Below are 72089 nucleotides of genomic sequence, written 5' to 3'. Positions count from 1 at the left end.
TAGAAAGCCTTTCAACATCAAAATGCATTATTTCTAATGTCTTGTAAATTTTAAATTATGGTGAAATACAAAAAGAAAAATTTGGTGCTAGGCTGTAGCTCAGTGGCAGAGCTCTGGCCTAGTATGTGTGAGACACTGTGTTTGATCCTTGGCACCGCATAAAAATCAATAAATAAAATAAAGGCATGCTATCCATATGCAACTACAAAAAAAATTTAAAAAGAAAAATCTCTGAAGTTCTTTAACATTTGAGTCATAATGTTTGAAAGATTATTGCAGAGAATAGTTTCTGGCTTTATGCATTTCCAACCTGCTTCTTCTCCACCACACACACTTCCTAGTCCTGGTGGCCCTAGTAAATAGGCAAAACCTCTGACCCTATATTTATCTATTAAATGGGATAACTTTGTGTAGTGAGCAGTAGGAGTGTTTTGGAAGCAATTCCTATACCAGGATACAATAACCTAACTATAAACAGAAGTAACTATAAATCACATAAATAAGCCCCAATAAACCTATCCTCAGTGCATCCCTAACTCAACTTCTCTTAGCTCAGTTCCAGAAATAACCAAGAGCCATTTAAACACTACACATCAGGACAGAAAGATGCTAGGATGCAAAGAAGACAGCAATTATAACCTTGCAGTTAAATCATTTTGCTTTTGCAAATTTGGCATGTGACTGAGAGTTTACTTCAAGGCCCCTACAAGAACCTTGAAAAAAGATCTCTGCAAGTAAGGGGCTCTAAAAACCAAGCATTTTTAGCTTTGCTGTGAATTCACTTCTGCCAGCACCTAAAGGTATTTGTAGGTACAATGAAGACTCCAAGGGGGGGAATATATATATAAATTGTTAAATGAATAAGAAAGTAATTCTTTGTTTTTCTTTCATAGAATTGCTGAATTGAGGTGTCTTACATTTAATTGAACCCGTTAACTCTAGATTTGATCTATCATATTAAACTATGTTAACTCTGAGTGATTTGGGCACTATTCTCAATATAAAATATGTCAAGAAAATATAAAAATGAGAAGCACAGATACATTGACTCTTTTCTTTTCCTTTCTGTGGAGAAATGAACAATTTCTGTGCAGTTTTATCATTCCATCAAGTGCACCCACTCACAAGTACAGGGCAGAGCCAGTACTTAGAATGTCTTATTACAGACATTATGGGAAAACTTTTCTCAGTGAATATGTATGTCTTTTTAGGAAGAATAAATGCTAGCCTGTGACATTTATTCTATTATTTTTGCAACATCTAGGAAAGGAGTTGTTTTTTTACTTACATAGCAGCTAGAGGGAGCTGAAAATTTTGAATGTCCATATTTTCCAGATGATATAAAAATATAACTTTACTTGAATTTTAATTTAACTGTCTAATATGAAACTAGGAATAATAATAGAAAGGAAATTGGCTGGTCAGGTAGCAAACTTCGTATTGAATGGGATTTGCTTAGAGTTCCTGGCCTTCAGAATGTTTCTTTCACACTCTTGCCCAAGGTTGCCAGATCAGACACTCTGGTAATTTAAAGAACGTATAAAATCAAATGATGCCTTATAAAACCAGACTCTTGAGTATACATTTAAGTGACATTGAAAAGCCATGTGCCATTTTTTGGGTCTAGAGGATTTTAAAGAACACCAGAATCAAAATATGTCTTGCAAATGCTGATTTTTTCTTCTTCTAGGCATTCAGATGGATACAGTTGAAAAAAGATAAAAGGTTATGAGGCAAATAAGGATCTATTGACAGCAAAGCTATGGATTACTGCTAGGCTTTTATTTGTGTGCTTAATTTAAGATGATAGAATTTTTTTTTATGCTTTGTGCGAAAATACTAAGCAATCCTGAATCAAATACAGAAAATATTTCCAACATTTACATTTTTGTCACTTTCACATTTTTTAAAAACTTCAAGACAATCTTGGGGCCTAATTGGATATACACGGTATTTAATATGAAAGATCAAATGTAGGTGTAGCTATTCATTTTGGATATTTTGGAAGGAAAATATATGTATCCATTTGATGGTAGATTTTTCTGGGAGGTGATGTGCTTTGGTTCTAAAGCAGTGAAAACTTTGAAGTACTCTGTCAAGGACCATGTTACTGGCCATATTGATTTTCTGATCATAGTAAAATCTTTTTAATCTCTTGCATATAATTTGCTGCTGTACTGCTGTTTACTGCAGCTTGAGGAAGGGAGGAATAGATCATTTTGAAAGGATTAAGAGAAAGGATAAAAATTATAGGCTGTCTGTTAAAATACCCTGATAATGTGTGTTTGTTAAAAGTAGAGTAGGGTAAGTCACGTTTTACCAGGAAAGCACAGATGTGTTTCAGTATGATTAGAAAAAGGTAAAGATTTTTGTCCTTAATATCATTCAGCTAGTGTAATGAGCATTATTGATTAAAATGTTAGGATCAATAAAGATTTAAAGTTGCAGTAGAGGAGACCTTACAGAAGAGAAAAAGGTTACGGTCTGTTGAGTAGGCAGACAATTAAATGCTTTGTAGAAAATTGATTTCTTAAACTTGAACTGTCAGTTACTCTGCTTGGTCTTCATCAGCATGGGTTCTTCTGCAGAATATGCACAGAAAACAATATGCATTCCTATAAGACTCATACACTAAATATTGAACATCGTGTACAATGAGAAGTTCATTATTTAAGGTTTTCCAAAGAATTCTCCATAATGGTAATGAGGAATGATGAATGATACCTTTCAAGTCATTGAGCAATCAATAAACTTAACATTGTTTCTTCTTAGAATTTTTTTTGTATATATATATATATATATATATATATATATATATATAGAGAGAGAGAGAGAGAGAGAGAGAGAGAGAGAGTCAGATTCTAGTATTTAAACAGTAATGTTTTAAATCTCTGTTTTTCTCAACTTATCAGTATCAAAATATACCAAATGTATCGGACTTTTTGTATTACAGCCTCATAACCAAGGATAAGGTGTTAGATATTCCTCACACAGAAGCAATTCCCCTGCTATTTGTTGTTTATTACTGTTATTTATAGAAGATAATCTGGACTGATCTGGAAAAAATCTATGAGTAGGATACCAAACCATACAGGGGTCAGTGCCAGAGTGTAGAAAATACTATAATCAAACTATCAACAAGTCAAGAAAGGAAGTAAAATCCACTAATACAAATTTTAGGAAAAACATCTCAAATTAATGAGCATATTTTTGAAAATGTGTACAAAAATAACCCTAAACAATCCAGAGGCCAGTACCTGAAAATACTAACAACTAAACATGGGCTTTAATGGGTGCTATGGAGAAAAGGTGGAAAGGTATAAAAAAAGGCTTAAGTGGGAGGAAAAGAACAAATGCTGACCAGTCCCCTCACTTCTGGTTAGGAGACATTTCTTGAGGCTATTTTTGCATTATATTTCCATATAACTAATTTAAATTTCTTTTAAAATTTTTACAAATAATGTTTTAGATTGGGCCCAAAAAATAATTTTTTAAAAATCAAACTTGACCTTAGTGAAACAGTGAATTTCACTGCTTATTTTTCTAAGATATTTGTGCATGCATTGAATTGCAATAACTATCTGTATGTATAAATGAATGATAAACATTACAAATTCATTTCTTCTAAGTTGCATAAAATATCAATAAAAATAATAGTTAATTATAAAGTTATTTAATCGCCTTTGGAGGAGCTCTTTTGCAAACAACTCATTATAGGTTTGCTTCAATTCTGAATTCTTAGTTGTGACTCTATAACATGTTTTCAGGTATTCTGGATAGAGAAATCTGTGGTTCATTGTCTAGCCCTTTGATTTTGGTGGATTTCCGATCTTGTAATCAAGAGTTCACACTGTCTGGAAGAATGTTTTAGAAACCAGTGGGTTCTCACTTCCTCTTGCCTTGGCACACAGGTGCACCCTGAGTGTGGCACTGTAGCAAGCCATCATTCTACCCAGGAGCCATGGGCTGCCTCCTGGCTACATTATGCAGGGTATAGATGTGATGCAGAAGCAGGTGAGTCTAATGCTTGTTTAGGGGAGTTTTAGAATTCCCTGTGTATGAAGGTTCCTTTGTTCATCCATCAGGTCAGGTGTCTGACTGGTGCCTTGATGTATAGGGAACTTTTCCAGACACATGACTTAGTAAGGTAAGTCGTGGGTGAGAAGCAATCCCATGGGATGAGAACTTGGTACAGACTCTTAGGTAAGGGTTCTCCAAGAATTTTGGACAACCCTAGAAAAAAGGAGGTCTATGCAATAATCTCAAGGAGTAAAGGGAATTGTCAATTCAAATGGACAGGAATGGACTAGGGGCTTGTGTAAGGGACAAGATAAAGGACATTTGGAATTTTCTGGAAGTTGTAGGTGATTTAGTAAATCTTGAGGAATGGATTGAGAGAGGGACAGTCAAGAAAAAAGATGGAAAAATTGAGCAATCTGCTTACTTATTACATACTTCCGGTGATCTCTCAGACTTCCATGCTATGCTAAGAAGTATATGTTTTATTTCAAGGATAGAGTGCTGACTTCAAATTTTGCTTTAGAGAATTAAAAAAACAGCCTTTGGACTGTGTTTAGGTCACTGGAATACTCATAGTTGAGAATGTACTCTCTGAATTAATAGAATGAACATTGTATGCCATCACCCAGTAGCTTTTTAAAAGAGTAATAGCTTAGTTTTTAACTTTTAAAATTCTTTTAAAAAACAAAATAAAAAATGGACTAATTTCAGTTTTCTAATTAGCAAATTGGCTTAATTTAGAAGAAAAGACAACCTACAGAATGACAAAAAATCAAAAGATACTAGATTTTACTTTATTCTATCACCTTTAAGCTACCACAATAGCAAAACTCTTTATTTGCTGCTTTGGTTCAAGTTGTCCAGTGATAGCGAGTGATTATTTTTTAAGGTATGCATTTGCAATTATGACTGCTTGTATTTACCAAAGATTTAGTGTATAACTCCTAAGGAGACACATAAATCCCCTCTGGGCTTGCTCCCAAGATTACAGTACAGAATGTCAACCAAGGCAATGAAAAAAATCAACAAAAGATTACCACTGAGCTGGCACCTGCACTGTAGAGATCAGGTACAGTGAGGGCATATACATGACACTTCTGGGTAAGAACCCAAGAACAGAAGATTGACAACCAAGATCATAGAAGGTCAAAGGATTTGAGTAAAGGTTAGGTCTACCAGAAGTATGGGATAAACTGTTGTCCAGCTGGCAAAGGACAAACACTGATGCAAATTGCCAGAGGGCTCAGGAAGAATTTTTGGAGAGTAGGTATACAAGTTATCCTTTAAAAAGTAAATCAAAATATACTTATGATTAGTCACATTAGAATTGTATTTGCATCGATAATTTTATTTTATTATGTCTCTCTTAGAGTACGTTTCTAGGAGAACTTGGAAGAGCCATCTCAAAATTGTGACATATGGCAAGAATCCACCTTTTTTTTTAGAATATTCCACTAAGGAGTTTAAGTCACTACATATATATTCTACATTGTGGAAATGAATAGCTATGATTCTAATATCTTTAACTTCCTAAAACTGAAAATGGAAATAGAGATAAAGTAAAGATGATGTTTTCTAGGCCTAATAACTTATTTCATGGTGCAGAGCTCTTTAGTGCATAGTATATTTATACAGCATTAATACATGATATCTGTAATATCATTTAAAATACTGAAAAGTCATGCAGTTTCTTGTAATGTCTTTATTGATTTCTGAGCTGCATTATTTTTCCAGTATTTATCACTCTTTCCTGCTCCCTATTTTTTAAAATAAATACATTTAGAATACTTTCTTCCTTTCTTTGCTGATTCCTCAGCACCAAGTTATGCATCCCAAATAACTGATTTAAAACTTCTTTGTGGAAGATCTTAGGGCCTGGGGCTCTCTTTTAGTGAAAGCAAGCAGATGTTTCTACAGGCCAATCTTCTTTTCAGTATTCAGCCAAAGTACATGGTGGGTTTATTGGCCAGGATCCAGTCTCCAAGCCAATTCTTACACACTTAGAATCTGAGCAGTTAGAATACAAATATAAATCAAGATTAGAACTTGGATTTTCTATCCCTTTTGCCTTCCAACCTCAGAGAAAAAATTTAACAATTTAGACTCAACTTTTCAGAGACAAAGAGGTTAGAAAAGTTTTCATCTTTACTATAACTTGAAGTATTTGAATTATTTCATTATCAATTTGAATTTTTATAATAGTATATATAGTTTATTATCTATGTATTGAAGTTTTGCAATGCATAATAAACAATACAATTAATAAGCTAAGATCTTCAGTTTCTTCCTAGAAATGAACTTTTTGACATGATTTATTTTTATTTATAATTTTAGTATTATTTTCATGTGTATATTTTTTACACATGGCATTTTAATTTGTTGCTTGAGTGTGAAGAAATGATACAAAATAGAAGGGAAAGTGACCATATAACTTGAATTTTTTGATAATGTTTACAATAACCATAAGCAGCTCTTTTATATAACCAGTTGATCTGAAAATATTGAGGTCTAAAATTTCATTTTCATTATAAACTTATTAAAGTTTTCCATGCTAGAAAGTATACATACCAAATGTGATTTTAGGAAGCCTATGCAAAAATTGTTTTTGATCTTTTTAGTAAAAGCTGGGATTCCAACATATTCTGTCTAGAACTTTGGTTCTAGAATTAGGATTCAACTACTAAAAAGAAGGTGGAGACTAGAACTTGTGTAACCTTAGCTAATTCCTTAGAATTTTTTGTTAGTGCTCAAACAACTAGACCTGTGCTACAAAGGGGAGCATCTCCAGGCATCTCCACAGTTAATGTGGATTCTTTGACCCACTTTAGAATCTACTGACCAGGTAAGCAATAGATGGCAGAACCAGGTGCCCAGTCTTTAGGAAACCCCAGCTAATGTGCCTTTGAGATTCAAGCCTCAGGAATCTGCCATGTCAGGCCATTCACATCCACACTACAGGCATAGTCCAAAATGCAGTTAACTTCAAAACTGGTCAAAAAACCAGCAGAATCCTGTGCGGTAAGAGCTGACTTCCTGTAAACAAGATATTCATAATGACAGACATGATGGCAATTATAATAATATTACCTCCTGGAATTCAGAGAATAGATTTTTTACTACCAGCAAGCTAAGCATACTTGGATTGGCAGCACTGGAGCAGAACCGCAGGTTTTTAAAACGCAATGTTGCATAATCAGTAGCCATTGAGAGATGCAAAGAAACATGGTTTTCTAAATCACAGAACCAATATTTTAGAGTTTGCTTATTCATATGCTATGTTTAGTGACGTAAACAATGTGTCCTTGACTCGTAGAACCAAAAGTAATTACTTTCAATGTATTTGTTATACCATTAAAATTATCTCAGGTAAGGTACAAAAAGTGGGAAGCTTTCAAACTTACCTGTGCCTCTTCTAGGCTGCACAAGCTGTGTGAGCCCCCTCCCTCAGCTGGAGAAGAATGAAGAGAATCCCAAGGAACCAAGCAGGTAGAAGCTTCTGAACACTGGCCTTAACCAGTACATGCTGGTTCAGCATTCTCCACTGAAAATAAAAGAACTGCATTTTTTCTTTCCTCTAAATCTTTTCCCATGGTGTTTTATAACTAATGCTCAGTTTATACTTGGATATTTATGCTGGAAATGGGTAGGAGTTCATTCAGACTTCAGCTTCACAAAGTGATCTCTGTAGATTGATATATGTCTTCATTTTTGGACAAAAATTCATCTCCTGAATTTATAGAAAAAATGTCCAAGATAAAAATATTAACTATTGGTCTCCTCTTGGATTCATTCATTTGATTGTATCTGTTTTCAGTTTCCCCAAATGGACACATGTAATAATGGATAGTTTTGCTTGAAGAAGTCTGTCACTGAAAAACACATGGTCACACTTGGCACATCCTCAATTTAAAGTTAAGAATGGTATAGACTGAGAGGCATAAGTTTTCCGTCCCCCATCCATGTCAGAGGAGGGTATGTGTGTGGAAGCTGGAAACACATGCTTCTCTGTTTGTCCTAAGGGCTGCTCAGTAGAAGAGAAGAGAGCTTTCAGGACTCCAGCAAGACTTTCTTCCATTACTTCCAAGTGTACTTTATGCTCATGAATAAGTCCAGTGAGCTGGTGCTGTCCTTGGTCTCTGCTGTGGGCCTGGCTTCCCAAGGATACCTGCCTCTCATGCTGTAGCATCAGTGGCCCTGGGTAGGGCATGGTGTGGAGATCAGGAAGGTGAGGAGAAGGGGAATGGGTTGAGAAGAAAAAATAAACCTATTTAAAAACTCACATGTCTACCTTAGAAAGAAACCTAAAACTCAATTTTTTGAAGCCTTTCCACAAGATGTCAGACTCAAAAGAATTCACCATCAGGAGTGCTTTTTTCATCCAAGTATTGTACAAGATGTGAAAAATAAAGATTTACTTGTTATACTTTAAAAGGACCACTGGAAACCTTGATTGTGGACACAAAGTAAATTCCATGTTCATCCTAAAGTATGTGTAATTTTTGTCATTTCTGCATTGATATAATAGTATGGTTTTTATCATTGTGAATAATTAACATTTTATTTTAAATTAATAATTCTCAGAATAATGGAAAGATTCTTCTTGTGTTTATAATAATTAGAGCCACACTTTGCTTCACAACAGGAGGAAGCTCTGAGAAAAGTGTCACTAGGCAATTTCATCATCATGCAGATATCATGTGCTTACACAAGCTGAGATGGCTACAACATCATTAGATGGTGTAATTTCTGGGACCCCTGTCATACATACTGTCCTTCATTAACCAGAATGTCAGTATGCAGCACATGACTGCATGTGGATTTAGACTAAATATGTGAAATAATTATGGCTTACGCAAATCATTATTAAATTTTAATTTGCAAAATCTAATAATGGCTTTCATACTATCATTAAAAACCTTCATCACTAGCAGTTGTGTTTTGAATAACAAAAATACCATGTTCTATATTATGTCTGTAAACTTGCTGGTCAAGGTAATAGTTGTCATTTGGCACGGAAGCACTTGAGACTCTTCTGTTGAGCCCATAGGTACAGCGATAAACAAAGAAACCAAGATCAAAGTTTCCAGAGAAAAAGTTGGACATTTTGAGTTTAATTAAGATAATGACCTTCACATAAGTCTGTATGTTAAATAACTCTTGACTCTCAGAGATCTCACATTCTTGACATTTTCAGCAAGTGATCCTGAAAGCTCATCTAATTTGTGATTTTTTTCCTGTTCTGAAAATTCAATAACTTTCAATGCAGGGCTAATGAGTGAACAAGACTGGATAATTAGCTAGTACTTATCATGTTGTCATTGCTGTCTTCTAGTCACCATCCTGGCAGTGATCCTCATCAGAGGCCTGTCACCTAAACATTTTACTTTGCCACATCTCCTGGGCCCTACTATCTGCTCTATAGGTACTTACAAATTAGCATATTTTAAAGGGTCTAATCTCTATAATAGAATATGATCAATAATATTTCAGGTTTAAATGTAAGTGTACAATCTATCAGTGTATATGCCACTTACTAAATTCATGAAAGCCTGAATGGTTTATATTAACATGAGTCACTGTTTTTTTTTTTTACTGTATAATATCTGTAACTAATATTTACTAAATGATCACTGTGTGCTAAGTGGCAACTCTGAATGCTTTTCCTACATTTTGTTACTAATTCACAAAATCCTCATAACATTGATATTAGTTGGTATTCTTTTTATCACTCCCATTTTATTTACATTTGAGGAACTGAAGCAAAGAAGGTTCCAGTGACTTGTACCATTTCATATGACTCACAAGTGATAGAAGCAAAATTCAAACCCAGGAAATCATTTTTCTTAATATGTTATGTTGCTTTTCCAGCATAACATATAACAACTATTGTAATATTACCAATTACTTGTTAGTAAAGTTGGAGTTATATGGCATGTGTTGCCATGAAAATACAGCTGAAAAAAATAGTGAATGGGGGCTGGGGTTGTGGCTCAGTGGCAAAGCACTTGCCTCACATGTGTAGATAACTGGGTTTGATCCTCATTACCACATTAAAAAATAAATAAAAATAAAGATATGTGTCCATCTGTAATTAAAAAAAAGTGAATGGAACTATGTGAAATGCCTTTAACACATGAAAATCACAGGATTTCCTGGACATTTTACCATTTGAATACACATTTTGAGGAAACCCAGTGCTGTTGCAAACTGAAAAAAATATTTTATATCACTGCCTTATAATCTAAGATGGCAGTTTTAGATATATATTGTATGTCTGGAATGTAATGATATAAAATTTGACTGTTAATTCCAAAACAGTGGTAATAGTAGAAAAACAAAACAAAAAAACATCTAATGCATCAATTTTTTCAATATCATAATATGTCTCCTTAAGATACTGGACATTTAATTTCTTTTGAATTTTAGAACCATCTTCCTCTGTAACCATGGTTTCTTCTAATATTGCTAAAGCCTGCTAACTGTTCATCCAAACTCTGGATTTGGACATCTGCCCCTTCCTACCTAAAAGGGAAGGATATTCATGCTTTGAAATTTGGGATCTCTGCAAAGAACCTGCCTTAAAAGTAATTAATTAGTGGGGCTTTGGTTGTGGCTTAGTGGTAGAGCACTTGCCTGGCACATGTGAGACACTGGGTTTGATCCTCAGCACTATGTAAAAATAAATAAATAAAATAAAGGTATTGTGTCCATCTCCAACTAAAAAGTATTTTTAAAATAATGATTAGTAATTCAGAATCAATGCGTCATAAATATTCAATCATAACTGATACATGTTTTCTAATACTATAAAATTTAGTGTGCTGTTAAGAGTATGAGGAGTTTGAAAACATCTATTTCCATTAGAATTTAAAGATGGGGAAGAATTTCTTTACTAGTTTTACTTTTGTTAGCTATGCGATGTTGAATTTAGATTGTAAGCTTTATTTTAAAAACCAGTATCCCAACCTGAAGTCCCAAACTATCTTCTGTCCCTTCAAGTACATTCTTCCAGTGGTTTAGAGTCCTGTGCATTTGGCTACTCTTCTTGCAGCAACAATATTCAATTTAAAATGAGGTCAACTTCTTAGGATACTAAAAAAACATATGGCATTGATTACGACTATTCATTTAAATTTTGTGATCATTAAACGAAAAAGAAAATGAAGTTGATCTTAATGATAACTGTACTAGCCAAGAAAATGAACAGGCAAGCAATTTGTAAGGGGCAAACTGATTTAAGGAAAGCAAACCCTTTTCAAGTCCTCTGGCAGCACATTTTATAGGCAACGTTAGTATTTATTGATTTGGAAGTATTAGGTTGAGAATAAATGCTCCATGTATTTAAAAACTAAGAATATATTTTTACCTAAAATACTAAAGTATTCTTTCACTAGATGAAGTAGATCTTTTTCTGTATAACATGGTTTAATGCTGATTATTGGGCACCTTTTTTATTCACTTATGTTTTTATAAATTCATAATAAGGAAATGTAAAATCAATAGTCATCCTTCAGGTCGCTTGAACTTTATATTTTACTTTAAATGTCATTTTCCTTTACAAGTACTATTGAAACTAGATTGGACTGAGTTGCTTCTGAATTTTTGGAAACTATATTTAATATTTAAGGACTAATTTTATGTGTAACATCTTACTAAATTATAGTTCAACAACTCATAGTAATAGTGACTTAATATATATATATTTATATATATCACTTCATATATATAATATGCATATATGCATTTACCTGTTTGTTGAATAGGTTGTGAGTTGTCTTCTTTAACTATTAGGGGAAAAGATTTTGAGACAGGTTAGGATGATCTGAATTTCAATTATGAAAAAAATATTTTGTATTCTCTCAAGTGTTTGCAGTTTTAGTTATAATTCTCAGCAAAGCTTTAACTTTCAGAACAGGTTGGGAAAAATATAAGAGGGGTTGTGCCCAGAATAGTCCCAGGTGATTCCCTTTACAAATACTGGCCACCACTATCTTCCTTGGTGCTGCAATTCCATAATAGTCATTATGGCTAATCTTTGGTTTCAGAAGAATTTGACTACTTCAACAATTTTCCATTAAAAGTAATGTCAATATTCATATTGGCAAACATCTATGAGCAAGCATGGAAGACTGTTACATGGCCTGTGTGTCTTTTAGCCTTTGTTCCCTAGACACAGGCCTACTTCACTCAGGATAGTTTGCGTCTCTCTCTATAAAGAGATTTCTGAAGTCTACTAGGTGTACTAAATGAGATATATCTGTGTGTATGTCTATATATATTGTATGTACTTACTACTTTTTTTATGATAACTCATTATAGAAGTCACTGAGATTCTTTTGTCTTGTTTTACATTAATATATGAAAAATGGAATTGTTCAGTGTATGTAATGTAGACATCAGAGCTGTCCAAAGTAGTAAGTGTACTTGGTTGAACATCTTTCAATCACTGATGCTGGTTTGGTATATTTAAGTCTGCTTTTTGTAACCATTATTAAATGCCTAAAATAATAAGCTTATAAAGAAAAAAAGCTTTGTTTCAGCTTACAATTTGAGAGGTTCTAAATGATCACTTGGCCCCAAGGTATTAGACCTGCAGCAAAGCAACAGATCCTGGCAGGAGTACATGGCAGAACATATCCACTCAACTTGTGATCAGGAAGCAAGAAAAGAAAAGGAAACAAGGTATTGCAGTCCCTTTCAAGGGTACACCCCCCAATGGCATAACTTTCTCTCATAATCCCCACCTGCATGGTTCCACCAGTAGTGCCCTCTACTAGTTGGACCTTTGAGGGAAATTCAGAATACAAACCGTACTACTCACAATTCAGTTTGAAATTATTTGATCTGGCTTTGCCATCAAGAAGTAGCTGATTAAAAAGAAAACTGTTAAGTTTTAAAATTACAGTTTTACTAGAAACAGGAAGGTTTTGATAGTTAATTTTAGGTGCAAATAACAGAATAAATGTCATGTAGATATTCAATAAATGCTTTAAAGATTTTGTGTTGTACATGGTGCAGCTGGTAGGTGAAGTGTTCGTGTTGGTTTTTGGTTCAGAAATCTTCAGTGTGTCTGTGTTTATTTATCACTTGTATCTTTTAAAATGGCAATATTTGTAACAAACCTAATATCATATGCATATAAATATTGTATGAAGTCAAGAATACTAAGTTGGCAAAATACTTTTGAAAACACTTTCAAATTTGAATATCTAATGCTTCAAGCAAATTTATTAGAGTTTCAGATGAATATATATTTTTGTAACTGCCAAGTAAATGAGTATAACGTAGCTTTTTGATTAAAAAATATTTTTATAAGTACTCATTTACACAGTATTCAATATTTTAAATAGCAAAATATCAAATTGGTTCTATAAATAGTAATTGTTTTAAGTATATCTATATTTAACATCATATAACATCCCAAATTTAATGATATATTTCATCTGAATGTGTGATTAGCCCCTTTTCTTGTAAAATATCTATGTAATATAGTTCTGATCACTTCATATTTTGTGTATGATTAAAATTATCAGAGTGCATTATGTATTTTATGTCATTTATTTGTGTATGCATTAAATATTGAAATAGTAACATTGTATCATAAATATCAACAATAACTGGAATTGTAGTGTAAGCAGTTCAGCTCCTTTTCATTTACATGTAATTAATTCCTCTTACATTCTTCCCTGACTAAAAGACCAACTATGAAACAGATTTTTTTTTCACCCTTCAAGACTTCACAAACTTGACTGGCTCCATGGTGTGTGTCTGGAATCCCAGGGATTTGGGAGGCTGAGGCAGGAAAATCACAAGTTCTAAGCCAGCTTCAGCAACTTAGCAAGGACCTACGCAATTAGTAAGACACTATCTCGAAAATAAAAAGGGCTGGGGATGTGGCTCATTAGTTAAGCACCTCTGGGTTCAATCCCTCATATTAAAAACAATCATAAGCTCAGTAGAATAAAGTTGATATGTGTACATGAAGCAAATGTATAAATATGAGCTGGAGAGATAGGAACTACTAGGAAGGAACCAGAATAAGAAGCTTGATAATGAGACATGGCATTGGAAACTTCATGGGAGATAAGACCTATGCTGTTCTCTGAATTAACTAGCTGAGCTTTCAAGGTGTCTCCAGTACTTAAATTATGTATGAGCCATTTTCCTGGTTGCTGAGGGTGTTACAAATACACATAATTCCCTAAACATAAGGTTAAAGAAATTGGTATATTTAAGGTGATTCATGGAGTGCACAGACCAAAATGTTAACTACCAATGGAAAGCAATGATAAGCACAGGCAATAGAAATTGAATTTAGATTCAATTAAACTTGAACTTCTGGAACATCTACAGATTACTTAGCAGCTACTGGGCTAAGCTGAAGAATTTGTAACTAGAAACACATATATGGCCATTGTTGTAATGGAGTTTACAGGCTAAAGGAGGAAACATTGATATTAATATAAAAATGATGGGAGAAGGCTAGGTTAGCAAGGGTAGTGGCTTTCAGAACAAATAAAATTAAGCAGCAGGATAAGGGAAACTTTTTAACCTTGTTAGCTAGAACTGAACGACTCTAAGACAGAAATGCACTGGTATTTTGGTAGGGTGGTGAACAGATTAGTCTGGACAGAGGATAAAAATGTGCCAATGTGATTAGAAAAAGACAGATGGAAAATAAGATGGGTTTTGGCTGCTGTGCATCTCTGAAGGCTGGGCTAAGATGTCTGGACATAGGGAGTATAAGAAAATTGAGATAAATAGCTGATGGCAGTGATAAGAAATTACAAATCCCAAGTGGGAAGCTTGAAGAATCTGTAGTTGTTGAAGGTGTGGGCTAGCTTTGGAAATGTCAAAAACAATATTAATGGAAGAATCAAAAAATCAATAACTGGATGTTACTATTTGCAGATTGCTAGTAGGCTCTGAGATGGCAAATTTAATATTGCTATAAGAGTGAGAAAATAGAATCAGCAAGTGTAGCCTGGTTGTTTTAAAATAGCCTTCCAGCCCCTTGTGTTCCAGAGATGTTCCTGGGACATACAGGCACCCAGGCACACACCATGAAAGATTTGTGTGAGTGTGTGGAGGGGTAAAATTAGGTTTGAGAAACACAAATTTAAGCAAGTTTATTACAGGACTCCCCAACCTCCTAATATCATAATAACAAACGTGATTTAGGAGGAGAGATGTGGTATGCAGTATTCTTTGAGCTCATGAGAAAATTGGATGTGTTTTGTGGAAGACTTGTTAATATTTCCCTGGAATGCAAGTATTCATCAAAGGACAATATGGGGAAACTGTTCTGGGAAATAACATGAAAGGAAAAAAATAGTTAACACACTAATGGGGATGGCAGCGTGTTTACCTGATGGGGTGTCACGGAGGCTTGAAGGAAGAGATAACAAGTATTTACATAAGTGAACAGTCACAGCAAGTTAGGGTTAAAAGCATCATTCTTTCACCCTGAACCTATGTTCAGTACACCATGGCCAGGAAGAGCTTATTCCACAGGGATTCAAAGGTATCCTCTCCCCTCCCATGCCTAGTCATGTGATACGATGTCTGGTTGGAGGACACTTTGATATGTTAAAATTTGTCTCCAGTTTGCTCTGATTTCTGGACTAAATTTAGAATGCTTGATAGCTATGGCCTAGGTATCAAAAGTTAGATGACTTAAAGACTAATTTTTTCTTCACAAGAAGTATTGAAAAGACATAGACTGTATGGGGTTCTCCAGCTTGACCTTGGTTGACCACTTGAAGATTATCTAAATGTAGTGATATAAATTCTGATTGATTGCTCAAAGCCAGGTCATGCTGTGACAATATAAACCCCTAGATTTAGAAAGATATTTGTCTCACCTATGCCACCTCCAAGATTTCTTTTAATCTGAAATTTTCCAGATAACTAAATGTGGACCCTCTTCCTTGTGAATCCATGGGAGCAAGTTTTAGTACCAGACTGCCTGGAAATTCAGAAAGTCCTAGACGTCTTAGACTCTCTGCCCTTGACTCACTATGTTGCTCTCATTTAGCAGAAGCCTGTGAACTCCTTGCCAGAAAAGTGATAAAATATATTATTCCAGAGCTGTGTACTCAGAGGGAAAGGGAGTGATTACCCCATGATATAATAGAGTGTTCTGTTGAGGGCACTTTACTTCAGAGGGATGAAGAGAAGTGAGAACATAAATAATGGTCAAAGAATGACTAAGGACATGTGGGGATTGATTGCCAGGAAATATTAGGTCTACTAAGAACTGCTGCTGTTCTGACTGCCCACATGTTGCCTCACTGTTAAAAATGTTTACCGGAGGTTAGACATTAGGACGTTACCTAACTTTAGCAAGGAGGGAGCTAGAAACTGGAAGCTGGAAATACTGAATGATGAATAGACTGGAAAGTGCCGAGAGGCTTCTACACACAATCTTTGAAAACCTTATTTGAGTTGTATAAGTCATTAAACAAATGCTTTGCTAGGAGAAGCTTCTTTTCTTCATTCTCTTCTTGAGTTTCTCAACATAAAATTAACTATCTTAAAATCCACAGTTCCACAGCCTTTAGTGTATCCACAATGTCACCTTTATCTACTTACAAATAGTTCTCATCACCCTGAAATGGGGATTCTAAAATTAAAGCTTATATTATATCGAGACAATTGAAGATTCACATTTTTGACCAACATGGAGAAGCAGTTCAATAAAGGATGGATAGCCTTTTCAACAAATGGGGCTGGGATGGTCAGATGTTTGTAGGCCTGAAAATGATCCTCCAACTAAATGTTACACACTACACACAAAAAAATTAACTCAAAATGCATGGTGGACTTAGATTTAAAATATAAAATTACAAAATGTTGAAGGAAAAAATAGAGAAGAAATTCTTAAAGATCTAGAGCTAGACAGATTTTTTGAGCCTTGACATAAAGAAAATCATGATCCATAAAAGGGAAAGTTGATAAATTGAACCTTATCAAAATTTAAAATATTTTCTCTTTTAAAGCCTATCTGAAGACAACGAAAAGTAAGTTGCAGACTGGGAAAGAAGTGGAAAACCTTCCCATAAATCACTAGTTTCTGAAGAAAAGAATTCTGAAAAAAAGTTGCAAAAGATTTCATGCTGTATCATTCATTCACACAAAAATTTTCAACCAGCAAAATGATTGAAATAGATAACAGATTCGTGTGTAGACAGGAGGAAAATTGGTGTGATTAGGAAAGAGCAACAGAAATTGTTTTTACTTTCACACTATTTATGTCAATATTCTAGTTTGAAACTACTACACTTTTCCAAATTGTAAACCTTTGGGGGAAATTAAGTAAACAATACATATGATCTTTACTTAGTCTTAAGAGCAAAATACCTGAAAATTAAATTACATTTGTCAAAGTTAATAAACAGTATGATTTCTTTCTTGTCCTGTCTGCCTTCTAGCATTGGTCATTTAGAAAGTCAGTTGCACAAATTGAGCATTTCCTATATAAAAGACTTGGTATTAGCGTTTGGTACCCTGTCAAGGTCCTGAGGAATTTGTATTTCAGAAGTAGCAGCAACTTTGTTGCCTGATTAAGAATTCACTTAAGGACTTAATAGCTCTATGATCATAAGCAAGTTATTTCCTTTAGCCTCAGATTCCTCAAATGGTAAATTTATAATAATAATGCCATTTGCTCCATATGGCTATAAGATTAACTAAATAAGATCAACTGAATAAGATCCATAGATCAGAATTTAGCATTGAGCCTGACAGTTAGAAGCACCATCAATGGGAACTAAATGAAAGAGTATTAAGTATTATGGGATTGATCTAAGTCAGTGGTAGATGGAAAGATCTATTCTCCAGAGACATTTCCTTAAGATAGATGGCTTCTTTGAGGAATTGAGAAATAGAATTTGAGGAGTTGTCTGCAGTTTGAAAGCATGGTTTCCCATGTGAAGAAGTTGTAGTGTATCTTGTAGGCAGGGATGAATCTTTGAATATTTTCAAGCAGGGGAGCCAATTAACTGATCAGAAGAGTTGCTGTTGTGATGATTCATATAGTGTTTCTCAGGCCAAGCCCATCAGAACATCTTGAGGAATTGTACTTTGGGGTATCATTCTTAGTAAGCTTTCCAGGTTTTGGGGATTTTATTTTTTGATGCCAGGGATTAAACCCATGGCGCCAAACTACTGAGCCATTCCACACATCACTTTTTTGTTTTGAGATAGGGTCTGGCTAAGTTGTTTAGGGCCTGATAAAACTGGCTTTGAACTTATGATCCTCCTGCCTTGACCTTCTGAGCAGCTGGCATTATAGTTGTGCTACACTGCACTGGGCCCAAGTGGTTCTTTTTTGTACATTTGTATTTGTAAATTGTTAATCTAAATGTGGTAGAATTCTTTTTTGTTGTTTGGTACTGGGAATTGAACCTACGGCTGCTTTAATTGAACCTAGGGCTGCTACCCCTCCACTGCAGCACCCCCCCCCTTTTTGAGGAAGGGTCTCACTAAATTGCAGAGGGCCTTGCTAAATTGCTGAGATTAGCCTCAAATTTGTGATCTTTCTGCTTCAGCCTCTCAAGTCTATGAGATTATAGGTATGCACCACTGCACTTGGCTTACAGTAGTGGAACTCTTTATTTTTGTTGTACACATAAATTTACTAAAAGGTCTAGAAGTTCCTGTTGGGTTGGGTAATGACACCAAATGGGCCTATCCTAGATAAAGTTGCTAGATAATCTCTTGACTGTGGAGAACAGCCTGATACACAGGTGAGCATGTTTCCAAATGTTGAGGCTGTTTAGGTTTTCAGAATCCAGATCAATGGCAGTTCCTGATCCCTGGAACTGACCATCCTCTGTGAGATATAGCCTGCCCTGGGCTGAGGTGATGCCACCAGGTCTATAGCCTGTATTTCAGCACTCCATTCTCAAAACCTCATGAAAACCCAATGTTCCAGGCTTTAGTACTCAGCTGCTGGTGATCCTTTTGCTAATATGCAACCTTATGATAAGCCACTCCCTTCAATAACCTATATTAAGTCCGCCATTCAGTTTTCTCATATTTGTGCACTTCTCATGGTGGGCCAGAGTTCTGGGTCCATAATTTTGCAGACCCCAGGCACCCTCTACAGTGATCCTCCATAAAGTCTAACTATAGACTGGAATTCTTAATGAAAGAGCAACTGAGAAATAAAGATGAGAAGCTGTTTTGAGAAAGATTTAGAAGGTAAATTAACAAGAGTTGCCAATTGATAGGGTGAGGAACAGTGAATTGTAGAAACGAGATTGGATGTTGACAAAGTGTTTAGTTTGGACAGTTGGTCTCCATAGTGAGAGAAGGCAGGATGAGTAGCAGTCTAGGAAGTAATGAAATCACATGCCCTTTGGCACAAGTTGAATTTGAGGACTTCAAGATGGAGGAAAAACTCATCTGGATTTCAAGTGAAAGATGAGAACTGAAAAACCATCAAGTGTATATGAATAATTAAGGCATCAACAGAAGAATGTGGGGTGAGTAGATTGGAGATCTGAGGGTACCATCCTGAGGCACTAAAATTTAAGAAAAGAAAAGATTCTGTGAATGAAATCCAAAACACATATTTGAAGTGGTTGGGAGGAGAAGATCCAGTTAATTGGGTGGCCATAGAAGTCAGAAAATGGAGTTCAAAAGGGGAATCATCAAATAATTTACTGAGAAGTAGAAAGGACCTTTAGTCCTTGAACTATTTTTATTTTTATATGTGTGTGCTTTCTTAAATTTGAGTTGCAAAATTTTAATGGGCTTTTCTAAAGATCAGGAATATTTTATTTTTCAAAAAATCTTACAGCAATAAACAGTCCTACGAGAATTCCTATTGCCCAGCACCTTTATCAACACTGAATAATATTTATATTAGTCCAATACTTTTAGTGTTAAGTACCAGAACCAAAGTATGAGTGGCTTTGACAGCTAAAACCAACATTGAGACTGTAACAAAACTCTGAAATGCTGCAGATGACTCTTCTGGGCAAGACCACACTTCATGGTTAAAATGGTGTCATCAGGAATTTCTCTTTATCTCCTTTTGCCCTATTATACTGGCTGGCTCTTAAGAACAACGAGTTGGCAATAAAGAAATAAAATGGAGAAAAATCTAAAAACAATTCAAATTATCACTATTTGCAGATGATATGGTCCTATACCTAGAAAATGCAAAAAGCTGTACCAAAAGACTGCTAGAGCTAATATACAAATATGGCAAAGTAGCAGTTTACAAAACAACATACAAAAATTAAGATTTTTCCTATATGCTAACAATGAATCTGCTGAGAAAGAAATCAGGAAAACAATCCCATTAACAATAGCCTCAAATAAAATAAAATACCCAGGAATAAAACTAACTGGGGAGGTAAAAGACCTCTACAAAGAAAACTAGAAGAAACTGAAGACCTCAGAAGACAGAAGACCTCTCATGTTCATGGATAGGCAGAATTAATATAGTTATAATGAACATACTACCAAAAGCAATACACAGATTCAATGCAATCCCCGTCAAAATACCAATGACATTCTTCACAGAATTAGAAAAAAAAAAAAAAACACAGTCCTAAAGTTCATTCGGAAGAATAAAGAACCCAGAATAGCCAAAGCAATACTTAGTCAAAAAAACAATGCTAGAGGTATCATAATACCTGACTTCATATTATACTACAGAGCTATAGTAACAAAAAAACTGCATGGTACTGGCTTAAAAACAGACACATAGACCAATGGTAGAGAATAGAAGACATGGAGACAAACCTACATATCTACAGTCATCTGATTCTTGACAAAGATCCCAAAAATATTCATTGGAGAAAAGACAGCCTTTTAATAAATGTTGATGGGAAAAACCAGTTAACTATTTGAAGAAAAATAAAACTAGACCCTTCCCTCTCACCCTGCACAAAAATAAATTCAAAATAGATTGAAGGCCTAGGAATTCCATGAGAAACTATGCAACTACTAGAAGAAAACATGGGGTCAACACTCCAGCATAGAGGCACTGGCAATGATTTTCTCTATAGGACACCATAGGCTCCTCAAAAAATGTGAAAATTTAATAAATGGGACGGCATCAAGTTAAAAAGCTTCTGTACAGCAAGGAAACCATTAAGAATGTGAATAGAGAATCTATAGAGAAGGAGAAAATTTTTGCTAGCTACACTTCTGACATATAAAGAACTCAATAAACTTTGTAACCTCACCTCAACCCCCCAATAAACCAATTAATAAAAGGGCAAATGAAACAGTATTTATCAAAAGAAGAAATACAAATGCCCAACAAATATATTTTTAAAAATGTTCAACGTCATTAGAAATTAGAGAAATGCAAATCAAAACTACATTGAAATTTTATCTCATACCAGTCATAATGGCAGTCCTCAAGAATACAAACAATATTAAATGCCAGAGAGGATGTGTAGAAAAATACTTTTACACTGTTGGTGAGATTATATATTAGTAGAACCACTGGGTATATCAATATGGAGGTTCCTCAAAAGACTAGGTATGTAACCACCATATGATTCACTATATATCCTAAAGAATTAAAGTCATTTTATTGTAGTGATACATGCATAACTATGTTTATAACCAAATTATGGAACCAGCCTAGATGTCCATCAGTGGAAGAATGGATAAAGAAAATGTACACATACACAATGGAGTTTCACTCAGCCATAAAGAAAAATAAAATTATGTCATTTGCATAAAACAGGTAGTACTTGAGACTACTATGTTAAGAAAATAATCCAAATACGGAACATCAAGGGTTGTATATTTTCTTTCATTCACAGAAAGAACAATCACAGAAAGAACAGCAACTGTGATAATAAGGACACTCAACATGTGAGACTGCTGGATCCATTTTTAATTCTTTATGAAGTATACTAACATTCTTCTAAGGAAAGACATGCTCCTTTTTTCCTCTTCTTTTTTTTCAAGGTGCTAGGCGTGCAAGCCTGGTAGTTTAGCTTCTCTGGAGGCTGAGGCAGGAGGGTTACTGGAGCCCAGGAGTGTTCGGCCACTCAGGGCAACCCCGTCGCCACTTTAAAAAAACGGGGGGGGGGGGGTTGGATAAGCAGCAGAGGCGAGGGACATTCCTCCCTTTCTCCTCCCACTCTCCCGCCCTTCACACCTAGGGTGGGAAAAGAGGGTGGGGGCGGGGCGCCCGGGCAGGGACTGTTGCCAAACATCCAACAGGGGCCTGCGCGTGGCCGCGGGTGCAGGGGCGAGGGGGTGTCTGCGGGGTGGGAGGCCGGGGGCGGCATCTAGGGGACCAGCCCGTGCTGGACAGCCTGGACGCTTGCAGCCAGCGGCTGATTGTTCGTCCGCGAGGGCAGAGGGCTTTCCCGGTGCGGAGGAGCGGGGCGAGTTCCACCCTGCCGGCGCGCCCTGCCCATGGCTCTGCTGCAGCGAGGCGCGCGGGGCCTGCGAGCCCCAAGAAGCCGTCCAGCACCGGGTCTACAACTTTTGTGTCCCATCCCAGAGGAAGTTGCCTGCCGGCGCCTGTGGCCACCCGGGACCTAGCGGTACCTGTGCCCGGAGTTCTAGGCGCACTCCAGACAAGATGGCGCGGCCCGTCCGGGGAGCGCTCGGGGGCCCCACGACGCTCACCTTGCCTGCTCCTCCTGTGGCTGCTGCTCCTGCTTCAGCTGAAGCCGGCATCGGCTGAAGCCGGCCCGCGGGCGCCCTGTGCGACTGCCTGCACTTGCGTTGGAGGACTCGCTGGACTGCAGCGGGCGCGGACTGGCGACGCCCTCTGGGGACCTACCCGCCAGGACACAGAGCCTGTGAGTGCTGCCCTTTCCGCTCTCCCTGAGTCCCGTGGCGCTGTCACTAGGGCATGGCACTGGGCCACCAGGGTTCTTACCTGGGAAGAGGTGCAGATTGGTTGTGTTTGGAGTTGTGTGGGCTGCAGGACTTTGCTTGGGGTGGCAGAGACGAGGTGGTGCATGGGGGGCAGAGAGAGAGAGAGTGCGTGTCAGGGTCTGGAGGTGAGCGAGCATGCATTGCGAAGGTTTGGACTTAAGCAAGTGTGGGTCGTGGGGATCTGGAGGTGAGTGGGCCTGCCATGGGGTTTGGAGGAGGACGATTATGGGTCGTGAATTTCTGAAGGGGGGTGTGGGTATCTTTTGAGAGTCTGGAAGTGAGTGACTCACTTTGGGGTTTGCAGGGTGGGGGGGGGGAGATCAGGGTCGTGAAGGTTTGAAAGTGAGCATGTACCTCTTGTGGGTTTGGAGGCGAGCCAGCATGGGTCTTGGAGGTTTGGAGGTTAGCGAGTCGGACTGGTGGGGTTTGGTGGAAAGCGGTCGTGGACAGTGAATATTTGGAGGTGAGTGAGAAAGCATGGGTCTTGGAGGTCTGAAAGTGAGCAATAGGTGGTGTGAGTCTCTTAGGTTTGTGAAGGTGAGCATGTGCGCCTCATGGGCCCATGGACATGAGCAGATTGTGGATCCTGAGGGTGAGCATGTGTACCTCACAGGGATCTGCAGGCCCATGAGTGTGGGTCCTCTGGGTGTGGAAGTGAGAAGTTGTAGGGGGCTTGGAGGTGAGGCAGTTGTGGGGTTAGTGAGTGAAAAGTGGAGGTGAGCATTTTTGTGTTATGGCTGAGGATGGAGGGCAGGAGAAGTCTGGAGCAGAGTGCAGAATTCTGTGGGGAGGTCTGTGGATATGTTTTTTCCTCTCCCACCTCTTTGGTGTTGGTACTCCTTAGTATTGTAGTGGGGATGAATGAAGGGGACTCCAGTTTTCTACGTGCATTATTTATTAATGAGTGTATGTGTGTAGCAGCCTCCTGATCTGAAGGACCATAGTGACTTGACATGGTTGTGGTGGTGGTGGTGGGGTGTCAAGGGATCCCTTCCAGAAGGTACTCAGGGGAAAGGGAGCTTTTTAAGAGTTCTTAGAAATCTGGGAGTACCCAGAATTTGACCTTTTCTGCTTGATTGGCATGTTAGGGAACTGTGTTCCAGATCCTTCCTGAGTGCTCCTTGGGGCCCCAGTTGTGCTTCATGATCCAGTGGGGTGGGAGTGGGGCCCACCCACTTTTATACTCACACATTTGATGATCAATAAATACCAAACTGGGTATTTCGAGCTTCAGGAGACTTGATTACATTCATTATGGTGTTAACTGATTAGATCTCAAGATTTGAGCAGTGTGTTATTTTTAGTTAACATGGGGTGACACAGCATACAGTATCCTTTGAAAAATATCTGTGCAGTTTTATTTCTGATTAAAAAGGAGTCACCTAGATGTGTTTTCCCTCTAATTTTTAGATGTCTCAAACGATTAGTCTTACTCTGAAGATTCTGTGAGAATATTTATACAGTTTATATTCATGGCAGTGATTCTGCAAGGCAGGAGTTTATCTGATACAATAACATTTCTTGTATTTTCATGGCATTTACACCCTCTAAGTCCATCATGTCTGGAAAATGCTTTGAGCTAGTTTATAAGCCCATGAACCAGATTTTACTGCAGCGAGTTCAAACAATTTCAGGCTGTGGGTTTGAGATAGCAGGAGCCCTGGGGCTTTATGGGACTTTCCTCCCCCCCAAACAGTGCATCTAATTTGGGAGTTGCTTCTAAACCTAGCATAAAGGAAGTCAGACTTTTTAATAGTGAATGTGAATGTACTGTGAATAGAAAGAATAGAGCTGGTTGAGGGAAACATAGTTTCCTTCATAGGGCCTGAAGAAAATTAATTCAGTGCAGTCACTTATAGTAGCGGAGCCACAACTGAGTCTCCCAGTCCCTTTACGAAGGCGAGATTGGCATGGTTCAACTGGCACATTCATAAATAGCACCAGGCACTGCCAAGCCTTATTCCAGCTTCCCAGAACCTTAGAAGAAGCTGAACTTCTTAGAACTCAGATGTTTGATTTCTTTGAAATTATTTTGGGGAGCATGGCTTCAGGAGATCTTTAAATACATTCTACCTTAGACTCTTACCTGTGGCGGAAATTTAAGCACCATATTTAGTCACAGAATGTTGTTGGCTTAAAGGTTCTGAAAACTGAATTATGGCTTATTGGAATTGTGAGTGGGGAGGCAGGGAGGTCCTGGAGGCAGAACAAACCTCCATTCTTGTTCTTTATTGAGGGAAGAGGACCTGAGTTCAGAAGTATGCTGATTTCAATTCTTTTGGAGAAGCTAAAGAGAAAAAAAGGAATTTTTTCCACTTCCCATCCTGTTTATGCAAATTAGAACTTAAACTGAGATATATTTTCTTCTTGCATTCCTTCCTTCCTTCCTTCCTTCCTTCCTTCCTTTCCTTCCTTCCTTCCTTCCTTCCTTCCCCTCCCCCTTTCTTTCTCTAAGTACACAGCTTGTCTAGATGGTCCTTAGGTATTCACTTCTGTCTTTTTCTCTCCTTGCCTTCATATCACATAATCAAGCTCAACAGACCTTGAACATCTGATTTTGAGGGTTTTTTTTTAATAGGGAGTGATTTATGTGTTTGTTTTGTGGGGCTGGGGCTGGAACCCACAGCCTCTCACATGTGAATAAGCACAGGCTCATCCACGGAGCTGCACCCCCAGCTCTCAGGACTATTTTAATCCCCAGACATGGCAGAGAAAATCCTGGAAGGTGCAAAAGCCCTCAAAGTTTAGGACAACTTGAGCTCAGAATCTATTTTTTTTTCTTTTCTCCAGCAAGTGTAGAAGGTGGGCCTTCCTCTCCTCTCAGCAGTGGTGATCTGTGGCTAGTTTCCGTAGCACTATTTTTTTGAGTCAGCAGAGGTCTCTGGTAAATAACACCTGGACTGGTGTGAGTGTCTGGCACACCAGCTCCCAGTGCTTGCAAAACCGTATACACAGCCAGAAGAGCATGCTGCTTCCAGGAAGTGGATTGTTGATGGAACTGAGTGATGGATGCAGAGGCTTGCTGCCCCATGGGGCGGGTGCTCCTCCTTGTTTGGAGGAGAGGAGACACAGAAAGCTAACCCAAATAAGTGTTCTGTAGCCATCAAGGGCTTCCTCATGCAAAATGCCTCTGACTGGCTTCTCAGATTGAGTGCCTGTGTATAGGACATGAGTAGTTTGGCTCCATTGAAGGGCTGTGCTTTGCCTAGGAGAAAAATTAGGCACTCTGATGTGGAGACGTTTGATTTCTTCACATCTCCATTGGAAACAGCACTTAGAAATGACTAAGTCATACTCTGTTCTGCACTGTCCTAAAGACTAGCCAACTTGATATCTTATTGAGTCATGGGTCTCCGGTAGTACTTGGTTGAATATGAAATCTTTTTTATTGTTTTTGTTGTTTTTTTGATACTAAGGATTAAACTCAAGGGCACATAACCACTGAGTTGCTTAGGGCCTCACTTGGTTGCTGAGGCTGGCTTTGAACTCTTGATCCTTTTGCCTCAGCCTCCTGAGCTACTAGGATTATAGGTGTGTGTCACTGCACCTAGTGAGCGTGAAATCTTGTAAGTTTCTTAACTGGGGGGAGGGCTGAAAGCTGTTGACCTAAAAGGAAAAAAACTTAATTTTCTAAAGCTATGAGGGCAGGAACGTGGTAAAATGGAAAAATAGCATGTGGCTGAGTTTCAGAAGACCTTGGGGTTTCTCTGCTGCTGATTGCCAGTGGGATCTTGGGCTGGTCCCTTAATTTCCTATATGTTAAGGGCTGTTTGACTTTCATCTCTACCTGCAGTGCCCGGAAACTTGGGTTGTGTGATGGCAGTGTTTGCAGTGCAGTGCAGTTAGGGTTTATGACTCTGTCCTGATTGAAACAAAGAGGGAATAACATCACAGGATGGTCAGTATTTAGTATACTTAATTAAAAAGTACTCTTTTGGGGGCAATAATGGAGATCAATAATAGGATTACTTTACCACTGAGCTACATCTTCAATCTTTTCTTTTTCTTTTTTTTTAATTTTAAGATAGGCTTTCACTAAATTGCCCAAACTGGCCTTATATTTGTCAATCTCCTCAGGCTCTCAAGTTGCTGAGATTACAGGCCACTGCACCCACCTTTAAAAATGTTCTGCATCCCAGTGGCTTGGAGGCTGAGACAGTAGGGCTGTGAGTTCAAAGCCAGCCTCAGCATCTTATCAAAGTCCTAAGCAACTCAGTGAAATCCTGTCTCTAAATAAAATATAAAAAGGACTCAGTAGTCAAGCACCCCTGGGTTAAATCTCTAGCACAAAATCAAATCAAATAAAATGATGTTCGCATGTTTGATGCCTCTGAGTGGAATCTTTAGATTGAAACCTCAGGCAGCAAAGAGCAAGAGGGTGTGTGGTACGTGTGTGGTGTGAGGGACCCTTGCATAGACCTTTAGGTGTTGTTGAGGAAGAGCAAATATCCCACAAAGAAAGCACAGGTTGAACATTCTTAATCTGAAATCCAAAATAGTCCAGAATCTGAAATTTTTGAGTCCTGGCATGACGCCATGAGTGGAAAATTCCATACTGTGAAACTTTGTTTTCTTTCACACAGATGTATTTTAAAATGGTATATAAAATTACCTCCAGGTCATGTGAATCATAGGTGGATTCATGTATAAACTTGGGTCTCATCACCATGCATACATTTTAAATTCGAAAAAATCTGTAATCTGAAACACTTTTGGCCCGAAGCATTTTGGATAAAGGGTGCTCAACCTTGCTTCCTTTTCCCTTTAGGCTCAAAGTAAACGTTGACTAATTCCAAGCAAGGGGCATGGCAGCTTTCAGAGGAGACCTCTCAATTGTACCTTTCAGGGTGGAAACTCAGCAGCCTAGTATGTAGAGCTCAGTGGTTTCCTTCTGCAATTTTGATTCCCATTCTCCTCCTTTTATTGATCCAGTTCAGACAGAATTTTCCAGTCTCCCTAGATGTGTCTGGGTTGCTTCTTCGTCCAGTGCCAATTTTGAAAAATTTGTTTCCTGTAGTAATTAGACTTCTACAAGATTTACTTACCATACAGGATTTAGAAGCTTTTATTTTCTATGCCTTAAATATCTACATTTCCTCCACATGAAATTTGTTACTGCGTTCAGTGGAAATTCTTGAGCTTTTCTCTTTTTTCTTTTTTCTTTTTTTTGGATACTGGGGATTGAACCCAGCATTGCTCTTCCACCAGCCACATCCCCAGCCCCTTTATATTTGGAGACAGGGTCTCCCTAAGGGCCTTAATAAATTGCTGAGGCTGGCTCTGAACTTCTGATCCTCCTACCTCAGCCCCAGGAGTGTTCACTCATTCGTTATCATGTAAATTTTCCTAAGTTGAAACTCACTTTTGACTTTTTCTGTTTTTCCCCCCTTTAGAACATGTCCTTATAATTTGGAGCTTTGTTTGGGGGTACAGCTAAAAAGCAGTGAAATTGGAGCCACAGTTAGTGGTTTGGAACTTCTTGACAAAAAGTTGAACAGGACTTAGACTACTTAAGGACCAAAGGAAACAGTCCAAAAAAATTACGTTTTCAAAAAAGCTTTTTTTTATATGGTGCTGAGGCGAACCCAGTGCCTCACACATACTAGGCAAGAGCCCCAGCCCCAGGTCCCCTTTGCCCACGTTTTGATCAGGACATTTGTTCTCTGTTGCTGTCAGTTCTAGGAATTCTATATATAGTTATGCAGGTCCCCACCCCACCCCCCCAAAAAAATACCAATCCATGGAGCCTCAAGTTCCTTGTACAAAGGAATGCAATTACTTTGAGGGGAGGTTGAGGGAAGGGTCTTTTCATTAGAAGGAGGCCCCCCCTGTCAGCAGAGTTGGGCCCTTGTAAATCTAGTTTTGAATTTAGGGCCTGGGAGACTTGTGAAAAGAAAAAACCACCACCACCACCAACAAAAGGAGCCGAGGGAGCCCCCAAACTTCTGGGAAAGAGGTCCTCGTTCCTGCCTTGTTGGAACCAATGTTCAAGGGTTGATTTAAAGGAGATGCCACTTGGTAAGTGACGGCTGGCTTCCTGGCTCTGATTGGCTGGACAGGTGCCCCTCTTTTCTCAACCTGGCAGAATTGTGTGCCTAGAACCCTCAGGACAGCACTGCTACCTTGCAGATTCTTTTTTAAGGTGGGGAGAGGAGGGTGGGTACCATAGATTGAACTCAGGGGCACTCGACCACTGAGCCCCATCCCCAGCCCTATGTTGTATTTAATTAGAGACAGAGTCTCACTGAGTTCCTCAGGGCCTCACTAAGTTGCTGAGGCTGGCTTTGACCCTGCAATCCTCCTGCCTCAGCCTTCAGAGCCACTGGGATGAGAGGCAGCACTGCGCCTGGCAACCAAGGAGATTCTCATGCATCTCCTGACCCAGTTTGAATCTGTGAGGCAGAGCCATGTTCACAACAGGCCCATGGCCCTGCCCCGCTTAGCATTAGTTACCTTTGTCCTGATTAATGGCTGCTGGTCCCTTGGTTAGATTTGGGGTTTGTCAGAGGCCTTGAGGGTTAAAGATGAAAATAAATCATAGTGGACAGTGCCTTCCTAGGTGGGCAGGACATCCTCGGAGCACTTTCCTTAGTGTCTGCTATCCCTTTAGCATGGTTTTGAGTTGGGTTGCCCATATTCCAGAAATGACAGGTTTCGGCTGCATCATTTAGATGAGAAAACTGAGGAACAACACCATTAGAGCTGCAGGGGATTTGATTCCAGTGAGACCCAGCAGTGAGCTTCTCTCTCCCTTTGCAGAGTGCCAGGATTTTATTTTTTAAAATTTGTTCTAATTAGTTATACATGACAGTACAATGCATTTTGAAACATCCAACATAAATGGAGTATATCTTCTTCTGGTTGTACATGATGTGGAATCACATCAGTCATGTAATTATGTATGTACACAGGGAATAATGTCCCATTCTTGTACTATCCTTCCTATCCCCCAAACACCCTCCCTTCCCTTTGCTCCCCTCTGCCTAATCCAAAGTACCTCTATTCTTCCCTACTCACCTGCCATTTTGAATTAGTACCTGCATATCAGAAAGAACATTCAGCCTTTGTTTTTTTTGGAATTGGTGTGTTGCATTCACTTAGGATGATAGTCTCTATTTCCCCGCATTTACTAGCAAATGCCATCATTCCATTCTTCTTTAAGGCTGAGTAATATTCCATTGTGTATATATAACACATTATCTTTATCCATTCATCTTTTGAAGGGCATCTAGGTTCGTCCCATAGCTGGGATTTTGTGAATTGAGCTGCTATAAACATAGATGTGACTGTGTCATTGTAGTATGCTGATTTTAAGTCCTTTGGGTATTATGCTGAGGAGTGGGGTAACTGGGTCAAATGCAGTCCCACCAGCAAAGTATGAGGATTACCATGATTTTATCTGTGTGTGTGTGTGTGTGTGTGTGTGTGTTGTGTGTGTGTTTAATCTCCTGAATGTCTCCATGCCTGGCACATGGGAGGTGTCAGTAGTGATTTGTGAAAGTGCGTAGTGATTTGTGAAGTTGGATTAAACTGACCAGAGAGGGCTGAGGATGTGGCTCAGTGGTGGAGCACTTTCCTAGCATCAATGAGACCATGGGTTTAATCCCCAATACTGCACACAGCCATATGACTAAACCTGGACTCATGCCTACAAGCCTTTTATCTCATGGCAGTGGACTGGGTCTTGAAGATTGCAGAAGGTTATTGGTTTGGAGCTGCCCAATTGTACTGGTACATCCTTTATGGTGGGTATATAGGTAGATGCAGGTCATGCCATGATTGTGTACTTAGAGATCAACCCTGTGTTCTTGCCCCATACTTTTGAAAACAGCTTGTCCCATATGAGAAAATCCAGCATACTCTCTGAAGCCAGCAGCTGATCATGGATGGGAAGAACAACAGGAAAACTCATTTTGAGTGTCACTAGAGGATCATGTTATGAAAGAGCAAACAACTAGTAAAATAGGAAAGAGAATTCTTATACTTTTTTATATTTGATTTAGACACAGGGTCTCACTGAGTTGTTTAGGGCCTCAATAAGTTGCTGATGCTGGCTTTGCACTCAAGCTCCTCCTGCCTCAGCCTCCTGAGCCACTGGGATTACAGGCCTCCGCCAGTATGCCTGGCTCTTGTAGTTACTCTGAAAAAAGAAATGCCCGAGTCACCTCCACTTGTGTGTTTCAGGCAACACAACAGGATCCTCCACAGCGTGAAGGGGAGCCAGCTGAAGGCCTACCTTTCCTTGGAAGTGTTGGATCTGAGTTTGAATAATATCACGGAATTCCGGAGCGGCTGCTTTCCCCCTGGACTGTACATAAGAGAGCTGTAAGTACTTCTGTGGCTGGGGCTGTCCCTCTGCTTCTAGGTCAGCTGGAGGCCTCCATTTCCCAGGTCTGTACACAGTCTGCATATTTCTCTTCTGCTTTGGTCAGGTTTTTCACTACCGTGTGACTAAAAAAAAACCCAACCAGAAAATTGTAGAGGAGGAAAAGTTTATTTGGGGGCTGACAGTTTCAGACGTCTCCATCCATAGATAGCAGTCTCCATTCCTCAGGGCTCGAGGGGAGGCAGGACATCATGGAGGAAGAATGTGGTGAAGGGAAGCAGCTCACATGGTGATCAGGAAGCAGAGAGAGACTCCACTCTCCAGAGACAAATAGAGACCCCAAAGCCATGCCCCCCTGCCCCCTCCTCCAGCCACATCCACTAGCCTCCAGCCACCACCCAGTTAATCCCATCAGTAATTCATTCACTGGTTGGGTTAAGGCTCTCACAACCCAGTCATTTCTCCTGGACCTTCTTGCACCATCTCACATGTGAGCTTTTGGGGGATACCTCACATCCAAACCATAACAATTTTTCAGCCCTGGGGATGGTGCAAGGCAGGAGGGATTGGCCTCTGATGCCCACTGATGGAACATTTCCAGTCCCATAGTATTCGTCTGTGTTACACCCAAGGTGGACACCTTGGGCAGGGAGAGGTGGACTCGCCTGTCCAGGAAGCTCACCCCTCAGAGAGAAGAGTTCAAGACTCTGAGGTCTGCCCTGACCATAGAGCCTGCTTTTACTCCAATTTACTGGGCTGCTTCCCAGCAGAGCTCGGAGAGAAGGCTCAGGGGAGCTTAGAGGCCCACACTACAGAGAGAGTGCTTTGCAGACTCTCCAGGCTCTTTCTTCCTAGCGTCACACAGTGATCAGACAGCTCACAGGATCTGTCTGGGAAGGCGGCTCCTGGTTCTGTGTGTTCTCAGGACTGTGCTGATGTGTCTCTTACCTGTGTTCAGGCCCCATCTTACCTGCAGTGTGGATGATAGACAGGAGTAAAAATGATAAAACCTGCAGCACCCCTGGCCTGTGGGTAGGAAAGTGTCGCTCTGGGGAAGGATCTGAAGAGACATTTCCAAATCTGAGTGAGTTTCCATTCCCTTTGTCATCACTGTTTCGGCATCATTTTGGAGCTCATTTGCAAGTCCTGTTTAGAGGTGGTCATGAACAATCCCTTCAGGGAAGATGAACCTTGGCCCCTAGATTTTCCAAGTCATTCTCAGGCTGCATCAAGGTGCCGAAATTGGCCTTTGTTAAGCCTCAAGTGGAGCCTGTCCCAAGGTGTCCAGCTGCTGCCCAACACTCCCTTGCTCAGAACCAAGAAATCACCACCGCTAAATGGAATTGCACTGACTTTCTGTCCCTGCAAGAAAGCAGGAGGGATTTTCTCTTTTGGCAGCTTGTGGCTGCTCTATCTTCATCCCAGAGGCTGTTCTCTAATCTGGAATGTCAAGAAAAAACAGTCCAGCCCCATTTTTAGAGAATCCTCATGTGCCCTGTGCTGGGGCTCTACCTGGTAAAGAATCCAGAGGAGCCTTGTTCCTTCCCCCCAGGGTAGAAGAATCCCTGGGCTTTCTTTTTTTTCACTTAGGTGCTGTTTTTTGTTGTTGTTGTTGTTTGTTTGTTTTGTTTTTTTTTTAAAAAAAACACCAAAATTTTGTCTAGGAAAAGCAGTAAAAAGGGTGTTGAGGGGTAACTTCTCATAGGAATACTGATTTATTTTATTCCATTTATTTTTTTTTCCTTTTATTTTCCACTGCTTGCTATGCTTTGCACACAGTGTGATGCACATGTCTGTGTTGTACACTGCAGTCCATCCACTTGGTATGGTCAAAGGAGATGGCCCTGAAAAAGTATTTCTTTTCTCTTTTTTTTTTGGCAGAGGCGGGGGTACCATGGATTGAACCAGGGGTGCTTAACCACTGAGCCCCATCCCCAGCCCTATTTTGTGTTTTATTTAGAGACAGGGTCTCACTGAGTTGCTTAGGACCTCGCTTTTGCTGAGGCTGGCTTTGAACTCTCATTCCTCCTGCCTCAGCCTCCCGAGCTACTGTTATTACAGGCATGGTATGGCTTTCTTTTTAAAGAACTTGGCTTAGGTCTCTTTAACTAGAGAGTTTCTTTCAGGTATTTAAAATCATTTTAAGGAATTGGCTTGTACACACTTATTATGTAAGTCCAAAATGAGACCTACTTCAGGATTAAAGACTGATTCCCCAAATTGTGGAATGGAATCTGACCTGGCCTCTGAGCTGACTTTGTGCTCTGTGTAGGGCTTTTCTCGGTTGGCCTAGGGTGGCGGGCCAGGTGTGGCCCGAGGTTGGCAGGTTTGCAGCAGGGCTGGGGGTGAAGGTGTCTGATGGACATTCCCGCCTTCTTGGGCCACTAGCCACAGGTGCTGTGTGCTTGTTGGCTGAGTGGAGGTTGACCTTGGACAGTCTTGCCACCTGCAGTGGCAGGGCAGGCTCTGAAGCCTCATGATAACAGACGTCTCCTCGGGAAACCTGTCCCTCTGGGTGTGTCTTAGCGTGTTTTCCCAGCTCGGATCTAGCTGGGTCTGGTGTCTGAAACAGAACAAGGAAGGCCTCCTAAGGCTGTGATATTTTCTCTCCTGACTCGTTCCAGCAACCTGGCCAGCAAGCACATTGGTACCCTGGAGTTGGGAGCATTTGATGGCCTGTCACGGTCGCTGCTTTTTCTTCACCTGAGCAGAAACAGGCTCACCCAGCTTCCTATAAAAGCATTCAAGTTACCCAGGCTGACACAACTGTGAGTACAGAAACCAGCACTTCAATTAAGGTTATAGCCCAATTTTATGGGGGCCAAACTTCCTCAAGGACCTAGCACCGAATGCAACCCCTACTCCCCCACCCACCCCCAGTAAAGTTCTGCATGAACCGTAATTAATGCCCCTATGGCAACACCTAGTAAAAGCAGATTGGAGCTAGGTCTGGTGCCGGTGGCCCACCTCATCTTGCAGGGGTGAGGTCCACTGAATATGGGTCCATGCTGGTGTCCTCCTCGATGACATGAGGAATCCTGCTGGTTAGCTAATGTGGCTAGTGCTTAGGCTGCATGCATTCTGTTTATTTATCTCAGAGATTTTAGTGTTGTTTTTAAAGGTACCCGTAAAATATGTACCTCAGGCTTGATGGTATCCTTGACATTTCTTGAATTTAGCAGGAAGTTAGCATGGCTAGAGGCGGTAAGCAGAAGATGGCAATCTTTTTCTCCTAAATCTTACAAGGTGGATGATTTATGATTGTCTCTTGCTTTTTTTTTTCTTTTTGGTACTGGGGATTGAACTCAGGGTCAGTCAACCACTGAGCCACCTCCCCAGCCGTATTTTGTATTTTATTTAGAGACAGAGTCTCATTGAGTTGCTTAGTGCCTCTCTGAGTTGCTGAGGCTGGCTCTGAACTCACAATCCTCCCGCACCACTGGGATTATAGCCCTGTGCCAACACGCCTGGCTCTTGATTGATTGATTGATTGATTTTCGGCTTCTTTTTATTATTGGAAAAGTAAATATCAGGAAAATAAGCCAGCAGTGGAAATTTGGTTTAAATTGATGAGAACAGTTGTTGAGGCTCAGCAGGGTGTGGATCCTGGGCTGTCTGCGGAGAAGGTCTCCATGATGCTGAGGAGGTTGGGTCACGAGATGCTGCAGAAATACTTTGGGGAAACCAGGGCTGTCCCATTAGCTCTGTGTGTCCTTCCCTGCCCCTCCAGGCCACCCAGAGTCCTTTCGGTCCCCCAAAGCTCTCTAGTACTAGAGCCAGCAAGTGAATGTGTGTGCTTCATGGGGTGTCCCCCACTGCTCTTGCTCACTCTGCCCCATACATGGAGATCCCGACAGATGCCCTGACTGCAAATGTTCTTGCATTTGATACCCGCTGGCTCACTGGCTGGGAAACTCGGCATGGGTGTGTGTGTGTGTGTGTGTGTGTGTGTGTGTGTGTGTATGGAACGTGCACAGGGAGGCTCTGAGCCTGTGGGCTTCTTCTCTTCAGGGACCTCAATCGGAATCAGATTCAGTTGATCCAGGGCCTCATGTTCCAGAGCCTGGACAGCTTGGAGGTGCTGAAGCTCCAGAGAAACAACATCAGCAAGCTGACTGATGGCGCTTTCTGGGGGTTGTCCAATATGCATGTGCTGTAAGTGTGGGTGGGCCCTGGCAGGCCTCCAGCCCAAGGGTGAGGCCGTGGCCTCTGCAACCTGCCTCTGTGGGGAGTGGGGCAGCCTGTGTGTGTCCATTCAGCCAAGCACTAGGTGGAGAGCAGGCCACCTTTCTTTTTTCTTTCTTTTTTGTTTTTTTTCTTTTGGTACCAGGGATTGTACTCGACCCCTGAGCCCCATCCCCAATAAATTTTGTATTTTATTTAGAGACAGGGTCTCACTGAGTAGGTGAGCACCTCACTTTTGCTGAGGCTGGCTTTGAACTCATGATCCTCCTGCCTCAGCCTCCTGAGCTGCCTCGATGACAGTCCTGCTCCACCGTGCCCAGAAGGCCACCTGTCCTTTGAGCCTTGCTGTGGTCCCAACTCAGTGTTTCTGCAGACTCAACCAAATCTGTTGGTGTTTCCATAGCAGAGTAGGAATATCTCTTGGAGGAGGTTTTGTGAATCAGGTCAGGTGTTGCAGGAAGGAGCCCCATTCCTGGGCCTCCTCCCACCCCCCACTTTCTCGCTGTGGAACAGATCCTTCCCCACATCCTCTCCACTCCCACACTCCCCAGGAAGCTCCTTCCCTCCCCATTTTGGGTTTGACAGTCTTCCTTGATGTGCAGGTGGACCCAAAATATATAGTTCATCACAGGAGATTTATTTTTGTCTTGTGAGCTCATCAAGGCACTTGGTGCAGATGTGCAGCTTTTTTTTTTAAGAGAGTGAGAGAGAGAGGGGGACAGAGAGAGAGAGAGAGAGAATTTTAATATTTATTTATTTTTTCTTAGTTCTCGGCGAACACAACATCTTTGTTTGTATGTGGTGCTGAGGATCGAACCCGGGCCGCACGCACACTAGGCGAGCGCGCTACTGCTTGAGCCACATCCCCAGCCCAAGATATGCAGCTTTTATCAAGAGAACGTTATCTTTGGCCAGATGTGTCCAATATCAGAGCCAAGGCCTGCCAGAAACAAAGGCAACATTTCAAAAAAAGGCAGAGGAACGCAATCTGCTGTCGTTCAACATTTAAATTTGTTTATTTTTCATCAGAGGTGATGCCTCTGCGTGAATGAATCAGATAGTAAACAAAGCAGCTGCTGCCCACCCATTGTCCATCCCCTCCCTCCACCTCCCTCCCCATCCCTGTTCTTCTCTCAGCAGACAGTTGGGTCTCAGCAGTTCCTCTTGGTTTTCCTGTTTGTGGTTGGTTACTTCCAAGTTGACACACCTGCACCAGTATCTTTATCCACTTCTTTCCTTCACTACTTGTCTTTATAACTTAAACCAAGCCCAAAAGCTTAGGTCCAGGCCCCACAGAGTACTGTGCAGAAGCATCTCTGCTTTGCATGACCAGGATGCCAGTGGCTTCTCCTCCTTTGCCACTTCAGCTGGGCTGGAGCTCTGTGGTGCATATTCCAGAACACTCTTCCTTTCTCAAGCCTATCATTTAGAATCTGAAGTTCTAAGTTGATGATGGTCTGAGGATGAAGAGAATTTTCAGAAGAAAACAGTGTGAGGCTCTACCATTTTGTTTTTATGTGGAATGAATTTATACAAATTAGGGCGGGTGATGGTGGTGTGTGCCTGTTATCCCAGTGGCTCAGGAGGCTGAGGCAGGAGGATTGCAAGTTTGAGGTCAGCCTCAGCAACTTACAAAGGTCCTGTCCAGCGAGACCCTGTCTCTAAATCAAATATAAAAAAGGGTGGGGGTGTGGCTCAGTGGTTAAGCATCCCTGACTTCAATCCCTGGTACCAAAAGAAAAAAAGAGCAAAATGTGCATCGGTAACTTCCATGAGAGAAACCAGGTGTCTGGGCAGAGTTGTCATTGGTGAGGATCCTGAGACGTGAGGGAATGGCACACGGATACTCTTCATTCAATGGGGTCATATCCCGAGAAGCCCACTGTGAGCTGAGGATGTCATAAGTTGAAAATACACTTAATTTCTAGTCCCCAGGGCATCCTAGCTTACAGCACAACACATGGTAGAGTGTCAGCTGTTATCTCTGGTGACCACAGGGCTGACGGGGAGCCATCTCTCTGCCACTCCCAGCATTGAGAAAGGATTGTACCAGGTAGGAAAGATCTAGATTTGGAATTCCAAGTGGAGTTTCTGCAGAATGTGTGTTAGTCTCCATACCTTCATAGAGTGCGGACATCACAAGTTGGAATATTGTAAGTCAGGAACCTACTGTGCATACTTAATGAGTTTGTTGGGAGCCAGATTCTCACACTGCCCACAACCCCGATGTACATTCTGTATTCCCTCTCCATATAGCGCCGTGAGGTGGATTCTTCTGGATATTTCCATTTCACAGGTGTTCAGACTCATTAAGCCATCAAAATGGCAAAATCAAGATTTAAATCTTGTTGTCATGGAGCCAGGAGTAGTGGCACACACCTGTAATCCCAGCTTCTCAGGAGGCTGAGGGAGGAGGATCATGAGTTCAAAGCCAGCCTCAGCAACTTAGCAAGGCCCTAAGCAACTCAGTGAGACCCTGTCTCTAAATAAAAAATATAAATAAGGCTGGGGCTGGGGCTCAGTGGTTAAGCACTCCTGGGTTCAATCCCTGGTACCAGAAAAACAAAAATCATACAGTCATTGGATCCCAGAGCTAATGCCATGTCTCCTGGCACAGTAGATTTTATCAGTTGGATGAGGATAAGGGCTGCCTCCCTTTTCCCCTTCTCTCTCTGTTCCTCTTCTGGCTTTGCCCTTGCTGAGAGCTCCTCTGCCCACTCATCTCTCTGGTTCACTTTGACTCAGCTAAAACTGACTTATGGCTAACGTCCCCTGCTCTTCCGAACTTTCTGAGTATGTCTTGGCCTTCAGACCCTCCACTGGGGTCTGCCCGTCTTCTCTCCATCATGTGTGTGCACACCAGGGGGTCTCCAAGCTTCCCTTGTGCTCTTACATCCTCAGTGTGACCACCGTGTATAATTGGAGTGCTGACCAGGCACACTCTTGGGTAAAGGTCGGACCCCTTGACCCTGGCGCTGTCATTGCAGACACCTCGAGCACAATAGCCTGGTGGAAGTGAATAGCGGCTCCCTCTTCGGCCTCATGGCCCTGCACCAGCTGCACCTCAGCCACAATTCCATCTTGCACATCCACCGAGGCGGGTGGAACTTCTGTCGGAAGCTGTGTAAGTTGTAAGTGCTCTCGGCTTTGGTGTGTGGAGGTGGATCCTCCAGAGCCCAGAGAGCAGTGGACTAGAAAGGGGTGCAGGCCTCGGGGGCAAAGGCAGCTCAGAGGCAGGCCTGCCAGTGGCCTTGTTCTGGCAGAAAGAAGGATAGATGTCCAGACCAGCCAGGCCCAAAGCTGGACTATCAGGGCTTTGAGCTCCAGGCCCTTTCTACATCCTAATTTTGGATTAATAGAGGTGTAGCCTGTCGGTCCTCATGAGGAGCCTCTGTCCCCAGGGATTTCTTGGGTTTGGAAAAAGCTCCTGAAGTCAAGGGCTCTGTCTGTGAAGGGCAACCTAAAGAACCCTTCTCACTGTAGCTTCTTGGAGAGGGATGGTACCTTAGGCCTCTGGGCCATGGTGTGGCACACCTGTAATGCCAGTGACCTGGGAGGCCAAGTCAGAGAATCACAAGTTTGAGGCCAGCCTCGGTAAACTAGTGGGACCTATCTCAAAAAAAAAAAAAAAAGAAGAAGAAGCTGGCAATGTGGCTCAGTGGTAGAGCACCCCTGAGTTTAAGCCCCAGTATCAGAGAGAGAGAGAGAGAGAGAGAGAGAGAGAGAGAGAGAGAGAGAGAGAAACAGTGTGTTTGAACCACACTGGGAGCATGAACAGAGCAATGGCGACCCGCTGACTGTGAAAAAAATTTGTGTGTCCTCAGCGCTTGTATCTCGGTCAGCTTCCCCAGGGACCTGGCTCTTCTCTTTACCTGTCGTGCCTGGTGGAGAAGGTGAATGTGAATGGAGGCTCACAGCCCCCCTCCCACCCCGCATCCCTTTTGAAGATCCCTAGGCGAGACACCCAGGCTGGGCCTGAGAGCACCTGAGCTCACTGTTGCCCAAGCTGAGAGCCACAGTGGTGACCCCTGGAGAGGGAACCTGGGTCCCCTCTCTGTCCTGCATGCACAGCTGGAGCTGCGTAGCCGAGGGTTGGAGAATGTGGCCATGTTTCTGTGTCTGCACCCGTTTCTAGATCTCTGCTTGTGTTGGGGGAACAGGTCCTTGCTAGGTGGAAATTTTCAGTTTTAAAATGCTCTAGTTTAGTCCGGTTGGGTTTCTTTATTTTTCAGGAGAGTTTGGGAGGGTTTTCTCCTTTCCCACTTGTCGTAGGCTTGGCTCATAAAAATTGTTACTTAATGTGAGCAAGTGTTACAGGTGCCAGGCACACTCGCGGGGGCCTCGGAACTTCATGCTGCGCTCACTGCCAGAGTCCTTACCCGGTCCCTCCCGTTGTGTGTCCCTTGCATCAAGAGCTCATATGCATCCCTTTGGTGACCTGGCGTTTTGGTCTCTGTGGGTCAGTGGTCAGAGTGTGTGCCATGCAGCAGCCTGCCTCTCCCTCCTGCTCACTGCCCTTGGATTTAGGGTGTTAGATTCGCCCTCCTGGTGCTTTAGGGTGCTGCTTCATCTCTCTTGAGGTATTGGATGACAAGCTCTTTGCTCAGGCAGGGACCGCATGAGGGGACTCCAGGGACGCGTGGTTCTCTGTTTTCCTCGGCCAGGAGCCCTGGGGAAGCAGGGCAGGTGTTGAGTCCCACAGTCCTGAACCTGTCTATTTCCTAGGGTGAGGAGCCACCATCCTGCTACTCGGCAGAGGGTGTGTGACCTCCTTGGAGAAGCTGTGCTTCAGAGCCTTGATGGGGCTTTGAGTTCCCTGCTCCCCTTTCTGGCTGTGGACCGCTGTCTGCTGTGCCCTTTAGAGGGCCCGGGGGTCACTGATGCGTGCCTTGACCAGTTCTAGAAGCTTGCCGTGTTCTCAGGTCACCTCAGAGCCAGGCTGAGGGTTGCTTTCCCACCCCTCCCCTAAGCTAAATTCCTTAATTGCAGGTGAGGATATAATTTCGGTCTCCTGCCAGGTCCTGTGACTGACAGACACCGTGACTTATTTCTCCAGCAGGGAAAGAAGGCTGCCTGCTGCCCCCTTTAAAAATCCATTAATCTTCACTGATACTATTTTTCTTCTTCCTGACCCATCCCAAACTTCCCATTTTTCAAACAGAGGTGACCCATATGCCAAGTGATCAGTGCCAGGGTTGTGTCAGAAATGCAAGGGTGTCTGGGAGGAGGGTTGGAGTCTCACATGCAGGCTAAATGGGTGATTTGGGGCGTGTCCTGTCCTGCTCACAGGGAGGGTAGGTGACACTCAGGCCAGAGCCTCCAGCCTGAGGCTGAGGCCCTGCAGTGGTTATCCCAGGCAGGGATGCATGGCGCCCTCTGCTGTCCAGCACGTGGAGTGGCAGCATCTGATCCACAAGGGACCTATGGTGTCCGGCCTCTGCCAAGAAAGGTCTGAATCAGGACCAGCCTAGACACCAGCAGGGAGGTTTTGTATTACGTGACCTTGTGCCGTCCTCACAGTTTAACCACACCAGGACCTGCATGGCCATTCCCGTTGTTAGACCAGGTGGATGACCTAGCTGCACATTCACTGTGAGATACTCCCTGCCCACGGAGATCCCATGGGCTGTTGTAAGCAACTCCGTGAGGCCTGATAATGACTTCAGCCCTTCCACCTCCCCAGGATCCTGTCCTTCAACAACCTCATGTGGCTGGATGAGAAGAGCCTGGCCAAGCTAGGCAGTTTGAGCATCCTTCACCTCAGCCACAACTCCATCAGCCACATCACTGAAGGCGCCTTCAAGGGACTCAAGAACCTGTGCATCTTGTACGGCATTCACTGTGGGGGTAACCAAATGACAGCGTCCTGGGCAAGAGAGCAGAAGAGGGCAGAGCCGGCACCCCAAAGGCCTCTCTGAGAGTTCTATGAACTCCACTCCCAATGGCTTTGGGTGGGAATTGGACTCCAAGCTGATGTGTTATGTGTGCATAGCTGATGTTGAATGTCTCCTTCCCCTGGGATGGTGCCTGAGGGAATGACAACCCTATAGTGTGGTGTCACCAAGCAGAAGCTGCACATTGTGCCTGTCAGGACACTGGGTCCTGCTGTTGAAGTGAACGTCCCCAGGTGGGCAGCCACTGCCACACTGTCCCTGCAATCATTTTTTTTTCTTTGTATACCAGTGATGGAACTCAGGGGCACTCAACCACTGAGCCATGTCCCCAGCCCTATTTTGTATTTTATTTAGAGACAGGTCACCTAGGTGAAAGGAACACTCCAGCAGCACCAGGAAGAGCTAGATTGAAGAACTATCAATGGCTGGGCTTGAGGGACTATCTGAGCTCAAAATCTGGAACAAGGAAGGGAAACGTCCACCCGGTGGTCACAGAGGGCTCTGCTGCTCTTAGTGGGAAAATACCTTCATTTAGGCCTGGCCAGTGGAGAGCTAGGAAGGACCTCAGGAGTAGCTCACCTCCCCATTCAGAGGCAGATCCAGCAAGACCAGCCTCTCAAGCTCTCCAAAGGCAGACCCAGGCCACCTCGCAGGATCTCCACATGGCTCCTCTGTGCTGGAATGCTCCACACTGCCCAGGGAGCCCCACAGACTGGGGCCAGCCCATCCAGATGGGGCAATGCAGTGTGATGGCCACATCTTCCAGCACAGCCATGCCACAGAGCTCCCAGTGATGCTGGGAGAAAACCCAGCAGAGGAGGGGATCCAAGCAGCATGGTTCCCTCCTTAAGTGGTCACTCAACACTAAGCACAGGTGGTCAACCTAGAGCTGTGCACCAAGATCTGCTTTTCTCTTTCCCGTCTAATGCATAAACCTTCGCACAACATGACAGCAGAAAAGACAAAACAGTATCGTGAACCCCAGGTGGCTACCACACACCCCCATGTGCTTTTATTACCTTCTCTGTTTTTCCTCACTGAGAGACTACCCAGCCTGTCTTTTGTGATGCTATTGCCTGCCTCACCCCCAACCCCCTTCAGGGGCCTTTGGAGACAGAGGGCCAGGTGGGATAAGTGTGTGTCCAATGGATTTTATTTGTTTGTATTAGTTATGTAGGACAGTAGAGTGTACTTTGACATATCATACATATGTCAGATCATCTTGGAGTCTAACTTCCCATTCTTGTGGTTGGACCTGATGTGGAGTTTCCCTGGTCATGTGTTCATATATGAACACAGGAAAGTTCTGTCCCATTCATTCCACTGTCTTTCCCATTCCCATCCTTTCCCTTCCCCTCATTTCCCTTTTTCTAATGTAATGGATTTCTATTATTCCCCAGCCGCCCTTGTTTTGGGCTAGCATTCACAAATCAGAGTGAATATTTGACCTTTGTTTTTTTGGGATGAACTCATTTTACTTAACACAATAGTCTCTAGTTCCATCCTTTTACCTGCAAATGCCATAATTTCATTCTTTAAGGCTAAGTAATATCCCATTGTGTATGTATACTGTATTTTCTTTATCCATTCATCTGTTGAAGGGCACCTAGGTTGGTTCCATAGCTTAGCTATTGTGAATGGGGCTGCTATAAACATTGATGTGACCGTGTCACTGTAGTATGCTGATTTTAAGTCTTTTGGATATAGACCAAGGTGTGGGATACCTGGATCAAATGATGGTTCCATTCCAAGTTTTTTGAGGAATCTCCAGACTGCTTTCCAGAGTGGTTGCACCAATTTGCAGTCCCACCAGGAATGTATGAGTGTGCCTTTTCCCCACATCCTTACCAACACTTATTGTTAGTTGTATTCTTAACGATCACTATTCTGACTGAAGTGAGATGGAGTCTGCAGGGGGCCTTTGTAGGCCCTAAAGTGCATGCACTTTCAGCCTGTCATTGCTCCTGAATTCTAATAGAGGGAAAAGTGTTTCCTCTCAGAAGGGGCAGGACTGTGTGTGTCCGCCCTGGGATCTCAGTGCAGGTCAGCTTCCCCTGCCTCTCACTAGACAGGCTGACTGTACATTCTTTCTCCCCCCTTTTCCCCCACCCTGTCTCTTCCTGGATGTTTGGAATCTGCAGGACTCTGTTTGGGAACAAGATCAATTCTGTGGCTAAGAGAGCATTCTCGGGGCTGGAAGGCCTGGAGCACTTGTGAGTATCTTGCCAGACCTTGCCTGACCCCCAGGCCTGCCAAGGGTGGCCACCGCAAAGTTAGCTAGGATTGAATGGCATCTTTGTAAACTGAGAAACAGGCCGTTTAGATGCGGCAGCTGCGTCAATGCTGGTGCTTATCTTGCCTGTGCCAGAGCAGTCACAAAACACATGGCCAGTTGGTGTGATTCCCATGAATGCAGCTGGTGTGCGGACAATACCTTCCTCCCTCCGCTGCCCTGTGTCACTGCTACCCCCGCTCCTACCTGGGCCCTGGTCTCCTCGCCACCCCCACTAGGTCAGCCAGCAGAGTGACACATACCGTACCACCTGGGAGCTTCTCTGGCTGGCCCTGGGGGTAAGGGGACCAGCCAGCCCTGAGACCTTCACATCCTTCTGGGGTAGCTCCTTCGAGTGGGTGGGCTTGAGTCTTTTTCCTCTTTGCACCAAGTTCAACCCCTGCACCAAGTTCAACCTCGGTTCTGCTGGGAGAGCCTGTGGCAGTTGACTTGCTGAGCAGGCCTGCACCCGCCTCTGTGCTGCCCTTCAGACAGGTTGGGTCCCCGTGTCACCGCACGTGCTGTGTCAACACGTGTGAGAGCCACCTCCTGTGGAGTTATCACCTCTGGGTCACCTGAAACCAAGGCTGTCACGGAAAACCTCCGCGTCTCCTGGCTCAGACATGGGGCTGGCTGGAAGGGCACCTGGGGTTTCTTGGCACAAGTCCTTGTGTTGTGTTTCAGGGACCTGGGAGAGAATGCCATCAGGTCTGTGCAGCTGGACACCTTTATCACGATGATGAATCTTAAGGAACTGTAAGTACCGAGGCTTCCTGGGGCCCTTGTGAATATGAGGAAGAACTTCCAGAGTAACAAACCCTTGTAATTGCTTTACACTCACATTTTTAATAGCTATGATCGTTTATGGGTAGATGCAAGTTAAACTATTTTAAAAAATACTATGGGGAAGCTGGCTTGGTGGTGCATGCCTATCATTCCAGCAGCTTAGGAGGCTGAGGCAGGAGAATTGCAAGTTCAAAGCCAGCCTCAGCAACTTATTGAGGCTCTAAGCAACTCAGTGAGACCCTGTCTCTAAATAAAAAATTAAAAGAGCTGGTGATGTGGCTCAGTGCTTAAGTGCTCTGGGTTCAGTTTCAATCCCCAGTTACCCCCAGTCCCCAAAAAAGAAGTGGTGCTTATTTGGGATCAATAGGTAGAAAATACCTTTTTTTTTTTTTCCTTTGGTGGGGCGGTACTGAGAATGGAACTCAGGGGTGCAACACCACTGAGCCACACCACCAGCCCTTTTTGAGACAGGGTATTACTAAGGAAGAACTGAACCTTTTCAGAAGCTAGGGCAACCCCCACCCCAAGCAGACAAAACAAGTTCTGGCCTCAAACTTGAGATCCTCCTGACTCAGCCTCCAGAGTTGCTGGTATCCCAGGTGTGCACCACACACCCAGCGACAATCTTTTTCTTAAAGGGTGATGTTGTGAATATTTTGGACCCTGGGCCACAGGGTCTGTGTAGAAACTCTTTGGCAAGGTTGTTAAAGCATAAAGCAGCCATAAATAGTACATAAGGGAACAGGTGAGGCTGTGTGCCATTGAATTTGTACTGCACAGCAGCAGCAGCCTGCAGGCTGTGGTGTGCTAACAGCTGTTTTATATAATGTCAAGTATATTCTTTTCTAAAAAGAGGGTGATCACCCCTTTAGTTACCCCAGGGACACGTTCTTTTCACTTGGGTTTTCTTAAAGGGAAAAGCCCGCATGGAGAAGGGCTTATTGAAGGAGCCGGGTGGGTTCAAGCAGCAGGGGCACTGATGGATGCTCAGAGGTGGGGTGCCACGTGACTGACTGGGGCTAGAGGAGCTCCCCACTATCATGGCCCAGGCAGAGCGATGGCCTCGCCTCCTTTCCCATTGCCACATGCCACTGATTCTGTGGCCAGTAAGTTCCATCTGTAATGTCAGTCCCCTGCAGGTCTCACTGAGTGAGTATTCTGAGACATTCCTACGAGATGTCAGATGCCAGAGGGTGGTCATCTTTGTGCCCTGACCTAATCCCATTCCTGAGGCCACTCCAGGTGGACCCTTGATTGGGGCAGGGAGGGTAGGAATGGGGAAAAGGCCCAATCTCCGTGGCTAAGAGCCCAAGAGGGCAGGCAGCATTCCTCTGAGAAGAGGGGGTACTCGAGCACTTGTCCCATGAAGAGCTTGTGCTGGGAACTTAAGAGTGCTCTTGCCAAGGAGGATCAAGAACCTCCAAATGGGAGCTCACGGCAGGCTCACTGGGGCCATGTGGCTTTGTGGAGAGCCACACAGGGAGGGAGCCTTCTGGGCTTCTTCCCTACTTTCAACCATGGCTACTCTTCTCTTGTCCATCTGGGTGAGACAGATTCTGAGGAACAGATTTCCCCAATTTCTCTTCTTGACAAATTATTCTGCACTGGATGTAGGGCTGGATACTGAAAAAGCAAGTAGAGGGGAATGTTGGTTTATAAAAGATCCCTGGGCTCAGAAGGCTGAGGCACGAGGATTGTGAGTTCAAAGCCAGCTTCAGCAACTTAGTGAGGCCATAAACAACTCAGCGAGATCCTGGTCTAAATAAAAAATAAAAAGGGCTGGGGATGCGGCTCAGTGGTTAAGCGCCCCTGAGTTTAATCCCCAATGCCAGAAAAAAAAGTCCAGATCTACTGGGATGGGTGAGCATGATCTGTGCAGTTCGTAACAACTTTTCTCTCCATGAAACTTCCAAATGAGTCAGGAGTCAGAAATAACTGATTAAATGGGAAAAGGGTATCTGGGGAGAAAGAAGGGAGAAAGGAGAAAGATTCTTCTTTTAGGTTCTTAGGAGACTGTTGTCTAGTGGGGAGAACAAAACCCTTTAGAAGTTTGGGCAACCCGTCCCCACCCCCACCTCACAAAGAAAAAAAACCAACAAAACCCCACTCTGTCTGGCTCTGGCACTGAGCCTTGGTCCCCACCTGGGTTCCCATCAGTCGCTGCATGGACCCAGCTAGGGCTGGCCTGGGCCCAGTCCTCTGGAGGGCTCAGAGAGTTAATTCCCATTTTTTCTTCCCAATGGCACAAGACAGGTTGTGGTGTGCATTTTGTGGACCTCTGGGTAAATTTCCACAAGGGATGATTAGAAACACACTTCTAGTTGGAGTCATGAAAATGCACCCTCTTAGCCAGTGAAGTATTGGGGTGGCTAGGAAAGGGAGCAGGAGAGGGGGTTGTGTCTGTTGGCAGCTGCGGAGGTTGAGCTTTGCCCGAGTGCTGAAGATGGGCAGGAGTCAGTGGAGGCTGGGCAGCTCACAGTCCCCTCCTTCTAGTCAGCCTGGCCTTTGTCTCTAACTTATGGGGTGATGTGGCCAGGCTGTCCTGGGCCCTGGCCCAGGCTCTGCCTTCAGGCTTTCCAACGCAGTGCCTTTGGGAACTGCAGAAGTGCCCCTGAAGTTTGAGCCTGAGGAGATTCTGATAGTGGGAGTTCCCACTTGCTCTTCACCAGGAAGGTGAGGTCCTGGCGCAGCGAGCCAATCACAGGAGCTGTGCCTGGGACACTCTCCTCCCTGCACAGGAGTGAGGTGGGCCATTTCTGTTCATCAGCTGCCCTCCCACCCCTAGAGTAACTCCTTAGCAGGACGCAGAATGTCAGCTGCCTGATAAATACAATCCAAAGCTGCAGGCCTACTCTATGGTCTGCCCTGGGCCTGGCCTCCCTATTATAATGGCTTTAAGATAAATCATTTCAGTTTTCAGAGAAGTACCTTCTGACCTTACCTCTGGGAATGATGAGGAAATGGGTTGTTTACTCTTCCTTGCTGATTGCTAGTTTGACACTTTCTTTGCTCATTGGAAGTCCTTGGGAGGCTGAGACAGAAGGATTGTGAGTTCAAAGCCAGCCTCATCAACTTAGTGAGGCCCTAAGCAACTCAGTGAGACCCTGTCTGTAAATAAAATACAAACTAGGGCTTGGGGATGTTGCTCAGTGGTCAAGAGTCCCTGAGTTCAATCCCCAGTAACAAACTAACAAACAAACAAAACCACATTCAGAGTGAAAGAGAACAGAAAGCTGGTCTCCATGGTTGCTTTTCTGGTCTGAGGGATGCAGCAGCTGGAAAAACAGTCTGGACTATTGGCCAGAACCACGTGTGTGGATTTCCTAGGCTTACTGTGCCCATTTCTGTCACTGAGTGTCAGGGACATGATAGGGAAGCCACCTGTCTTTGTGTCTGCCCTTCTCATAGGTTGGCCACTGCTCTTCAGCTCAAGCCTGGGCTCTCCCAGGACCAGGGCACCTAGACTCTTTGGGTGACTTATCTTGGTGTGTGACTCCTCAGGAAGGAATGTCCGCTCTGATGGCCATTCTGATTTCTGTTTGAAAAGTTTATCCTCAGTTGCTGAGAAATGAAAAAGAAAATATTCTCTGTTTTGTTTGGAGGCTCACAAAACACAAGTTGAACATTCTCTTGCTCCCTGGGCAGAGGCAGTTAACTAATGAGCACTATTTATGGAGTAGGGCTGCATTCTCCCAACCTCCTGAGTGATGCTCCTTTAGAGAGAGGGGCAGGCAGGTGGGACATGTGGCTGGGAGGCTGACATTCAGAAGTAAGAAAACATGCAGCTTTGTCAGGTGTTGTGGTGCTTGCCTGCAATCTCAGCAGCTCAGGAGGCTGAGGCAGGAGAATCACGAGTTCAAAGCCAGCCTCAGCAACTTAGCGAGGCACTGAGCAACTCAGCGAGACTCTGTCTTTAAATAAAAAAATTAAAAAGAGCTGGGGATGTGCTTGGTGGTTAAGTGCCTCTGGGTTCAATCCCTGAACCCAGCTTTGCCAGTAAAAAAGTAGCATCCATAAAAGGAAAAAGAAGACATATTAGAACTTGTTGCAGAGTTGAGATCAAAGTCCCAGGGCTGGGGACTGAGTTTGGAATTTATAAGGACAGTGCTCTTGCCACTGTAAGGTGTATCCAAGGTCAGGAAAAGGTGAGAAGATATCCCTAAGGTAACAGAAGCAGAGTATGAGAACAAGGGCCAAGTGCAGCCTCTGGACCAGGGGTCTCAGTTTCCCCCTGGAGCTCGGTAGGAGGGCAGAGTTGGGCTCCACCCTGACGGACTCCCGTCAGAAGCTGCACTTGGTGCGAATCTCCAGGTAGGATCTAGGCGCTGTTCCTCCAGCAGAGAGGAACAAACTGTGGGGAAGACGTCTCCCAGTCAGCTCACGGGTGTTGGTGTCACACGCTGTGGGTGGTGATAAATGTTCTCAGCTGTTAAAGCTGCACTGTTCCCACTCAGTCCCACACTCAGTGAATTTTTCTTTCCTTCAGCCACATCAGCAGTGACAGCTTCCTGTGTGACTGACAGCTCAAGTGGCTGCCTCCATGGCTTGAAAGCACAACACTGCAGGCCTTTGTGACAGCCAGTTGTGCCCAACTAGAGTCACTGAAGGGCCAGAGCATTTTCTCAGTACCACCAAAGAGATTTGTGTGTGGTAAGACCTCGTGGAAGATTTTTTTTTCCATGAAGGGAAAAGAAGCCAGGTGGGCCTCCTGCTTGTGGGAGTCATTGCTGTGATCTCAGGAAACCCCAGCCCACAGCTGCAGATTGGCCCCTGGATGCAGTTTACATCCCGCTGAAACCACACATGGCATTTACCACAAAGTGCTTCCTGTGACGCTTGGAGGATGTGCTTTTAATTAGAGGGCAGCATGCAGGGGCTCACTGACACTCAGAATAATCAGTCACAGGAAGATATTTCTGGTGTTTCAGGAGAGATCTGGTGCCCTGGTGTCGCTGGGAATTGATGCACCATATGATGGTTCACCGCAGGAAGGATAGGTCTGGGGAGAACATTCTCTCTAGTAAAAGCAGTCCCTCCAGGTTCACCTGCACTCTGGCAGTTTTGCCAAACCCCTGAAATCTACAGGGGTAGCTAGAGATGCCTCCTTCCTACTGGTTGTTAGAATGTCATCTTTTTTTGACCAGGAGTGCTCAGGATCCAAGTGTGGTTGTAAAGAGTACAGAAAATGCTGAACAGCTGCACACACACACAGACACACACACACACACACACACACACACACACACACACACACACTCACGGGCTAGCCCAGACAGGAATGACACAGCCTCTCGGCCACAAACACGGGGGCAAAGATTGAGATGGATTTTGAGTTGTTCCTGGCATTTGCTTGGAGCAGGAGAGAGGACAGGATTCCACACCCGTCAGGCCCTGCTTGCACATCTCTCCTGCTGCCAGATCCTGGCTGGGACAGTCCTAACCAGAAACCCACCTAGCAGTACAGGGTTTCTGCTGGGCCATGTCTGTGACCTACTTTTAGCTCTGACAGTAGCCATTTCCCTGCTGGGAATAAAAGAGGAATGTCCTCTGTCCAGGGTTCACCCTTCACCCCACTGAGACAAACCCGTGCTTAGTGTGGCCTCCTGGCCACCCTCCTGCCTGGTTCAGACCAGGGAGAAGTAAGCATAGAGAACACGGTAGCAGAGCTCCAGACTGTGCTGGTCCTTCTTAGAGGTCTTCTGTGGGGGGTCCCAGGCTGTGCCCAGTTCCAGTTCCCTAGGCACAGAATGGCTGTGCCATCCGTGGTTCATCACCCATTGCTCAGACAGCCCTAGACCATTAATCTTGTTCCACAGCGCCCTGGAACAAGACTGTCTGCCACTTCCTCCTGCTCCTGCCACAGGGCAGCCTTTCCCTCGGACCATCCAGGGAGGACTTCCAGGGAGGATTTCTGCAGCAGCCTCTTACCTCAGGCACTGGCAGACTCTGGATTAGAGTGGTTGATTTCACCTCTCTCAGGCCCACCCCTTCGATTCAGTTCAGGCTTCCCCCCACCCCCACTTCAAAAAAACCCCAACCATCTGGTGTTAATGGGAATCATGAAAACACTTGTCAGGAGATCAAAGTTTCCAGCTCTGTACGCTCTCCCATGCCTTTAAAAAAACAAAAACAAAAAATTGAAAGCATGACCATCTCACACCCTCTAAGATGGCAGGTAGAGCCAGGTAGGAGCCAGCACTGGCAAACAAGGGGACACACCTGAAACCCCCGTCCCACCACTGCTGGGGGACAGTACAAGATGGGCAGTTCCTGTGGAAGGCAGCCTTAGAAGTTCCTCATTTTAACAGTTACGATCAGTTCCTCTCCTGGGACAAATTCACATTTCACGGAAACCTTTCCATATGTGTGTTCACAGCAGCACTATTTATAATAGCCAAAAAATGGGCACCCAATTGCCCACCAGTTGATGGATGAATAGAGGAAGGTGGCATAGCTAGACATTGCAGGATTATCAGGCCATAAAATGCCACCCATCCCGTCCCTCCCACAGCCTGGATGAACTTTGAAAATGATAAGCTAAGGGAAAGTGGTCACTGACAAAGAACCGCAGATTCCATGACCCAGTCACAGGGAAGTCCCAGGACAGGGAGATCTGTAGAGGTAGGAAGTGCCCTAGTAGGTGCTTCAGCCTGGGGAGAGATGGAGAGAGAAGGGGAGTAGCTACAAAGTGCTTCTCCATGAGGTGACAAAGATATCTTAAAATTGACTGTGGTCATGACGACACCTACTCCTGAATGCACCACAGACCATTCAGTTTTGAACTTGAAATGAGTGAGCTGAAGTGTATGTGAATTGTTGCTCAGTAAAGCTCTGTGTGTGTGTGTGTGTGTTACAAATATAATTTTTACATGTCATAAAAATATGTCTCTTTAAAACATGAACTTTGGATTTAGAGTCTTCGAAATTTGTGTCATCACTGATTTATAACATTTTCATCACTTCTGAAAGAAACCACAACCCCACGCCTTAGCAGGCATTTCCTCTTCTCCTGGCCACCAGCCATGGCAGTCACTAGTCCATGGGTGTGTGTGACCTGCCTGCTCTGGACAGTTAACATGAGTGCTGGTGGACAGCATGTGGCCTGAGGAACTCTCCTTTTCTCACTTTGCTGGGTCTTCTCCCCCAGTGGGGGGATTAGATCTGGGGCCTGAGCTACCCGCACCCCTGAGAATAGTTTTGTTTTGTTTTTAATATTTTTTCAGGTATAATTGGGCACAACACCTTTATTTTATTTGTTTATTTTTAATGTAGTGCTGAGGATCAAACCCAGCGCCTCACATATGCTAGGTGAGCACTCTACCACTGAGCCCCAGCCCCAGCCCCAACCCCTGAGCATAGTTTTAAAGCATCAGTTCCTTTTCTGTGACTCAGTGACATTCTTCTGTATGGATATAGGTTTTGTTTCATCCATGCATCAGATGGCGGGTATTTGATGGTGCTTACTTTGGGGGTTTTATGATTAATGTTGGTGTGAACATTCATGCACTAGTTATGTGAATTCTCTTGGGATTGCACCTGGGAATGGAATCTTTGGGTCCTGTGGTAGCTCTAGGTGTGACCGAAGAACTGTCAAACTGTTTTTTCAAAGTGGCTTCAGGATTTTACACACCTGCTGGCAATGTACGGGATTCTGGTTTTTCCTCATGCTTTCAAACACTTGCTATCTTTTTTATTTTAGATTTTGCTAGAGGGAACAGAGTAGAATTTCATGGTAGTCTTAACATTTCCACAATGACTAATGATGTTGAAAAATTTTTCTAGATGCTCTTTGGATGGTGCATAGCTTCTTTGGAAAAAATAGTTACTCAAGTCCTTTATTCATTTCTCTATTTTGTTATGAGTTATCAATTCTGAATATTAGCACATTCAGAATTCTATATTTGTTATGAGTTGTCAGTTCTGAATATTAGAATATTCAGAATATTAGACCTCATCCGGTCTATGATTTGTAAATACAATTTCATAGTCTGTGAATTGTGGTGGTGGTTTTTCAGTTTCTAGACAGTTGTGCAAAAATTTTTTTAGAAATATTTTTAGGGCCAGTTGCAGTGGTGCATTCCTATAATTCCAGAAGCTTGGGAGGCTTAGTCAGGAGGATTGCAAGTTCAAAGTCACCCTCAGCAATTGCAAGGCACTAAATAAACAAACAAGAAAAGAATTCCATTTACAATGACTTTTTGTGGGGGGCAGGTACCAGGGATTGAACCCAGGTGTGCTTAACCACTGAGCCACATCCCCAGCCCTATTTTGTATTTTATTTAGAGACAGAATCTCATTGACTTGCTTAGTGCCTTGCCATTGCTGAGGCTGGCTTTAATCCTGCCTCAGCCTCCCAAGCTGCTGGGATTACAGGTGCACGCCACTGAGCCCAGCTAAGTGTAATATTAACTGTGGATTTTTCAAAGATGACCTTTATGAGGTTGAATAAGTTCCTTTCTTAACCCTAATTTTTTGAATATTTTTATTATGAAAATCTATTGGATTCTGTCTTGTGTGTAATCTATGTGTGTGTGTTTCTGAGATGATTGTATAGGGTTCACCCCTTTGTTTTATTGATAATGGTCTAGTACATTGTTTTTTTGAATGGTAAACCTTGCTTTCCTGGGATCAACCTAACTTGATTATAGTATGTGGTTCTTTTTAGGTTCTGTACATTTCAGTTTGCTGGGATTTTTGCTGAAGTTTTTGCATCTATACTTATAAAAGACATTGTTCTCTAGGTTGTTGGTGGTGTGTGTGTGTGTGTGTGTGTGTGTGTGTGTGTGTGTGTGTGAGAGAGAGAGAGAGAGAGAGAGAGAGAGAGAGATGTTTTTCTTAGGTGTTTGTTGTTAGAGTAATACTTGTATAAAATTAGTTGGAAGATATTCTCTTTACATCTACTTGTCCAAAAAAAGTAAGAGGAAAAAAAATGCTTTGGAAGTTTTGGATTGGTTCTCTCTCTAAATGTTTGGTAGAATTCACTTGAGTCTGAGCTTTTCTTTATAGGAATTTCTTAATTCTACATTTAAAAATTCTTAAATTCTAAAGTGTCTCCTTAGTGTTGAGCCAGAATTTGCTTTTACTTGAGTCAGTTTTTGGAGTTTGTCATTTCAGCCAAGTGGTCTGGTTAGCTGGGTACAGTTGTTAGAGTGTTCCCTATTTTCCTTTGGCTGGAAGAAGGACAGTAGTAGGGTGCCCTTATTTGTGCCTTTTGTTTTTCCTTCTTGCCTACTAGTCGAGCTAAAGGTTTTTCAATTTAGTTGATATTTTCAAAGAACCAATTTTTGCTTTGTAGTGATTTTCTCATTTTCCTGTCCTCCTTCTTTCATTTCTGCTCAAATTTTGATTAATTTCTTTTTCCTGCTTGTGGTGTTGTAGTTTTTCTTCTTTTCTGGGTTAAACAACTGGATTATTAGTCCTAAACTTCTTTAATACAGGCATTTCCAGCAATAAGTCCACTAGCACCATTTTAGTCGCAGCTTCCGAGACTTGAAAACTAAACACATTGTTTTCATTCAACTCAGAGCATCTTCCAGTGTTCCTGTGACTTCTTCTCTGCTGTGCGGAAGTGCACTGCTTAATTTCAACAAGTTGCTTTCCAAATACTCTCTTCACTGTGGATTTAAAAGTCGTTCCATTGTCATCAAAAAAGATACTTTGTGTGATTTCCATCTTTTTAAACTTATTGGACCTATGTTTTGACCTAAAATATTGACTTATCTTAGAGATTGTTCCGTGTACATTTCAAAAGAGTATTCTGCTATGGTTCGGTGGAGAGTTCCACGGGTGTATATTAGAACTAGTTGGTTTATACTGTTGTTCAAGTCTTCTTTCTCCTTGTCCATCTGCCTAGTTTTTCTGCCTAGCTTTTCATTGGAAATAAGAGTATTATTGTTACATTGTCTGTTCTTCTCTTCGGTTCTGACAGGTTGTGCTCTACATTTTGTAAAGCTCTGTTAGGTGCATATATTTATAATTTTTATGTCTTCCTGATGGGCTGATCCATTTGCATGATAAAATATTTTGTCTCATATTGGGTGACTGTTTAATTGTCTTGGGATCTAAACTGCCTCTTGTAGGTAGTGTATACTGGGTCATAGTTTTTTTATCCATTATGGTTCTCCTTGCCTTTTGATCAGAGTGTTTAATTCGTTTACTGTTTTGTTTTGTTGGAGGAGGGGGTACCAGGGATTGAACTCAGGGGCACTCAACCACTGAGCCACATCCCCAGCCCTAATTTGTATTTTATTTAGAGACAGGGTCTCACTGAGTGGCTTAGGGCCTCACTTTTGCTAAGGCTGGCTTTGAACTCACAATCCTCCTGCCTCAGCCTCCTGAGCCACTGGGATTACAGGCATGCACCACCACAGGTAATTCTTGTAGGTTGAGTCTGGTAGCAGTAAATTCTCTCAGTTTGGATATTTTTTAAAAATCTGGGAATGTTTTAATTTCATCTTTATTTTTGAAAGATAATTTTGCTGCACCTGAGATTTCCAGATTTTTAAATACTTTGATTATTTCTCCCTCTTGACCTTCCTGGTTTTGGATAAGAAATCAGCTACAAATATTTTCGAGGATCCCCTGTACGTGATAAGTTGTTTTTCTTGTGCTGTTTTGAAAATGCTTTGTCTTTGGCCTTTAACACTTGAATGTGATGAACCTAGGCCTTTTGAATGAATTTTACTTAGAGTTAATTAAACTTTTCAGATATGTGGGTGCATGTTTTTTATCCAGTTTATAAGTTTGGGTGCATCAGGGCTTCAAACATACTCTCCCTCCTCCTTGTGTCCTGTGCTTGGACTTGCATGATCTGTGTGTTGTCATGCTGGATGCTCTTGCACAGATCTCTGAAGTTCTGTGTATTTTCTTCATTCTCTTTGATTCTCAGACTGGATATCTCCACTGACCTGTCTCAAGTTCACTGACTCATCTGCAAGCTCAGTTCTGCTACTGAGCTCTCTAGAATTGATTTTTAAAATATTTTTAGTTGTAGATGGACATAATACCTTTATTTTACTTAGTTTTTTTTTTTATGTGGTCCTGGAGATTGAATCCAGAGCCTCACCCATCCTAAGCAAGGGCTCTACCAGCGAGCTACAGCCCTAGCCCTAGGGTGGATTTTGTTTTGTTTTGATTTGGTTCTGAGGATTGAACCCAGGGCCTTGTGCATGCAAGCCAAGCACTCTACCAATGAGCTATATCCGCCCTAACGGTGGATTTTTAATTTCAGTTACTATACTTGTAAATGCCATGGTTTGTATGTGGTTCATTTTTATAATTTCTGTTCATTGATCATTTCTCTCAGGTAAGAAAGTGTTCTCATGCTTTAATTCTCTTAGACATAGTTTTAGTTTTTCAAGTATTGTTATAATAGCTGATGTTGTTTAATGAGTCCAAGATCTCAGTTTCCTCAGGGACAGTTTGTATTGACATGTTTTTTCCTGTTTCATAATTTGTTGTTTAAAATTAGACATTTAAGATAAAATAATATGCTGGGTGTGGTAGCACAGGCCCCATGCCAGCTGCTCAGGAAGCCCATGCAGGAGGATCTCGAGTTCAAAGTCAGTCTCAGCAACTTAGCAGAGGTCCTCAGCAACTCAGTGAGACCTTGTCTTTAATAAAGTACAAAATAGGGCTGGGGATGGGGCTCCATGGTCATGTGACCCTGGGTTCGATCCCCAGTACCAAAAAACAAAAAAGTAAAATGACATGGCAAGTCCAGAGTCATACCTTCCCGTCCTCCCCCAGGGCTTGCTGGCCCGTCACCATTCCTTTAGGGCCTCTCCTAGATGAGTGTTGTGGAGCCTGCTCTGTACAACCCCTTGAGTTCCTGCTTGGCTTGCTAGTGAGTAGCCAGTGTTGGACACAGAAGTCCTTAAGTCACACTAATCAACAAATTCTGTGTCCTTCACCCAGGCCGGGTATGTATGTGCTGGCATGTGCTCTCACTTCCTGCTTGTGCGTGTCTGCCATCTCAGCCCAGGCAAGAAATGAGGACTCACCTGAGGTCTTTCCAGGGTGTGTGTCCACCCTGCATGTGGGTGTGCACTTCCTGATTCCCAGGACTCTGGTGGACCTCACAGGGCCTGCTGCTGGCATCTCCTCCACCTGACTTTCCTTCAGTTTCTTGACCACTGTCCTGTTCACCCTGAAGGGCACAGTCACCTTGGACAGTGGTATGGTTACACAGTGGCCACTATGTTCATCAGTTGCCTGGGGACAGGGCTTCCTGTGGTGAGCCTTCCTCATGAGTGGGGCTTTCCAGGTCTTGGCCTGACAGGTCACGCAGTGACACTGCTTGGATGGGGATTTTGGGAAAGCTCCACCTGCTTCCTCAATTGTTGCTAGCTGCTGAGTCTCAAGGCTGTCACAGAGTGGGGTGGAGGCAGGTGGGACTCGGGTAACTCATAACACCAGAGAGCTCCTATCTCTTTCCAAGAGGCCTCCATTTTCTTGAGTCCACACCCTGTGGATCATTGTGTTTGATTTTCCAGAAACCGGAACCGTTGATTTTGACCATTTTTTGTAGTACTTTCATCATTTTAAGGGAGTTCAGATTTCTGGGAGTCCCAACGTTCTGGAAGCCATTGTGCCAGAGTCCTTTGTGTGGCCACAACAAGTGGCACCTCTTGTGTGGCCGTGTCAACAGGTGCAGTGGGTGTGGGCTTCTAGGAAGCTTCCAGAGGGCTGGGTGACCGAGCACTGGTGGCCCATTTCTAGTCCAGGGGCGTGCTCACGGCCTCACCTGGGTGGGGCCTGGTGTCCCTGGCCCGGTTTTGTGCAAGTGTGACAGCAGCTGGTCCCTGTCTCCTCATGGTGGCCCTTCTCTCACCGGACTACTTCCCAAAGCCACAGATCATCACCCAGCCAGAGACAACAACAGCTGTGGTGGGCAAGGACATCTGGTTCACGTGCTCAGCAGCCATCAGCAGCAGCAGCTCCCCCATGACCTTTGCCTGGAAGAAGGACAATGAGGTTCTGGCCAACGCCGACATAGAGAACTTCTCCCAAGTGCTCACGCAGGACGGGGAAGTGATGGAGTACACCACCACCCTGCACCTCCGTAGGGTCACCTTTGGCCATGAGAGTCGCTATCAGTGTGTCATCACCAACCACTTTGGCTCCACCTACTCTAACAAGGCCCGGCTCACGGTGAATTGTAGGTGTCCCCTGTTGGTCTCTCCTAGGCACCCTGCCCTGGTAGCTGCCCACCTCGGAGAGGACGAAGGCAGACCTGCGATCAGACCACACTGTACCCTGGGCTCGCCCAGGGCAGGTTCTGCAGGTTAAAGCACCCTCTCCCTGGGCTTTGGGTGACTTTTGGGAGGTGGGGTGAGAGGCAGAGCTGAGCCTTAAACTTCTCTGGAACCACGCAGTCCAGTTTCTAGGTCCCACATCCCAGACCCTGGGGAAGCTGTGCCCTTGAGTGGGTGGCACTGCTGTGGAAGCACAGGCCAGCCTGGGCAGGGGCAGGTCCCCACCTCTCAAGATAGCAGAGAGCAGGACAGGTGTGGGGAAGGGTGAAACGAGGTCCTGTACTCAGAAACCAGCTTGTCAGAGCTGCTCTCTTCAGGGCTGCTATTTTGGGAGGGGGACGGGAGGAGTGTGAATGGGCATCTCCTTGCAACCTGAGAACACAGGGAGATTTTTCTAATCATTAAAGTGCCAGTGACAGAGTTGGCTCGAAGGTCATCAGAAGTGCCATTGGGCTGCGCTCAGTCAGTCCCGCCGACCACAGAACAAACTTGACCACACTCAGGTTGTCTTGGCGTATTCTTAGAGAGAGGCCTCACTGCCACCTCAAGACTCAGGCAACTAAGTGACTCTGCCAGGGCATTTGTTATTTACACCAGGTAAATGAGGTCCTGGGGTGCTTACCCACATCCCAGTCCTTTCCTATATTTTATTTAGAGACAGGGTCTCACTGAGTTGCTAAGTTGCTGAGGCTGGCTATGAACACTATCCTTCTGCCTCAGGCTCCTGAGCCACTGGGATGACAGGGGAGTGCCACTGGCTGACCAGAGCAGCTTGGACAGGAAGCATGGTGATGCCTGCCGTGCAGCTGGACACTGACTCTGGCATCCCACTGCTTGCTGAGCCTGAGACAGTGAGCCCAGTGCTTCTGCCTATGTGTGCTCGGCAGGATGACCCTCAGGCTGCCCTGGGGATGCATGGACCTTCCCTCTGTGATTGCAGTTTCGTGAGCAGGTATTTCTGTTTTCTAGGCTCTGTCCTGGTGGCTTTTAAAGGCAGGCAAGCCTCAGGCCCCGACTCCCATGGTCCCACCTGTGTGACCCATTTCCTATGAGGTGCAGTAGGCAAAATGTCAGCCACAGCTTGAGACTCCATCCCTAGCTGGAGTGGACAGGTGGAGGAAGTGCCAGACCGTGGTGGGGAGAGGCTGCCACTTTCTCTGGGAAGCTTACTGCTCCTGATTGAGGTGGCTGCAGCAGTCCTGGGCTGGCGGTGGCACAGTGCGGGGAGGTATCGAGCAGTGGCCCTCGCACAGTGGGGGTCTCTGCCCAGAGGTGTTCCCAGAATTTGCAGCCAGCTGTCCTCTGACCTCCCCCTTTGTGTGTGTTTTCCAGTGCTGCCATCATTTAACAAAATGCCTCGAGACATTGCCATCCGGACTGGCACCATGGCTCCCCTTGAGTGTGCGGCCACTGGCCACCCCAACCCCCAGATTGCCTGGCAGAAGGACGGAGGCACATATTTCCCTGTGGCTCAGGAGCGTCGCATGCATGTCATGCGAGATAACGACGTGTTTTTCATCACTAATGTAAAAATAGATGACATGGGCGTTTACAGCTGCACCGCCCAGAACTCAGCAGGCTCTGTGTCAGCGAATGCCACCCTGACTGTCTTAGGTTCGACCCTTGGTGTACTCTGGGGGGTATGTGTGCACGTGCTTGTGTATGAGTCTGAAATGGCACTGAGGGGAAGGCCTGCGGAGTTGCTCTGTGGACCCTGGGGGTTATGGGAAGGTGTTGCTACTGTTTGAAATTTGGGGCTGCTTTTAGGAGTATTTTCCTCTTTTAAAAAAATGTTTGGGGTTCTGGGGATTGAACCCAGGGCACTCAACCACTGAGCCTCATCCCCAGCCCTATTTTGTATTTAGAGACAGGGTCTCACTGAGTTGCTTAGGGCCTTGCTAAATTGCTGAGGCTGGTTTTGAATTGCAATTCTCCTGCCTCAGCCTCCTGAGCTGCTGGGATTACAGGCGTGCCCCACCACCCTGGCTCCTATTTCTTTAAAAAGAATAAAGGCCAGTGCAGTGTCAGAGCCTTGAGCAACTGGTGACCAATGAGCATGCAGGAGGGGTGTGGTCTTAGTCAAGAACAGGGACACAGGACAGTTTGGGAACAGGAACTTTTATGACTAGAGATCAGCCATCTTCTGAAAAGCTTGCCACACTGACGTAAGCCCTCAGGTGGGATTATGCCATGTCTAGAGAACCAAGCAGACCCACAGCACTGAGGCCCCAGAGTGAGCGTGCCGTCTCTTGATCTCTTGCAGAGACCCCATCCTTGGTGGTACCCTTGGAAGACTTCGTGGTGTCTGTGGGGGAGACAGTGGCCCTCCAGTGCACAGCGACTGGCAGCCCCCTCCCCCCGCATCACCTGGCTCAAGGGGAACCGCCCCCCTGAGCCTCACCGAGAGGCACCACTTCACCCCTGGCAACCAGCTGCTGGTGGTCCAGAACGTGGTGCTGGAGGACGCGGGCCAGTACACCTGCGAGATGTCCAACACGCTAGGCACGGAGCACACTCACAGCCAGCTGAGCATCTTGCCCATGCCTGGCTGCAGGAAGGACCACCATGGCATCTTCACCATCGCCATGGTGTGCAGCATCGTTCTGACGTCACTGGTGTGGGTGTGCATCATCTACCAAACCAGGAAGAAGAGCGAGGATTACAGCATCACCAACACAGGTGGGCACAATGGCTGTTCATTTCCAGGGCAGAAGCCAGGTCCACACTCTTCGTCAAAATCTCTCATGCTCTGGGAACTTCAGGACCTCTGGGAATGTGGTTCTGGAGACCTGAAGCCTTGGTCCTGCGGACACTGGGTTCATACTCAGGGCAGAGCCAGAAATGAAACTGCCTTGGGGCTGGGGCTGGGGCTCAGTGGTAGTGCACTTGCCTGGCATAAGTGAGGCACTGGGTTCGATCCTCAGCAAAGCATATAAATAGATAAACTAAAGGTCTATTGACAAGTAAAAATAAAAAAAAGAACTTCCTGCTGATGTCCTCCTCATAAGCGGAAGTGGATTGTCCCTGAAACATCACAGTGCTGTGGATTTATTAGTTCTGTCTCCATTCCTGTCACTCTTCCCCATCTTTTGTGGTCTCACATGCTTTTGACCTGGGCTCAGGTTCAGCTCAGGTCTGGGAGGGCCTCCTACCTGCACTGACTCTTGGTCTCTGCACAGCCTCGATGGCTGTTGCCAGGGGATCCTGTTCGGGGCCTGACAGTGAATGCACATCTGCATCTGTTGTCACCGAAATCCTGAATACTTCATTGTCTTATCTCCTTGCAGATGAAACCATTGTGCCACAAGATGTTCCAAGCTACCTCTCTTCTCAGGGGACCCTTTCTGACCGGCAAGAAACCTCAATCAGGACTGAGGGTGGCCATTGGGCCAACGAGCCCATCGAGAGCAACGGTAAGGCCTCTGACACAATGAGATGGAGCTCTATCTAGGTGACTGTTCTCCATCGGTGGAGATGGCCTCTAGCTCCCTATTCAGGTGTCTGGCATTAGGTGGGAGGGAGTGTTAGGTGAACAAGGCAGCTGCTGGCCCAGGACTCTGCTGTTCAGCTCAGTCCTGGTCTGTGCAAGCTCTGCAGAGGTTTCAACATCCTGTCTCCCAGGAAGGTCACCATCGGGCTTAGCAGTAAGCCTCCCAGTCGGGGTAAGGTAGGACCACTGTCAGAAACAGCTGAAGGGACACCCCAGGCCCTGAAACCAAGCCCTGCTTCCACAGTTGGCCCTTGGTATCTGTGGGTTCGAGTCTATACACACTAGAAATATCCAGGGCAGAGATGGTGCATGAACATGCAGCCTTCTTCTCCTGGCCATTATTCCCCCAAAACACAGTCCAACAGCTGTGCACACAAAGTTACATTTTATTAGTCCCAATGCTTAATCTACAGGTTACTTACATGGGACAGTGTATTTAGGTTATGTGCAAATGGTGTGTTATTATATATAAGGGACTTGAGCATCCCTGGATTTTGGGATTTCTGTGGGGGCTCCGGCACCATGAAGGTACCAAGGGATGCAAGTGCAGGGGCAGTGCCTAGACCTGCTCTGTATTCTAGACTCGCAGGGAAAGATCTCTGCAGGGGGCGCTATTTCAGTTGGTGGGAGATTGTGAGCACTTGCTGAGCTGTAGGCTGGGCCTGAGAGAGCTGCTCCTCTAACATGGCTGCAGATGCTCAAGGACAGCTGGGAAAGTGGTACTAGAAAACAGGCCCATTGCCAGCTTCATGGTGGCACAGTAGTAACTCACCACTGATAGAGAGACTACAGCAGCAGCCCCACCCATCCTGCTCCGCAAGGTCACTGAGACGTCCTCTGCAGTTTCTAACCTGGGGAGTCTGTTGCAGGTGTGTGTCTGAGAGACGCAGGCCTCTTCAGAGGTTGACGTCCACAGCATCATGCGGAGGCAGCCCAAGCTCTGTGTTAGATACAGTAAAGAGCCCTGGAAAGTAACAGAAAAAGCCACTGGGACACCTGGTCCACCTAAGATGGGTAGGTGATGCTTCCACCAGGAAAAACAATGCCTTTTTGAAATCAAAATCTGGGTTGACCCACTCACTAAATGAAGAGGGGAGGCACCTACATTTCCGTCTAGCACTCTCTAAATTTGGGATTTAGTATATAAAGAGGAAGCTCTTGCCTGGTGTCCTTTTAATTCTAGAGGAGTGTGTCTGTTAGTTACTATTCATGGTACAGTAAACCTGAGCAAGAATTTTCCAGAATAATAAGCAACATAGGGGGTTTTAGTATCAGTTCACCAAGGCTGTTTTGAGGTTAAATTTCTAATTGTTCAGAAAACTTTTAACCCTGCATGGTACCTAATTCAATTGTTGGGGTTTTTCTTTTATCTATTTTTTTTTTTGCCTGCCTCTGATCACAGTAGCATAACTACATTCTCTAAGTACAAGATTTGCTTAATCTGGGGCATGTGAGCAAGAAGGACCCCATCTCCACTAACAGTGTGGCATGTGCCCAGCCTTTTCTGTGAAGGTCTTTGGGGAGAAGGCATTTGCAGGGCCGAGGGACAGGACCCCACTTGGGTGCACGTGGGTGGCCTGTTCTGTGGGGGTGGCTCTGACCTGGCCCATCTCTTTTTCAGAACCCAGTGGCCCTCTCGTGTGCAGTGACTGCAATGCTGACGTGGACAGTTACTCCAAGGAGCAGGCCCCCCACCCTCAGCCCACATTCAGGGACAGCACACAGCCAAGTGCACTGCGTGGCCAGGATCCCAGCCAGGGCGACCAAGGAGACTCTCCACATCAGCCTCCCAGCGGGGCCAGGGATGGGTCCCTCTACCCCAGAAACCACAACAGAATGCTGACATCCTTGAGGAAGCCGGCAGTGTCCCTAGATGTAAAAGGTGATCCCTTACTGTCCTCCTGGCCTCCCTGGCAGCTGCACTAGCCACCACAGATGGTCATGCTGGAACTTGGCTCTGAAGGCCTTCTCTTTCCCCAGGAGGCTCCGCCTGTACTCTATAGTGAGTCTGTGTGACACGGACCCCACAGACCTGCAGCCCTGCCCTGCATTCCCTTCAGGCAGCACGGAGCTCCCAGAGGCCTTCTTGGCCTTTCCTGCTGTCCCCAGTGAAGCCCAGCACTCAGCAAAGCCCAGCTTCTTTCCAATGGCCACCTCCCCCATGCATGTGACTCCAGTCCTGAGTCCACTCCACTGACAGGATAGCTCCCTGGGAAATGGAGGGGACCACTGCTGTCAGCGCCCTCAAAGCTAGGCTCTGTCTACCTCAGCTCCTGTCACACCAGTGTCCACGGGAAGGAGAGCCCGGGAGGCAGCTTAGGGTCAGCGTCGCTGAGCAGTACATAGTTGTCACTTCCGTGTGGAGTACAAGCCGGGCAGAGGACTCACATCTGAAGCACAGAAATGCAAGAGGCTATTTGTGTACAAAAGGCAGAAAAAGAATTTGATACGGTTGTACATAAGAGTTTTCAGAGATTTCCTATATATTATATATCCTTGACAGAGGCTATTTTAACCTTTAGTGCATGGTTAACAACAGAATTATACAATTTTGACAATATTATTTTCCTATAAGGTTGCTGTTTCCTTGGAGGGGGGGTTAGGAATAGTACTGGTGCCTTAGTGCATGGCGGGAATTTAGAGACAAAAACCACATTTGTTTCCTGGGTTTCCTGGTGGGTTTGGAAAGACAGGAAGTCCTTGGTGTTGTGTGCTCTTTGTAGTCATGTTTGGCCTGCGTTGGTGGCTCCTGCAATGTGTCTTTGCTGTGAGGGGCTTTTCCCTGGAGGCTTGCTTATTTGAGGGGTGGAGTGAAGGTTGCTAATCCACCACAAACCATGGGTTAGGATGGTAGGACTTTCTCCCTTCTCTGAAGCTCACTTTTTGTTAAAAGCAAATGTGGTCTTGTCCATGTTGCCGGATTGTTAGCTGAGGCTTTTTATTAAGGCAAAGGCTGCTGGTATTGGTACCTGTGGATTTTTCAATAGTGACGTTTTAATTTTGCCAATATAATATTACATTGGGGGTAAAAAAGATCAAGTTCTCACCTTCCAGGGCTAGCTCATGTCTACTGAGGAGCCTGAGCAGGCCCACCCATGCCCTCCCTTCACACAGATGTGACAGGGTGTGGACTACGTAAGATTTAGCCCTAGACCTGAGTGTGTTTGCACTTTTGAGACCTGTAGCTAACTTGTGAGTGCCAATATGTAATTCACTGAAAATTACATTGAAACAAATAAGGTCCTTAAGAAAATCTCAAAGTACATTTCTTTAGCCAAAAAGCTGAAGGGAGATATTAGCCAAATGGCTGCCTATATCAGATTTTCCTGTCAGAGGTCATCACTGTTCCAGAGGTCATCATTGATCCATTGTTTTGTCCTCAACTGTTAACTGATAAATGTTACTTCCACAAAATATGTGAATTTGCGGCTCCTGAGAGGCAATGTGAAAGAGGAAGTATTACTTTTATGTACAAAGTTATTTATTTATAGAAATTTTGGTACAATGTACATTGAAAACATGTAAAATATTAAAGTGTCTAACAAATGGCACTGAAGTATCTTTAATAAAGGTTCATTTATAAGTGTTGAGCATATGGCAGGAATGAAAATTGGGATATATGGTGTCCTTAGGGAGACAACAAATGGCTTTTGTTGGCTAGAAAAAGTATGTGCAAAGCAGGTTTGCAGATTATAACCATACAGCTTATTCAGCAAATATTTATTAAGCATTTGCTAGACACTTAAGCATAGGATACCATGGTAAGCATGATAGAAAAGTTCTCGTAGGGAACCTGTTAGTCTATTAGGGCAGGGATATTAGTTAAGAGCTATGATAAGGATCTAGATCAAGTTTCAAGATAAATTGTCTTTGAGGAAATACTGTTTAAGCTGAAACCTGATGGTTGAATACATATCATCTAAGCACTGCTTGGAAAACAGTCTACCTTCTCTAATCCTCTAATGTCCAAATCCTGTTAACCAAATTATTCATTATATGTTCAGTAGTCAATACAAATGAGTTACTGGTACTCTAAGCAATTGAAATTGACATGACAAAGAAGTATATTTTCCATTCCTGGTCTAGAAGATACATGCCAAATATAGCATGACATTTCTTCATTTTTAAATGCAAAAAAGATAATGATTTTAAACATCTTACAAACAGCAATTTGTGAAAGTCAACAACAAATTCTTCACTCAGGTTTAACCAAATTTTGATAGAGTAAGTTCAGTTTTTAACATAATATATGTCACTTGGATGGTAAAATAGCATCCAATTATATGTTCAGTATCTGATGAGAGTCCAGAGGTAGGATGCTATATATTTTAAGTTGTGGGTTTCTTTAGCAAGATTTGACAACTGGAGTATATAATGAAATATATAATGAGATAAGCCTAATGGAGTTACAGGAAAAGTAGAATTTATGAAGAGGTCTAGGCTCAATAGAAAAAGGTGAAAGATCAGAGAATTGCTGATAGAGTGTGCAAAAGGGAGTGTCCAAAAACTGAAGGGAAGAGAATGAGTGACAAACATCACCAAAGAAAGTGGGTAAGGAATGAGGTACTGAAATATAAAGCATCAGAAAAGGGATAGTTTTGGGGATGGCAAGTTTTAGGGTGTGGCCATGGGAGTAGATGGATGAAAGAAATGGAGAAAAGCAAGTAACTGAGAGGCTATGATGTTGATTGTATCTTGACATGGGTGGAAGATGGTGAGGTTTAGTGGTGCTGTCAAAGCTTTAAGCCATGTGTGAATATTTTTAAATATCTGAAAATTACCCCAGTTGGGGATCAAATGGGAAGTAAATCTCAGTACAGGGTATATGCAAGAATCTGATTTAATAATCAGCCTACAATCCCCTATAGAAGGAAGAACAAGAAATTGCTTAGAAGTGATGGAATGCAGACAGGATGCAGCTCTGGCTTCATCAAAAAGATGTGGCCATACTTCAGGCAAGGACTTGTGAGCCTGGGGTGGACAGATTGAGTATGAGGTGGAGTTCGGTGGAATAAAATGGGAAGAAATATCTAGGGGCTCAAAAGAACAAAGATTTGGAAACCCAAGGCCTTGGTTGAGAATAATAGAAATAAAAAAAGGAACTGCACAGGGTCGGGCTAATGAAAAAGGTGATGAAAGCCAGGGATAAAGGTCTTTATTTTAGTTGATTTTCAAACTTTTTCTAGAGCTTGAATGTTAAAATGTTTCCCTATTGATGCAGACAGCAGTACTCAGCTCTATAAGCCAGACAATAATCTCTGCCCGGTGGCTGACTTTCTGCCTTAAAATATGAGGCCTCTTAGGAGGGAAGTAGGCATAGCTAGGTAAGAGTCATGGTGACACATTTAGAGTTCTTCTGTTTTCATACAAACATATTTGCACACAAAGGAGTGCCATCTCATGTAGGGACTCCCAGGTGGAATCATCTTGGGCATTAACTGGATCAGTTGACATTAATAGGTGTTAGTCAGCTTTCCAATGCTGTGACCAAATAACTGAGATAATCTTCATTAATAAGGAAAGGTTCATTTGGCTTACAGTTTCAGATGGTTGCATGGCCCCATGGCTTTTGGGCCTGAGGTGAGGCAGTCCATCATGGTGGGAATATGCAGCACTCCTGCAAGTTTGCCAGAGAGCCAAGAGAGACAAGAAAGGTCTGGGATCTCAATATCCCCTCCAAGGGCATTGCTTCAATGACCTAACTTCCCTCCAATAGGCCCAACTTTCTAAAGGGTCCACCATCTCCCTGAAACACTAAAGGCTGATAACCAATTCTTTAAGACATAGGCTTTTGGTGGACATTTATCCAAGTGATAGCCATGGGTTTATTTATAATTGTGGATTTTATTTCATTTACAGTGGCTATATATTAGTACTGAATTTATTTCCAAGTGGTTTCTTATCAGTAAAATGACTCCTTTAAAAATTCCAACTCATAAAACAAATATTGTAACATTCTAAATTTCCTAGACTCAGAGTATTGAGATAAAGAATCATCTTTGACCAAGTCTGTTGGAGGCCATATATATATATAATTATATATAAATATTTATTTGTTCTAGTCATTAAGGCAGAGAGGACACTCTTTCAGAAACTCCTGGGTGGAATACCCCCCCACACACCTCCACCACAAGAATGCCTGGATCATGCTGTCCTAACTCATAGCCTTAGGATCAAAGAGCCTCCTGGAGATGGGCGTCGCCTGCCAAAGGACAAATAACCTGTTTATTGTGGCATCCCTGCCACCTGGAGAAGCAAGAACCAAGAAAAGACTCCTTCCCACATGGAAACCTTATACATACTGATCCCCTTTGATCTGTACCACTATAAATAAAGCAGGCACAGGCTTCTCCTTTGTTAGAAGCTAGACCCTTCTAGTAGGTTCAACTGACCATGCAACTGCTTTACATATATTCTTGCCTGTTTGTCTTTAATTTCTTGATATATTAGTTTCATAACTTTTATTGCACAGCCAGCCCATCACTGCTAGGGGTACCCACCCTCCTCGCCCACGCAGGACATGAGCAAGTCAAGTCTACACAAATTGCAAATAGAAGGAAGCCTAATAGAGGCTTCCTTCAACCATCTGGGTTTAAGATATCAAAAGAAAATTGTAGAGGGCTGGGGTTGTGGCTCAGGGGTAGAGCATTCACCTAGCATGATTAAGCCCTGGGTTTGATCCTCAGCACAACATAAAATAAATAAATAAAATAAAGGTATTGTGTCCAACTACAACTAAAACATGTTAAAAAAAAGAAGAAAGACAGAGAAAACTTTAAAAGTTGTAAAGGAAGGACACCATTGATGGCTCGTACAAAATTTTCCTACAGTCCCATATTAATCTTTGTGGAGTTCCACTAGGGAATATTAAGGGCAAATTGAAAAAAAAAAAAAGCAGAATCTGCAACAAAACCCAAAGGGTGGGATATAAGCTAAAGGAGATGTAAAGTTTAGAAAGGATTAGCTACTGAGCACCAGGAATGTGATAATGAGCAAAGTCCATTTGAATCCAGCAACTTCATGTGCTACAAGCAGAGTGGAAGGCATGTTGGCTTTTCATTTTCTTTCAATGTAGACTCTTACTGTACTGCATGATATGTTGGCATTTTGATCTATTTTAAAAATTAGACACCAAAGAATTTGAGTATTATTCTGTTAAAATTGAAGTGCACACAGAAAAGAGTGTTTGAACAGGAGAAATAAGATGAAAATTTCAGGACTCTTTATCTGGCATTAAGGCAGAGGCTCAACTTCAGGCCAACTTTGAACAGTTAAAGGCAATACTCAAAAGAGAAGGAGTGAAAGCCTGACTTAAATAAATTGAATAAATAAGTATAGAAACGGAAAAATAAATTGATCTTGGAAGAAGAATTGGAATAAATTAGCAACTTGTTAGAAATAAGGGGTTTCTGATTAGTTAATTAACTCTTTGGTAATTCTTAGAGACACATTCAATAATTATGAAATATACTATAGAACACTTTTTAACCTAACTGCTGAATTTCCTACCTGGGGCCCAAAGTCAATTTAATGACATTGAACTCGCCAGGAGGTGAGTATGCCTCATGCACAAGCATCAATCAAACACTAAAAATGTAGAGATTTTCAGAGAATAATAATCAACAAAATGTGCATTATTAGCTCAGCCAAGAATGTATATAGTGTTTCCTTTGTTTCTTCTTTCCCCTGCCGCTACATATTTGGTTTGTGATTCTTTGTGACATCTATTGGAATGCCTGGAGACAAGAACCAGCTTTCCTTCAGATTGTCCAACATTCTTGATAACCTGCCTGTGGTATACAGGCTCTGGTCTTCAGAGTTGTGCAGTTTCTCACCGATCTCAGCAATAGGTGTTCAAACTTACCACATCACACATTTGCTGATTTCTGACGTGAGCAAATGGATCTTAATGACATTCTAAAGCATAGACTCACTTGCATTACCATTTTTGAGAGAGAGAGAGAATTTTCTTTTTAATATTTATTTTTTAGTTTTCGGAAGACACAGCCTCTTTTTTTTTGTATGTGGTGCTGAGGATCAAACCCATGCCGCACGCATGCCAGGCGACCGCACTACTACTTGAGCCATATCCCCAGCCCACCATTACCATTTTTGAGACCTTTGCTCCCATTTAAAATCCCAAAGAGTTTTCTGCCCCATCACCTTCATTCCCAATTCTTCGTCATGTATATATTCTTGTCCTACACTCAAACAGAACAATGTTGCCCTTATCTACAAAAATTTACCAAACATAATTTGGTTTGGGACTTGGAATGCTCATTTAAATCAATGAAAAACATTTCCTGTTTCCTCGTGAAAGGTAATTTAAAGAACTGGCTGTCCCCCAGCACTGGGATCATGGCAGGAGACCTCAGATAGCTCCCTGCAGTTGTTTTGGCTCCTCTGTTGGATGGCCATGTCATTGATAGATGGTGCCTTGAAGGTTGTGTATGCACTGTATTGTTGTAAATATTGTGGGCACTAAACCATGAGTGAGCTTCATTTTTGTTCTATTCATTTTGGAATGGACAAGACATTATTTTCTGTTTCTCGAAATAATACTGCCAGACCTCTGAAACTAGTTGGAAAGTGAGATTTGGGCCTTTTAGATCTGCACTGTGAGGAAGTATAACCACAGGATTCCTAAGAGGCCACTTTACAAACTGTAGAACTGTAGAACTGTAAAACTGAAGAATATTTTGTTTCCTGGCCGAATGGAAAAATGAGACCAAAAGAAATGCCCAAGTAAAGATTTCTTAGTAGAAATCACTTTAGATTGAACTATGATTTCTCATGGTTATGAGCAAATAGCCACCTGTCTCAGAGAACAGACTGAATTCTTCTCTAATGGAACTTAGCTGGAGTAGCCTAAAGCTATGACTTGAACAACAGTCTGTTTGTCTCCCTTATTCATTCCCAAGGGTGATCTGCAATGAACTGTGCTTTCAAGAGACATTAATTTCTAGCATGACAAAGCCCAGGTCCCTTCATTTAAAATGCTTTCTGAACACTATTTTACATAAGACCTTCTGAATAATTTGAAAAATGTTGGCCATAGCAGAACTAGGCATGGTTTAATTTTACCTCCAGATGCTTCAGAGCAGAGTGGAGGAAACTTCAGATCGGGCTCCATTGTTTGTAGCAGCAATGCTTCCTCTTGTTTATTTTGGGGAATGTGAGCCAGGCTATTCCAGAGGTTCTCCTGAATTCCTTCTTCCTTTATATTTCTATATTGAATGTTATGTTTCTGCACCTATATTTTTGGTGAAAATTTTCAGAATCAAAATGCAGCCACTTGCTGGGTGCAGTGGTGCACACCTGCAATCCCAGAATTTTGGGAGGTGAAGGCATGAGGATCACAAGTGCAAGGCCAGCCTCAGCAACTTTACAAGGCCCTAAACAACTTAGTGAGACTCTGTATCAAAGTTAGAAAAAAAAAAGATAAGGGGGATGGGGATGTGGTTCAGTGGTTAATTACATCTGGGTTCAATCCCTGGTACTGTGATAGTAGGAGCAAATGTGACTCCATTTTGTTTTATGACTTCATCCTTTAAAACAACCATGCCAAGTAGGAGAGTCATGACTGGAGCAAGATGTGCTTTTCCTTTCGCTATAGAAACCTTTAAGAACACAGAACTACCTAATGAGGTATTGTTTCTGTAACCAGGGTAACGGGGCTCTGTTTCTGTAACTGGAGTGACTGGGCTAACTGTGATTGGTTAGGCTTCCCTCCACTTGACTGCACTGTCCCGCTTCTGTAACCTGGCTTGCTTGCATTGGCTAGACCACCTGAACATCCTTTTTGAGGTTTTCAGGATTATAAGGAGTGTTCTTGCAATTGTTTGGGGCTGATCAGGGGAATAGCTTTATGTTCTGGTCAGCTGCCACTGGTGTGCTTCAATCAAGGCTTAATTTGATTATATGTGAGTGGTCTGGAAGTCAGTCTATGAAACCCTTGGACAAAGCTTTAACTATTACAGTACAAAAAATAAAAAAGCCTCCCATGATAATTTCCTTACCATTTCACAGCTTTCACCAACCATGATATTGCAAAGCCAAAGGCATTAATTTAGTCTTTTATTTAAAAACATCATATCTCACATAACTACCAGCTAAAAATTCACTCCAAGATTCTGTGAGTTTTTATTGCCTTGCTTGTCAGCTATTTCTCATTAAATTTCTGTTTCCAGAGGAGTTAAATATCCTGGATACCAAACCATTTATCCTTCTCTCTGCACTCTACTTTCCACCAGCAGTGGAGGCTATAATTTTATTTAATGTCCCAGCAAGCAACTGCAGAGTTATTTCTGATTCTCTGCAGTTCACAAGTTTTTGATCATACCCAACTTTAAATTCTCTTTCTTTCTTCCTTATTATTTCTTTTTTTTATGGATCCTAAGTTTATTCATTCTGTTGTTCTGTTACTTTCTTTGTACCAGTCCTTAGGCTACTATGAGCCAATAGCAGGACAAATCTTCAAACCAAATTCTTCCCCATTATGTAAATAACATGAGTAACATTGAAATCATTATCTAACCTTTTTGATACATCACGTATAAAATAAAACTTTGTAGGTTGCTAAACCACACCATCAATTTCCTGTTCTGATCATCTGCCCTTACTGATTACCAAACATCTCTTCTTACCCAACTCAACCCTTGCAGCAATTCTGCTCTTCCACATATATGCATAGAAATTGTTTGAATAGAGTTCATGTCCATAAATAATTATATTTAGCATATACACAGAATTTTATGATTCCACCCTTACTTATGAATTAATTTGCTATGGTAGATTTAATAATTCCCATTACCAACATTTTATAGTTGGATGAAATAAAATTCAGAGAATAACATTTAAAATTGCCCAAACTAGATTCTGCCTCTGTAAATACATTCATTTTTAAGTTCTGAAACATGTATTTTCCCTGGTCTGCTTTGAAAAGAAAATGCAGACTTAACTTTTACCAATATACTCAATTTTAATT

General features: G+C 43.2%; 1 protein-coding gene across 1 annotated transcript; it reads left to right on the top strand.

Moving 5' to 3' along the window:
- The first annotated feature begins 22591 nt into the window (after positions 1 to 22591).
- Positions 22592 to 63448, top strand: LOC101973143 (leucine-rich repeats and immunoglobulin-like domains protein 1). Its single transcript, XM_078037132.1, is given in 24 exon segments — positions 22592 to 22618; positions 22620 to 22742; positions 22744 to 22814; positions 23421 to 23609; positions 31078 to 31218; positions 33844 to 33987; positions 35231 to 35374; positions 38392 to 38535; positions 41088 to 41312; positions 43440 to 43511; positions 44255 to 44326; positions 48843 to 49006; positions 52783 to 52796; positions 57206 to 57515; positions 58945 to 59226; positions 59876 to 59961; positions 59963 to 59998; positions 60000 to 60291; positions 60900 to 61025; positions 61972 to 61999; positions 62001 to 62116; positions 62724 to 63018; positions 63110 to 63191; positions 63239 to 63448. Coding segments are annotated over 24 exon segments (3393 nt in total).
- The last annotated feature ends 8641 nt before the right edge of the window (positions 63449 to 72089 follow it).

This window comes from Ictidomys tridecemlineatus, unplaced genomic scaffold, assembly GCF_052094955.1.
Source record: "Ictidomys tridecemlineatus isolate mIctTri1 unplaced genomic scaffold, mIctTri1.hap1 Scaffold_61, whole genome shotgun sequence".
Classification (NCBI taxonomy): domain Eukaryota; kingdom Metazoa; phylum Chordata; class Mammalia; order Rodentia; family Sciuridae; genus Ictidomys; species Ictidomys tridecemlineatus.
The sequence above is the reverse complement of the archived record's forward strand: the minus strand, read 5'-3'. Positions and strand labels throughout refer to the sequence as shown.